Source organism: Tiliqua scincoides, chromosome 1, assembly GCF_035046505.1.
Source record: "Tiliqua scincoides isolate rTilSci1 chromosome 1, rTilSci1.hap2, whole genome shotgun sequence".
Lineage (NCBI taxonomy): Eukaryota > Metazoa > Chordata > Lepidosauria > Squamata > Scincidae > Tiliqua > Tiliqua scincoides.
In genome coordinates this window covers 31,471,163-31,529,907 of record NC_089821.1, presented here as the reverse complement: position 1 = coordinate 31,529,907, position 58,745 = coordinate 31,471,163, and the positions used below count along the sequence as shown (strand labels likewise).

Below are 58,745 nucleotides of genomic sequence, written 5' to 3'. Positions count from 1 at the left end.
TCTGTGAAATTTTATAACCCTAAGTGGACTTCAGTAGAACAAACTCCCTCTGTGTTTATACCTCTCGCACCTGGGATTGATGAAAGTAAGAATGCTTCTCAATCGCCTAGAGGGGTGTCACCTAGACAACAGGTACAACAGAGTAGGAGAGAAGAGGGACTACGTGAACCCAAAATTGAAAGTAGGCAGGAAACTGAAATAACTACACAGAATCCTGTTTCACCTGTCTTACGCAGAACCACACGAGTGACAAAAACCCCTGAGCGGTATGTGCCCGAGTCAATTTCAATGTGTCAGACTGTAGGGCCGGAGCCCCGGGATTACTCCCAAGTTCAGAAGCTCCCTAAAGCTGAGAGGATACGCTGAGAGGAGGCCATGAAGGCTGAAATTGTACATAAAAGATCATGGAGAAAACCAGATACTTGTGACTGTGTTTGTGGATGATCTTATTGTTATGGCTAAGACTCAGCAGAAAATTGAGGAGGTATTAATAGAGTTAAGGAAACACCTCACTCTAAGAACCCTTGGTCCCATTAGTAAATATCTCGGAGTGAATGTAATACCCACTCCTGGAGGGTACAAATTACACCAGGCACAGAAAATAGTAGAGTTACTAGAGAGGTACAATATGAATGAGTGCAAAGGTTGCAAAACACCTAATTTCATGCAAACTGCAAGTGCAGAAAGTCCACCTTGTGATCGAGAAATGTATCAATCAGTAGTGGGCAGCGTGCAGTATCTTTCTCAGTGGACTAGACCTGATGTTGCTTGTGCCATTAATATACTGAGCAGGTTTGTATCCGCTCCTACACAGCAACATTTCCAAGCACTAAAAAGACTGCTAAGATATCTGAAGGGTACTCTACATCATGGGCTAGTTCTTCATCCACAAGGTCCAGAAGAACTACTCATATATGCTGATGCAGACTGGGGCAATTGTCCAGACACAAGAAAGTCTATTTCTGGACTAGCTATATTGTTTGCAGGTGCTCTGATCGGCTGGCGTTGCGTAAAGCAGACCTACGTTGCGCTATCCTCATCAGAAGCAGAATATGGTAGTCTATCCTTGGCCTGTACCGAGGTAATATGGTACAAACAGTTGTTGATAGATCTAGGGCTTAACATGAGTGTACCAATCCAAATTCTGGAAGACAACGAAACTTGTATTGCCATGGCTAACTCTGATAGAATTAAAAACAGAACGAAACATATAGAGTTGAGACATGCTAATGTAAGGGAGGCAATACGAAACTGTTTAATTGTATTAAACTATTGCCCTACAGAGGCACAGCTGGCAGATGTATTGACAAAACCATTGTCTGTAACAAAACATGAAAAAAACTCTGTTATCAGTTAAATGTAAAAGATTGTGCACTGGGACAGGACCAGAATGATTTGGAGGGGTGTTGAGGTCTGAACCCAGGAAATCACTCAGGTCCTGTGCACAGGAGGGAATGCAACAAACGCTGTGGTGAACAGTCAGTTTGTAACAAGTAACAGGGAGCAGCTGTTCCTGATTGCTGACTCTGTGCAGCTGATTGTGGGTGTGCCTTGTGCATATAACAAGGTCACAGACAATCACTCCTCGGTGAGTGAGGGGGTGAGTGAGGGTGAGCGTGTAGGGTGGTGAGTGTTAAGGAATAGGAATCAGGATGCCGTAATGTGTGTTGCTGTATGATTGACCAGTGTTGCTGTAAATATCCTTGTATATAATATATCTTGGTGATGGAACCTGACTCTCGTGTCAAGTGCCTCTTTGCCTTCTGAGAGTTTGCCTTGGACATCAGCCTCGAGTTTCTGTTGTGCTGCCGTTTGATTTTGCTCTGCTGGAGACTCCTACACTCCACCCCCAAACCTCCCGCAACAAACACGTTCTGGCAACTCCTGCGACGCCGCTGGAACCAACCGTATTGGCCTCTGCCTTTCCATTGGACCATTTCAGCGATGTGGAGAGGGGGGATTTGCTGCATGGGTAACAGCCTATCCTCCATACCTACTTTACCCAGGCTTCGCGCACTGGAGAGGACACTCTGTTCCAGAACCACCATTCAGAGCGTGACACCATAGTCTTCTGAGACTGAAGGATGCCAACATGTCTATTTTTAGCATTTATTTGTCAATACTATATCCACTCACATATACTCCAAGGGCAGGAGGTGCATCATATAAATGTGACTTTCTAAAGGCCAAGCACATGTGTTTTTCAACGTGAGAAATTTGCTTCTAGAATAACAAATCAACCAATATGGCACCAGTCTGATGGAACACGCAAATGTGGTCTGCATGTCTGCCTAGGCAACAGTTCCTTGCCCAGCTCCCATACTATGGTTCCCAGGTGGCAGTATGAGAATGCACTTCAGCAAGAAAAGGATCTTTTCTTGAGCACTCGTGAGCATTCAGATTAACTTGGTGATTGGTGAATTATATTATAATTTTCAATATATACATTATAATTTGAGCCAAGTTGGTTTCAACTATCAGTAATTGGCTGCAAAGGTCAACTCACTGCAAGTGATGACTTGCATATTCAAATGAGGCGTCACAAGTCTCTAACAGTATAGCACTTGTATGACTGTCCTTCACTTTCTCCTCCAATAAAGTGGTTTTTAGGAGAGTACTGTATGTTCATGCAGTCAGTTGAAGGTCATCAAATTAGAGAAATCACTAATTACTGCCCATGCATATGTGAGTTCTCCCTAGGGCCTTAGAGACCAGATGTTGAACCTGCATTCTGAAGAAATGGTAACCAAATTAAGGATGAAATTTATCATATCTTGGGCTGTAATCCTATACACACTTATCTAGGAGTAAGTCTTGCTAAATTCAGGAAAACTTATTTCTGGGAAGACATGCCTAGAATTGTGCTTTAGTTTTAGGTTGGTCCCAGAATCATGGTGTCTTTCATTCCACAATGTAGGGTGTATTGGGATGGAGGGAGCAGACAAGAATATCCATAATAAGTTTTAAAAAATTACTTTATGATGACTTTTTCTACACTAGAAATGAACTTGAGCATGCATTCGGTGTAACGGCAAGAGCAACATGCAAAAAGATTGTTGTCTGTCTTTTTCTGCATGCTGGGAAGGTACAACGCCAGGCAAAGTTTCTTAAATATTTGTTGAATGGATGTGAATAAATGAGGGGAAAATAGCAGCCCGAGTATATTTGGATGTATTGTATGAAAATGAGTTCAGGAATGCTCTTTGATGGATGATGGGGTGGGGGAAGAGTTAAAAGAATCATCTCTGCCTCCTCCACATTAATAGTGTATCAAAAGCAAGATGAGTAAAAGTGGGGGAAGAAAGTGGTTTGAAATTATTTTCGGATCACTTTTTTTCTTCCTTTGAAAATTCAGGTGAAGTTAATTAAATGGAATAGTAGCAGCTTCTGATCTGCAGAAATGCCTCTTTCATCTTACCTCTCCATTAAAAATGCATGCATTCTCATTTCTGGTATGGAGAAACGGAGATGGGGAGGGAGAACAAGGGGCAATGTGTGCACCGGAGTCCTGCAGCCCCCAGTTTAAATATGCATTCTTGTGAAATCTTAGGGCCCTTGCTATTGTAAGTGGCAAATGAAGGAGAGCTTAGGAGGTAATGTCCCATGATGAAGATGACCAGGAGAAGGAGAGTGCACCGTCTCCGAGAAAATGTAAAATGTTAACGAGCTCAATTATCTGATTAGCATCCCAAATATGTTCTGCTTAAAATGCTGAGACCAACAAGGATGTGGAGATATGATGGGTGTTTCCCTTAATCCTGCCTGACAATCTCACTCAGTTAAGGGCCCTATAGTTTATTAATCACATTTAAGGCTCAATCATTCATCATTATTAAAAGCAGCTTGCCACTATCTTCACGGACATTAAAATATTAATAAAATACAGAAGAGTTTCATTTCTGCAAGGGGAAAATGTTTTAGATGGAAGGCTACTTTCTAGATGGCAGTAGGATGCTTCCAGGTTGACTTTGTGGTTTGCAGGCATCAATTGGCTTCCTAACTGTGTGCTTGTAGCAGTCTGCAAAATTCTGCTTTAGTTTTCCATATCTGATTATTGTTTTTCATAATCCCACTCCCAAATAATTTGATTTAGAATCTCTCACCACACCTGCCATCCACTGACCCCTGATCTCTGCAGGCAAGTACTCAAAAGTTCTCTCTTCTTTGGGGGCATTTGGTGGGGCCGCTGTGAGATACAGGAAGCTGGACTAGAGGGGCCTATGGCCTGATCCAGTGGGGCTGTTCTTATGTTCTTCCTCCCTCTTTTACTGTCCCTGTGTGAATTGAGATCCTTTTGCTGAAGGAGGCAAAGCTGGATGGGAGGCTCTTTCTAGTGGAGGAAAAGAGCCCGATGACTCTTTGAGCTCTCCTTAGATCTCTGATGTGCTGTCATGTACCATGGATATCTGGCATTCCATGGCAAAGGCATGAAAAATCTCTTCCTTCCACCTTCCTGCTCAGCAGTGGCTCTGTGGGTGAAAAATGTGCACTTTTCATGCCTGCTTGCCCGCTGCCTTTGTGCATTCTCAAGATAAGCTGCATCTGCCAGGGGCTGCTCATTAATCACAGATACAGCTCACCTGCGGACGATAGGCCTCTAACATTTAGTTTCTCAGCATCTGGGCTCCACTAAGGGGTTCGGGGGAGTGTGAGGCTGGCTGAGTGGCAGCAAGGAGAGGAAGAAGGTTGGCTAATTTTTATACCCTGGAAGCCCATTTCAGCTGCAGCTTTTCAAGCAGAGAATACAGATAAATAAACCCACCAAGGGCTGACAACAGCTCTTTGAAATGCATGAAGTGTTTTAGCGGCTTTTTGGTGGGGGGGACGACTACAATCAAACCAGTGTTTTCCAATTAAAGCAGGAGGCAAGGGGAGGAGATTGGGAGACTCATGTGAGGGCTTTGAGGCACATCTTGCCTAACAACAGACAAATTATGGTGCCTTTCTTCATGATCTTATTATTGGATATATTATTTCCAAAGTGTTTCTTGGTGTTGTGAATGTTCTTTTGAACACAGAATCAGTCAGACTGTAGTTAAATATGGGAGGGGGGGCGGATGAGGGCAAGGCAGGTGAATTGGAACGAAAGGAAATAACATTAGCAGTCCTGTCAATTATGGGGCCCGGCATTTTAAAATGCAGAATTGATTTCCAGAATGGAGGGTTTGCTCATGGCACAACATTTGCCTCTCAGAAGTGATCGAAGAGGAGCACAGGGTCTGTGGCTGTTTAGTATGTATGTCAGTGTGGAACGGCTTTGTCTCTTGCTTAAGAAACGCGAGAGTAAGAAGTGTGTGTGTGTGTGTGTGTGTGTGTGTGTGTGTGTGTGTGTGTGTGTGTGTGTGTGTCCCCGTCCCCTCCTTTCTTTGAAATCAATTTCTGCCAAGCTTGTAGGACAGCGCTTTGCTCTGGCGCTCTGGAGGAATTCAAAGTGTTATGCAAACATTTTAGGATAGAATTAAGACTCTAAATCCCTGTGAAATGGAGATGGTTGACTTTGCCACTTTAGATAAAACACTGTGTTTGCACAGCCATACTGGCTGCTGGAGAGAGGGGATATTTTGTCCCAGGCGGTGATGGTTTTGTTCTTGCGATAACCAAGTACTACACAGCAAGGTCAGGTAGTGATGGTGGGGAAAGGAGAGATGTGCCCACAGAGGTGGGAGCCGCATGAGTCCCACGTGCAGGAGAAAGTGGTATAGATTTGCAGTAGTGGCAGCAAAGTTACCGCTTTCAATTCCCAAATGATCACAATCTAAAAATGGTGTCAGTAGTAGTTGGCAACCTTCAGTCTTGAAAGACTATGGTATCGCGCTCTGAATGGTGGTTCTGGAACAGCGTCTAGTGTGGCTGAAAAGGCTGATTCGGGAGTGACAATCCCTTCCACACAGGGAAAAAGTGCAGTCTGTCCCTGGTCTGTCTCCCTGGCTATGGGCCTTCCTTCTTTGCCTCTTTGCCTCAGTCTGTTGGCCAAGTATCTCTTCAAACTGGGAAAGGCCATGCTGCACAGCCTGCCTCCAAGCGGGCCGCTCAGAGGCCAGGGTTTCCCACTTGTTGAGGTCCACTCCTAAGGCCTTCAGATCCCTCTTGCAGATGTCCTTGTATCACAGCTGTGGTCTACCTGTAGGGCGCTTTCCTTGCACGAGTTCTCCATAGAGGAGATCCTTTGGGATCCAGCCATCATCCATTCTCACGACATGACCAAGCCAATGCAGGCGTCTCTCTTTCAGCAGTGCATACATGCTAGGGATTCCAGCTCGTTCCAGGACTGTGTTGTTTGGAACTTTGTCCTGCCAGGTGATGCCGAGGATGCGTCGGAGGCAACGCATGTGGAAAGCGTTCAATGGTGTCAGGACTTATCTGTATCCAGGCCTTGTCCAAGGAGAAGGAATGAGTTCCAACTGTGGATCTCAGCTAAGAGAGCAACAGTCCTTTTAAGACTACTAGAAGCCGTCTTCTCAGACACACCCAAGAAGGCTGCAGTATTCAAGAACCAGTGTGTCGTCGTCCCCAATTAGACCACACACTGCGACCTCTCTAATGACCCCAAGACCTGTGCAGAACTCTAGAACTGGCAAGACAATACGCATGTGCATTAATGAGATTTCCCATCCATCAGCTACACTAGGAAAAAGTCAGGAAGTACAGGCACATGCATTGAATTATGGCCTGACCAAGGTCCATGAAAGAGCAGCCAAGCAGCCAGCTGCACTATGCAATCCCACCCATCCGTTCCTTCCTGTTAGCAGCTGGTGCAAGAGCTCCATGGGGACAGCTTCCTCGTTGAGCCTGGCCAGTGTGCTCCTGTTGGATAGCTCCTGACACCAGCCTTCTCTCAGTGACAGCTCCTCTTACTCTGATCCTGCTGGACAGCTCCCTGTTGGAGCCATCCTTCTGTGCTCAGTTACCTGTTCCCACTTCTTGTCCTTCCTCTGCACTGAGGTTGCAGAAGCAGGGTTGGCAGAAACATACTCAGGGCTGGTAGAAACATGCAGTAGTCCTAAGGCGTTGAAGGCAAGCTGGGCTGGGTTGGAGATGGCTGAATAGGGACAAGAAGAAAAACAAAATAACATGAATAACCCCGTTCCCCCAAAAAACAAAGACCTCCCAGATCTTCTTCTTCAGGATCTTCTTAAGGGACTATCGCATTTTTGTCCTCCCCAATCAAGCACTGGCTTGCTAACTTCTTAGTCTATTTTTTAATCATCCTTCCTATGATCTGTCTAGTCACTTGTTCCTCAGTAAGTTATTGTTCTCATTCCTCACAATGTAGATCCCCCTGTAACCTGAGGGTCTGTGTAAAGAATGACAAGGCAAAGCCATAATAAATCATCCCCATTCACATCCTAGGTGGCCCTGAAAGAGTCACATACAGAACAGATGGGAACAATTAGTCTGTGCTGATGAGTAGGCACGCTGGCCACAGGGGATGCAGATGACCTTCCTACCATTGCCATATTCATCAGTTATAGGAAAAAATGGAAAATGATGGTTGCACAGCCTGATCCCACTGCTTGACGGCACTAATGCTTTCATTATCAAAGGTTCAGTGATACTCCACATCACCGCTCTGATAGTGTCTGTGATATCACTGCCAACATCACTAGTGGTCTGTACAACATTACTGTGTAGTCTAGCAAGACAGGGCCAAGATTGCCTTGTCTCCTGCTGGTCAGAATGAGAGAGGAAGCCAGTGATCCACCAGGCTGCCTGTGGAGATCTGTAGGACATGGGCTTTCCCTAGTCACCCCAATGGAAGAAGGGAGAGACTGGAACCTATCAGCCTAATCCTGCCTCTTACTTATACATAATGCTTCAATGAAGGACTGTGGAACTGGACTGTGAATGGACGTACCTTCTCCTCTTCCCAGCCCCATGTCCTGTCATCCAAGCTTCAGTGGGAGGGCAAAGGCCAGACCTATGGAGCCTGCATCCAGTCCTGCTCCTATTCTAAAATGGCAAGTGAGCAGGGAGAAACTGCTAGACCCAGACTGCTTGATTCTCTTAGGGAGCAATCCTAACCCCTTATGTCAGTGTTTTCCAGCACTGGCATAGTGATACCAATGGGACATGTGCTGCATCCTGCAGTTGGGGGACAGTCACGGAGGCCTCCTCAAAATAAGGGAATGTTTGTTCCCTTACCTCGGAGCTGCATTGCCCTTATGCCAGTGCTGGAAAGTGCTTCAGTGCTGGAAAGCACTGACATAAGGGATTAGGATTGCTCCCTTATAAGGAAAGGGCAGAGAGAGAGAGAGAAAGAGAGAGAGAGAGAGAGAGAGCACCAATGTGGGAGGGGAGGCTAAATTATACCATCCCATGCACCATCCCTGTTCAAAGTTGACAGGATATTCAGTCTGTTCTACTCAGGAGCAGTTAATTAGCTATGTGCTGCTTCTTAATGAAAACCCAGCCTTCAGAGTTCTCTCCTCTCTCTTCCCTTAATCTAGGAGAAACGCTGCTGTAGAGCTGTGTGCAGAGCCTGCCAGGGTGCAGTATATAACCTTGTAAATAAATCAGTTGAATTGCCAACACTGGTACTGAGCCTAAATTCAATAGTCAAGACTCCACAGACAACACAGACTGCTTCAGTTCAGGATACCCATATTAGTTAATAAAATAAAACAAACATCCAGGAATGCCAGCCAGCAACAGCTACTGAAAGCTACTAGCCTTTTGAAAGCATTGCATGACAAAGGGGGAGAGGGAGCCAAACCAGGGCACTTGCATTAGAAGGAATCAGAAAATCTGTACTGGCCGTGTACCATGGAGGATATTTGGATTTACAAAGGAAATATTTGAAATTACAGATAGACCTGGTCAAAGAGCCACATCTCAAAAAAGACAGTGGAAATGGAAAAGGTGCAAAAGAGAACGACTAAGATGATTGCTGAGCTGGGGCACTTTCCTTATGAGAAAAGGCTACGGCGTTTGGGCCTCTTCAGCCTAGAAAACAGACGCCTGAGGGGGGACATGATTGAGACATACAAAATTATGAAGGGGATGGACAGAGTGGATAGGGAGATGCTCTTTAGTATTGGCAACCTTCAGTCTCGAAAGACTATGGTATCGCACTCTGAAAGGTGGTTCTGGCACAGCGTCTAGTGTGGCTGAAAAGGCCAATCCGGGAGTGACAATCCCTTCCACACCGGGAGCAAGTGCAGTCTGTCCCTGGCCTGTCTCCCTGGCTATGGGCCTTCCTTCTTTGCCTCTTAGCCTCAGACTGTTGGCAAAGTGTCTCTTCAAACTGGGAAAGGCCACGCTGCACAGCCTGCCTCCAAGCGGGCCGCTCAGAGGCCAGGGTTTCCCACTTGTTGAGGTCCATCCCTAAGGCCTTCAGATCCCTCTTGCAGATGTCCTTGTATCGCAGCTGTGGTCTACCTGTAGGGCGCTTTCCTTGCATGAGTTCTCCATAGAGGAGATCCTTTGGGATCCGGCCATCATCCATTCTCACGACATGACCAAGCCAACGCAGGCGTCTCTGTTTCAGCAGTGAATACATGCTAGGGATTCCAGCACGTTCCAGGACTGTGTTGTTTGGAACTTTGTCCTGCCAGGTGATGCCGAGGATGCGTCGGAGGCAGCGCATGTGGAATGCGTTCAGTTTCCTCTCCTGTTGTGAGCGAAGAGTCCATGACTCACTGCAGTACAGAAGTGTACTCAGGACGCAAGCTCTGTAGACCTGGATCTTGGTATGTTCCGTCAGCTTCTTGTTGGACCAGACTCTCTTTGTGAGTCTGGAAAACGTGGTAGCTGCTTTACCGATGCGCTTGTTTAGCTCGGTATCGAGAGAATGAGTGTCGGAGATCGTTGAGCCAAGGTACACAAAGTCATGGACAACCTCCAGTTCATGCTCAGAGATTGTAATGCAGGGAGGTGAGTCCACATCCTGAACCATGACCTGTGTTTTCTTCAGGCTGATTGTCAGTCCAAAATCTTGGCAGGCCTTGCTAAAACGATCCATGAGCTGCTGGAGATCTTTGGCAGAGTGGGTAGTGACAGCTGCATCGTCGGCAAAGAGGAAGTCACGCAGACATTTCAGCTGGACTTTGGATTTTGCTCTCAGTCTGGAGAGGTTGAAGAGCTTTCTGTCTGATCTGGTCCGGAGATAGATGCCTTCTGTTGCAGTTCCAAAGGCCTGCTTCAGCAGGACAGCGAAGAAAATCCCAAACAAGGTTGGTGCAAGAACACAGCCCTGCTTCACTCCGCTTCGGATGTCAAAAGGGTCTGATGTGGAGCCATCGAAGACAACAGTGCCCTTCATGTCCTTGTGGAAAGATCTGATGATGCTGAGGAGCCTGGGTGGACATCCAATCTTGGGGAGAATCTTGAAGAGGCCGTCTCTGCTGACCAGGTCGAAAGCCTTTGTGAGATCTATGAAGGCTATAAAGAGTGGCTGTCGTTGTTCCCTGCATTTCTCCTGCAGTTGTCTAAGGGAGAATACCATATCAGTGGTGGACCTGTTGGCTCGGAATCCACACTGCGATTCTGGATAGACGCTCTCTGCAAGTACCTGGAGCCTCTTTAGTACAACTCGGGCAAACAGCTTTCCTACAACGCTAAGGAGAGAGATGCCGCGGTAGTTGTTGCAGTCACCCCTGTCACCTTTGTTCTTGTACAGCGTGATGATGTTTGCATCCCTCATGTCTTGAGGTACTCCACCTTCTCTCCAGCAGAGACAGAGGATTTCATGCAGCTCAGTGACGATGATCTCTTTGCAGCATTTTAGGACTTCAGCAGGGATGCTGTCTTTTCCAGGTGCCTTGCCAAAGGCAAGGGAGTCCAGGGCCACGTGAAGTTCTTCTAGGGTTGGTTCACTGTCAAGCTCTTCCAGCACAGGCAGGCACTCAATGTTGTTCAGTGCTTCTTCAGTGACTACATTTTCTCTGGAATATAGCTCAGAGTAGTGCTGCACCCAGCGTTCCATCTGCTGCGCCCGATCCTGGATGACCTCGCCTGTGGCAGACTTCAGAGGGGCAATTTTCTTCTGTGTTGGACCTAGGGCCTGCTTGATACCATCATACATCCCCTTGATGTTGCCCGTGTCAGCTGCTATCTGTATCTCGGAACAGAGCTGGAGCCAGTAGTCGTTAGCACATCTCCTGGCAGTCTGTTGGACTTTGCTGCGAGCAGTTCGGAGGACCTGCAGGTTGCGCTCACTGGGACAGGCCTTGTATGCTGCTTGAGCTCTCCTCTTTTCCTCAATGACTGGTGTCAACTCCTCAGAGTGGGCTTCAAACCAGTCTGCCGCCTTGTTGGTCTTCTTGCCGAATATGGACAAGGCGGTGTTGTAAACGGTATTCTTGAAATGTTCCCATCTGTTGGATGCGTTTGCGTCGGCCGGGCCTGGAAGAGATTCCTCAAGCGCTTGTGCAAATTCCTCCACTTTTCTCTGATCCCGGGTCTTGCTGGTATCAATGCGAGGTCTTCCTTCCTTTTTCGTGTGATACAGTCGCTTTGTTTGCAGTTTCACTCTGCTGCACACCAGGGAGTGGTCAGTGTCGCAGGCAGCACCATGATAACTGCGTGTGATCTTGATGCTGGGAAGGCTGGAGCGTCTGGTGAGGATCAGGTCGAGCTGGTGCCAGTGCTTTGATCTTGGATGTCTCCAAGTGACTCTATGTTGGGGCTTTGTGTTGAAGAACGTGTTGCTGACACAGAGACCGTGATGACAGCAAAACTCTAGCAGGCGTTGGCCATTTTCGTTCATCCTCCCAGTGCCAAACTGACCTAAGCAAGTGGGCCATGAACTGTTATCAGCACCAACTCTAGCATTGAAATCGCCGAGGATGAACAATGGCTCTTTTACAGGGATTTTCTTGACAGTGGTGGCCAGGTCATCATAGAATTTGTCTTTGGCTTCTGCTGGAGACGACAGAGTCGGTGCATAAGCACTGATGAGAGTGACAGGTCCTGCTGATGACTGGAGCTGCAGGGACAAAATTCTTTCACTTCCCACAGTAGGTGGGATGATGGATTTCAGCAGGGTATTTCTGACCGCAAAGCCAACGCCATGTTCCCTGGTTTCGTTTGGTGGTTTTCCCTGCCAGAAAAATGAGAAATTTCTCTCCTTGACAGATCCGGAATCTGGCAGCCTAGTCTCTTGAAGGGCGACGATGTCCATCTGCAGTCTGCTCAGCTCCATGTCGATGACAGTTGTTTTGCGTGCGTCGTCTATTTCTTGCAGGTCATCAGAGAAGCCAGGTGTCATCGTCCTAACGTTCCAGGTGCCCAGCTTTAGGGCAGTAGTTTTCTGTTTTCTGTTGCATGGTGCAGAGTTGTCGATCCGCTTGTCAGTTTTCACCCTAAACCTCACGCACCCCATGAGGTTAACGGACCGTGGCGAGGCAACACCTTACTGGCTGGGGACTGCCCAGCTTAAGGCGGGCGGTAGCTGCCCAATGAGATGCAATGATCTCTCCCACCGTCGGAAGCAGCCCCTGGCGTCATGCTCTACGCCAATCGAGCAAAGACTTATAACCGGTAAACTGCTGCTTCCCGTGTTGTGCCGACGCCGTATGGCGAAGTTGGAGTGTCCTCTCCAGTGCGCGAAGCCTGGGTAAAGAAGGTATGGAGGATAGGCTGTTACCCATGCAGCAAATCCCCCCTCTCCACGTCGCTGGAATGGTCCAATGGAAAGGCAGAAGCCAATACGGTTGGTTCCAGCGGCGTCGCAGGAGTTGCCAGAACGTGACTGTGTTCAGCCATGAACTGCCTAAGGGACTCCGGCTCCTGATTTTGCCTCGAGGTTGACTCCTGAAGCCTTTTCCAGAACTGGATGTAGCCACAAGGCAGTGGAGGTTTGAGGTCAGAGTTTCCTTCTCTTAGATGAGCTGCCTTCCTAGGCTGACGAGTCCCATCTACCTGGTGGCTGTTTAGTCGCCTCTTACGACAAGTACAGCCAAACTGAGGGCCTATTCTTAGCCCCAGCCCCCAGGGAGATGCTCTTTACACTCTCACATAACACCAGAACCAGGGGACATCCACTAAAATTGAGTGTTGGGAGAGTTAGGACAGACAAAAGAAAATATTTCTTTACTCAGCGTGTGGTTGGTCTGTGGAACTCTTTGCCACAGGATATGGTGATGGCGACTGGCCTGGACGCCTTTAAAAGGGGATTGGACAAGTTTCTGGAGGAAAAATCCATTACAAGCCATGATGTGTATGTGCATCCTCCTGATTTTAGAAATGGGCTATGTCAGAATGCCAGATGCAAGGGAGGGCACCAGGATGCAGGTCTCTTGTTATCTGGTGTGCTCCTCGGGGCATTTGGTGGGCCGCGGTGAGATACAGGAAGCTGGACTAGATGGACCTATGGCCTGATCCAGTGGGGCTGTTCTTATGGTGTCCCCTTGCCCTGATTCCTATTAAACTTTCTGAATGGGCAAGAAAAGCTGAAGAGCTGTTCATCATTGAGTCTGAAAACTGGAGGATTCAGTAATATTTCCCAATCAGCTTTGTCTAGAAAATAAATCCTTGCATTGAATACATGTGTCTGATTCCTCATTTTCATCACTTTCAGATGATGGCATTTTGAATCCATTTTTACTTATCTCCCCTTTAATGCAACTCCCTTTAATTCCTCATGAGGAAGCCGCTTGAACCATTCACTAATGAGGCTATGCTATATCTCCAAAACTAGATATGATAGGGCAAAATGGATGCCATTTTTGGAATTGGCACCCCCAAATTCATGTCAAACCACCATAAAGTTTGGGGAAAAACTTTTCTGACCCTCAATTTTGTAGGCCTGTGTTATTTGGGATGAGGCCTCCCTCCTTCCCTGCTTTTGTGTAAAGCTGGCTCGCACAGAACTAGGATGGTGTAGTGGTTCAGGAGTTGGGCTTAGGCCTGGAAGTTCCAGGATCAAATTGCCACTCAGCCATGAGGCTTCCTGAATGACCTTGGGCCAGTCACTGTCTCTCTCAGTCTAAACTACCTCCCAAGGTTGTTGAGAGGATAAAAGGAGGGGAGGAACTATGTATACCACCCTGAGCTCCTTGGAGGATTGGCGGTAGTATGTGATAGATGGTTGGCTATGGGGAGCCCCGTATCCAAGATTTCACTTAATCGCAGATCAGATCCGTGGGATCCCCTGTGTGCAGCCCCTATGGAGGCAAAGGGAGCTGTGCTCTCCTCACTTCCAGGGGATGTTCTGAGCCCCTCAGAGAAAGGAACATGCATTCCTACAAACATGGTTTGATGATAAGATGGCTGCCTTCTCATTGTACCAAAGTACCTGAACTTTGTGCCCCTGAAGGCTATCAGGACTGATTACCAGTGTCAATAAGGGGAAGGAGTGACCAACTTCTGGTGGCAAGAGGTGAAGAGACTTGCCCCATCCTTGTGTTTCAGGCTACATGAGGCAACTATTTCTTGGGAGCAGAACCAATATTTCTGGCCAACTCACTAGATCTGTGTGGGCATTTGTTCTAAATTATGAAATGGGTGTACATTAGACATGAAGAAGACACAAATCCCTTCACACTGAAAAAGAAGTGAAGGAGGTAGCTGTCATGTGGCAATAATGTTGATATAATTGCTTTTTGCCATTTGTCTTTCTTTTTTTCTTTCACAAAGCAGCAAATTTGCTTGAAATGGGCGATGTATAGAGGACTAGCTCTGTGCAGGTGCGTATTGTAGTTGTGTATATGTATATGTATATATATATTCTCTGGGGCTGAAGGGCACTGTGACAGAGAAAAACTAGCTGTCTGACCCCATGCAATAATAGAAAAGCTGGATATCATCCTATTGCAATATTAGATCTTTGCCCCCAATTCCCTTCAGGTTTGAGGCTGTCACTGTCAGCAGAAGTTATATGAAATGTTATTGCTTTTTCCCCTCCACTGAATAGATCCCCCCCCACACACACACACATCTTCCCCACTATGTTTCCTAAGCAACTGAAAACAGCCCAAATTCAGGCTGAGAAATGGTCAACTCAATGAGGCTTATGCTGTTGTCAGACTGCATTTTAAGCCACTAAGCAGATAAAGAAAAGAGAGTTCAGTGCTGAAAGCAGCCCCTCATTGTTAAGAACACATGGCGCACCTAAAGCCATTGCACAAGTTGTACTAAGTAGCGATGATGTCCCAGGCTCTCAGGGGATGCTTGTGTTGCAGTGGCAGGCTCCACCCCAGCTATGTGCATTCAGGGGCATGTCTGCAATATCCCTATACTTGCATGCACACGGGTTACCTCTATCTCCTTCCACTGTATGTGCATTCTAGAACCTCTGTACAAGCCACAGTCCGCTGTTTGGCAGAGTGCTTCAGGTGAAAAACTGCAGGCTGGGAAGGGCTCCAGGTGCTATTTCAAACGGCAAGTTGGAATTCTCCCTACATGCTAGTAGTGTCATGAACAGCTCCAGGTGCCACAGCCTAGGGTGGGTGATGGAGTGACAGGTGCGCCTCCAGAGTCCCTGGTGTCACATTTGGTGGTGGATGTTCCCTCCCACCTGCACACAGCTCCAAACAGCTGCAAAGGGTGACCCCTGGAAGCAATTTGGTGGTGCATGTAACACACAATGATGTAAGAGTGTCACCACCTAACTACTTTTGTGCCTGCATGCCATGTGCTGGCAGGCTCAGGCTCACCACTACATTGCAATGCTTGGTCCACTGGGGGGGGTGGTGGTTGTCATGTAGTAGGGAGTGCCACTGCCCCAAGGTGGGACACTCCAGCAGTGCCACTACTACCTGCATTTCTATCCATGAGTGAGCACTCTGGGGTTGTAGATCCAGTGGTAGAGATCCTTCCCAGCCAGCATATCTAATGTCTGTTCAGACACTGGGTTGTATCTAACCCTGCTTCCACTCATACTATCTATGACTTGTGCGAGAGGGTGGATAGTGCCATTTTCATTCAGTCCTCCTTCAGCCCTCCACATGAACATAATGCTTTCCCCTCTGCTTGCCCCAACTCTAGATAGTGCAAAAAAAGAAAGAAAAAGAGATTTGGATTCAACAAATTTGATGGAACATCACAGTAAAATAAACTTCAAGACTGGAAGTTGAGTTGCAACCAATGACTTAACCAAGAATTTGGTGTGAACTGTACTGGTTCTTTTCTGAGACGTATCTTTTCTGAGACGCAAATGCCTGAAGGTCAAATTCAGCATTTTATTCCATAAAAAAAAAAAAAAATATATATATATATATATATCCATCTGATTCAGCATTTTATTCCATTAATATATATATATATATATATATATATATATATATATATATATATATATATATATATATATATATATATTGTAGGGAACATAAATAGGGAACATTTGTAGGGAACATAAATGCTTCCATGTGGCGTTTCCTCCTGACTCAGGTTTCCATCAGATCAGCAGTGATGACCATCGAAATGATGTGCTCTGGAGGGCTCTATATGAGAGCCAGGCTCCTCTTAGTGCATCAACATCAGGTTCAATTGCAGCTTTTGTAGGTGTGAAAGCTTAAATTATCCTCCTGAGCCAACAGCCAAGATCCCTGGGGCAAACAGAGATGCTTTGGAGATGGGCTTCTTAACTGTCATGAATAAAGGCTTTTCGCTTATGCAAGCCACCCTGGTGGAAGATGGAATGCGTGATGTTTTGTCAAACACAAAAAGCCTCCTCTGAGAGATTAAAGAAAGACAAATAGATTTGCTGATACCCATTATAGAAACAACTGCTGTAGGTGAAAATATGTAAGCTCTCGATCTTCTTTCTACTACTCATTTTGCTTAAACAGGAGCTCTTCTGAATTTGATTGAAGGCTTCTATGCTTTCAGCAACTGATCTAGTGGTGTGCTTTTCACCTGCTCTGCTCTTGGAGCCTGATCCAGTCTCCCAACTAATCACTCTCTGGTCTAAACCATGTCAGGCAATATAATCCACTGCTGATCCTCGGAGCTTAGTGGCAATTAAATGAGAGTGCAAAAGAGGGCCCAAAAAATACTGTACATACATAAGTAAAAATGTCTGCCCAGAATATAGTAAATGGCTCCGTTTTAGCTCAAGAGCTGAATTCTTACACATGGGAGAAAAAAATCTCATCAATTTGCAACAATCACAACGGTAGTTTTCATCAAGAGCAATGGCCTGCTACTGGAGTACATGTGGGGCATGCATCTTTAACTAGGCACAGGCAAACAGCCACATATTGTGGTCCATCAGTTGTTTGACAACATTGTCTCCACAAGCAAACAGCAAAACGATGAAATGTATTGGACCCCTGGTTGGTCAATTTACAAGGCTGGCAGGCTCGATTCAGTTTGGTAGAGCACAAGTTGTGAACCCCTGCACTAAGCAGAGCTCCCTTTACCAGGTACTTGCCTGATGATAGTCTCTGTGGCTAAGGAGAACCACGCTAGAAAGAAACTCGGAAGGCTGAATATCTCCCACAATCTTTCAGGCGTGCAGTGATTCTGCTTTCCCTCCATACTTCACTTAAATTGTATGTCATGGAAGAGGAATGGATGGTAAGCTCTAAAGTCTGTTAGCAACTCTACTGAGCTTCTCAGCACAAAGCAATTTAAGGATCTGTGGCCATATCTGAAAAGGGACAGGAATGGGATTGGACTTGGGCTGCAGGACTAATGAAAATGCAACAGCTATACAACAGGCAGAAGTTCAACAGGAGCAACTCTCCCTTTTATGGAGCTGCAGAGTTAGAGGAAAGATTAACTTGTTGAATTTCTGCCTGTCCAACAGCAGAATTCCTGTCCAAAAACACTATGGGGGGGGGGAGAATGTGACTACCCATTAGCTGGAAGTTGAGGTGCTAGGAGAAATGAGAAGACTGAGCAGGAAAATGAGCTGGACATAATGTAACTGAAACTCCTTACTCTGTCCTGAACTGAAAGTACAGAGAAAGCGATAATCATCATTGTATTAAAAAAAATGTTCTGGTCCAGTTCCCCAATCTTGCCTGGGAGGCATGTCAGATGCATTGGGGCACATGAAAAGAATAGGTCTAAGCAATAAGGCTCTGCTTGATTGTGTTCTGCTAAGCCTGGAAAACTCTGCAGAGAGGCAAGCCATTTTTTTGGCACAGAGTCTTGTTAAAGAGCCTAATGACTTAGCTTTAATGCCTCTGAGCTCTCAGGATAGATCTTTAGTGGATTATGTTGCCTGGCATCCTTTAGAGTGGAGTGAGGCTGGAGCAGTGAATTGGAGGTTGGGACTGGCTCCAAGAACTAACAGGGCCTAAACAGTGAAAAACACATTACTTGACCAGCTCCTGGTGGAGAGAGCCCTTCCTCTTCCCATATAGACTATTCCAGGGTGCCCAGCTGTAAGAAAGAAAGAGTTTTGATTTTTTTTTTTAAAGACATAAAATAAGTATATTTTCATACCTATATTTATGTTGTATAAACTATTTCGAGAAAATTAGTGTTTCAAGAAAAATGTGCAATGGTGGAAGTGCTATTATCGTAGACGGTTACAAGGGATTAAGCATTTTTCCCTTAGGTTAATTTTCTGTCCCAGAGTTTATTTTTCCTGTGTATGTTTCCTGTGTATGTTTCATGTGTATTTATTTTTCATGTGTATGTTTTTGCATGACTGTCACAGGTGCCAATCGGCTTGAGCTCACAACTCCCCTGGCATTCAAGGCCCAGAGTCCTTTTGGAACTGTTTCGTAAAGTCTTAATATTTTTTGTTTTATTCTGTAAAAAGATAATTGCGTGTTCAACACAGGCCCAAATCCTAACCAACTTTCCAGCACTGGTATAGCTGTGCTAATGGGACGTGTGCTGCATCTTGCAGTTGGGTGGCACTCATGGAGGCCTCCTCGAAGTAAGGGAATGTTTGTTCCCTTGCCTCACAGCTGCATTGCCCTTATGTCGGTACTGGAAAGTAGGTTATGATTGAGCCCACAGTCAGTTGCCCAGTCAATCGTGGGCTTTCCATTCTACCTGGACTGCTGCAGTGCCAAAACAGATGCCATGGCATCCTGTGCTCAACAGGGCAGCTGCCGCCAGCTCCTCGGGGTAAGGGTAGTAGCCCCGCAATAGGGCTACTTGATTCTGCGACAGCCCTAGGGCTGCTGTAGAATCAAGAGTCTCCATGTCAGGCCGTGCAGCCCGACACAGAGCTCAGGATCTGGTGGAGCTGAGCTACACCAGTCTCGCCTCCCTCTGGTCCTGCTCCCTCCCCAGCTTACTTCCTCCCTGCCCTCCCCCCCTGCCTCCCTCCGCCCCGGATTGCTTAAACTTAGCATTAGAGATATGTGTCGTGGTCCAGCTAGATGTGCAAAGAAACATGTGCCCAGTCTCTCTCACAAAACAGCTGATCAGCATGATTGTTGGCAACCTTCAGTCTCGAGAGACTATGGTATCGCACTCTGAAAGGTGGTTTTGGAACATCGTCTATTGTGGCTGAAAAGGCCAATTCGGGAGTGACGATCCCTTCCACAACGGGAGCAAGTGCAGTCTGTCCCTGGTCTGTCTCCCTGGCTATGGGCCTTCCTTCTTTGCCTCTTTGCCTCAGACTGTTGGCCAAGTGTCTCTTCAAACTGGGAAAGGCCATGCTGCACAGCCTGCCTCCAAGCGGACCACTCAGAGGCCAGGGTTTCCCACTTGTTGAGGTCCACTCCTAAGGCCTTCAGATCCCTCTTGCAGATGTCCTTGTATCACAGCTGTGGTCTACCTGTAGGGCGCTTTCCTTGCATGAGTTCTCCATAGAGGAGATCCTTTGGGATCCGGCCATCATCCATTCTCACGACATGACCGAGCCAACGCATGCGTCTCTGTTTCAGCAGTGAATACATGCTAGGGATTCCAGCACGTTCCAGGATTGTGTTGTTAGGAACTTTGTCCTGCCAAGTGATGCCGAGAATGCGTCGGAGGCAGCTTGTGGAAAGCGTTCAGTTTCCTCTCCTGTTGTGAGCGAAGAGTCCATGAATCGCTGCAGTACAGAAGTGTACTCAGGACGCAAGCTCTGTAGACCTGGATCTTGGTATGTTCCGTCAGCTTCTTGTTGGACCAGACTCTCTTTGTGAGTCTGGAAAACGTGGTAGCTGCTTTACCGATGCGTTTGTTTAGTTCAGTATTGAGAGAAAGAGTGTCAGAGATCGTTGAGCCAAGGTACACAAAGTCATGGACAACCTCCAGTTCATGCGCAGAGATTGTAATGCAGGGAGGTGAGTCCACATCCTGAACCATGATCAGCATAACTGTCACATTTCTAACAGGTGAACCCGGTTGGAGGCATGAAACAGAACTGGACAATGGAATGATTCCCATCAGGTGCTTCTATGATCCAACTGGCCAAGCATCATGAAGCTTCTTATCAATTTATTCTGTCTTACCTCTGGGGGCTTTTCTTCCATTTGCCTTGTCAATGTCTTGCCATGCTTTGCCATAAGTAAAAGGATGTGGAAGGGCATCTCCTGGTTATTAGGTAATAAGCTAGCCACGATGGTGTAGTGTGGTTAGACTGTCACATGTGAAAAGAGGAGACCCAGCCATCTAGCATGCGAGATGACCTTGGACTAGTCACTATCACTTAGCCTAACCTATGTCACAGGTTTGTGTTGGATTGGAGAAGGAAATGGAGATGCAACTGTGGGGATTCTGATGGTGGAGAGGCCTTGTGATCATACCGCACCTTCTGCTGCATTGGTGGCCAGTTTGTTTCCAGGCCCAATTCAAAGTGATGGTTATTGCCTTTAAAGATCTAAGTGGTCTGGGGCAGGGAATCTAAAGGACCACCTACAAAATGTGGATCTGCCCAACCTTTAAGATCTTGTCTTATGGGTTCCATTATCATTGGAAACCCATTGTGTGTCAACTTACAACAGGGCCTTTGTAGTGGTGATCCTTGCTCTGTGGAACTCCCTTCCTCTGGAAATGCAGCTGACATCCTTCTTTGGGCAGGAGGTCTAGAGGTCCGGTCTAGAGTCTGGTCTAGAGGGTAGAGCCTCCGTTAGCCCAAAGATGACATCAGAAAGTCGCCAGTTCGAAGACACCGGCAGCTCCCTGAACAGCTGAGAATGGCGAAGCAGCTGACAAGCCCAGCTGAGTGATTCCACCTGCTCTTGGTGTGAGCAAGAAGCATCTTGGCTGCCCTCCATGTGAGAGATGGAGCTGCTCATCAGCCTATGTGGGAGAACTGGAGGCCAGAAGTGAGACCAAACCAAGAAGATAATAATAATAATAATAATATACAGTATTTATATACCGCCTTTCTTGGTCTTTATTCAAGACTTTATTCAAGGCGGTTTACACAGGCAGGCTTATTAAATCCACGCAGGGATTTTTACAAATTGAAAGAAGGTTCTCTCTTTCAAGAACCACCACGTTCAAGATGTTACACTCCGATCTGGTTTAACATTCTGGCCTCTAGGGATTTAGAAACCTACCTATGTAAACTGCCTTGAATAAAGTCAGAGGAGTAATCCAATGACCAGATTATTATTATTATTATTATTATTATTATTATTATTATTATTATTATTATTATTATTATATAATATAATAATATAATAATTTATTATAATAATATAATAATATATATTTATAATATATATATAGTATATATATAAATATATATATATATACTATATATAAATATATATATATAATACATATAAATATATAATTATATATTTATAATATATAATAATATATTATAATAATAATAATAATATAATAATAATAATAATAATATTGTTGTTATTGTTGTTATTGTTGTTGTTATTGTTATTGTTAGGGCAGGAGGTCTGGTCTAGAGGGTAGAGCCTCCGTTTGCCTGAAGATAATATCCAAAGGTCGCCAGTTCGAGGCCACCGGCACCGTAAACCTTGAAGCAGCTGACAAGCCGAGCCAAGTTATTCCACCTGCTCTTTGGCCGCTGTCAGCCTGTGTGGGAGGAAAATGGAGGCCAGAATGTGATACCAGATCATAAAAGATCCATCTGAAATGTTGTGGTTCTTGAAAGACAGAACCTTCTTCAATTGTAAAAATTACTATAGGGATTTAGTATAGCCTGCCTATGTAAACCACCTTGAATTAAAGTCTGAGGAGAAATCTGATGACCAAGAAAGGCGGTATATAAATACCTGTATTATTATTATTATTATTATTAGATTTGGCACCACCAGTTGAAAGCCTGGCTTGTTCATCAGAACTTCAGAGATTTTATTTTTTTTAATAATCTGGTTTTTTAATAAATTGGCAACTCTGGCTTTATTGTGTTCTTTTTATTGTACTTGCTGTTCTTTTTGTTTATGCTGGTTTTAAGGGAGTGTGTTTTTACTTAAATTTTGTTGTCAGTTGAGTCCTTATGTGATATAATTGTTTTAAATAAATAGAATAAAAATAAAACTACATTTCTCTGTTCCTTTGGAAAGCGCATTAACCAGCATGGAAGTCATATTCCCCTGTATTGATTTAAGAATGTATGTTATATTAATAAATTGTGTGTAAGAAAGAAAAGCATTGGGAATGAGAGCTTAAAATCTAAGGCAGTGTTTCTCAAACTGTGGGTCGGGACCCACTAGGTGGGTTGCAAGCCAATTTCTGGTGGGTCCTCATTCATTTCAATATTTTATTTTTCATATATTAGACTTGATGTTACCTTGGTACATAACCGCATTGGGGAAATGTCACAGTTCTGTACTTTTAACAGTCTACTATGAAGATGCTTTTAACAATGATAGTAAATGGGACGTACTTCTGGGTAAGTGTGGGTAGGATTGCAGCCTAGGATTGTTAAAAAATTTTCCTGATTGATGATGTTACTTCTGGTCATGACATCAGTTCTGGTGGGTCCTGACAGATTCTCTTTCTAAAAAGTGGGTCCCAGTGCTATAGTGAGAACCACTGATCTAAGGTACTCTGAATTTAGCAAAGGTTTTAATTAATAGTGCTATACTTCGTTGCTTAGCTTAAGTGCTAGGAGTTGTAAGAAAAACAATCTGTCTCTCGGACTGGGGCAGCCATGGAGAGTGTTGGCATGTGCACCATCTCAGGCCCGCTCTATTGGAAACACTTGGGCTCACTACCCGGCCTTGCCAAGCCGATTGTTTAACAAAATGTATCAGCTGAACCGCTTGGGATGCTATAATTTTGTGGGCGGGTAGACTGAGAAGTTGGCACATGTAATGGGATCCTCTAATCATTGCTGCAGGACTTTTTTTTTTTACATCTGACACCACTGCCTTTTCTCAGTGACGGGCAAATAATTTGTCAAGGCTCTGGGCTGCTCCAGAAAAGACGCTTATACCAATACAAAGAATAACTTGTTATCATTCCCTTGTGGGGTATGTACAGCTTAATATCACATTCATTAGGCAAAGTGGAAAATGGAGGACTGACTGCCTCTGCTGATCGCATACCAGGGAGAGATGTTGGACAAGCCAGTTCAGGTTGCATTTCAATGGGAGTTCACAGAGTGGCAGTGTCTTGTGATCGCTGAGCCCTTCTTTCCCGCGCTGCTAATCACAGTGTGAAGGTTTTTCTTTCTTTTTCTTTTCTTTTTCTGCATGCTCAGTTGTTTTCCACAGATATGGCTTGCAGCTTAGATTTCTCCCTCCAAGTTGCCTTGCCTTGCCCTGCCCAAGAACTGTGACTGATCAGCTTTCTTCACAAAGTCACATTGTCTTTCAGGCAAGGGTAAACTTTGTGGCTCCTTAGATGATTTCAGCAGAGTGAGGCGTAATGAGCTTATAAAATTGTTTCCTCCATTTGCCATTCAGATGCGGCCAAGTTCTTTGTCTCCCTAGTAAAATCTATTTAACGTGTCCTTTGGATACTGCTGAAATAATAAAGCAGCAACTCATTACAAGCTAAGGGCAGCCAGCCTTGTAGGCAAGCATGAGAGCTAAGCACACCATCAGGTGACTTTATTTGGCTTCCATCTCCAAATGATTTGGGGGGGGAGCAGAACCATTGCTTTGGATGGAATTTCCCACCTCTTTTTCCATAAGAGAGAGAGAGAGAGAGAGAGAGAGAGAGAGAGAGAGAGAGAGAGAGAGAGAGAGAGTCCCACTGGTGGCTGCAGGGGAAGAGGTATATCTATAGACAAACAATGGCAGTAGCTCAATAGTTGCCTCCCTGGTGCACTATACAGCAGCAGGCTAGCCTGCACAGGCTCCCTGTTGCTTTCCTTTCTATGTTTATGGAGCAATCTGAGGCAGCCCTGCCTGCTGCCTCTCCAGCGATTATTGATGCTGGAGCCCTGCCTGTTTATCATAGGAAGCAGCCATAATTGCAGTGAATCGGCTGCTAGCTGCCTCCTTGTGTTATCGTAGGGTGTGTATGTGTGTGCTACTTAACTCACTGATTTTGCTTGTGGGTCTTTAGGGTTTTTGTTTAATTATTGGGTCTGGTGAAGCTTTCTCTCCCCTGCCTCCCCTGACTGCACGCCCCTGTTCACTACATGTTGTTCCATCTAATATTGGAGACTCATGGACAAGAAGAGGTATGAAACATTAGGTATAAAAAGTAAGAGCTGCCCAGTATTCCTGAGAAGCCAAGAGGGTAACTCACAGTGATTCTTAATCACTTTGCTGCTGCTTTGTGAATTGTTCTTTAAGGGATACAGTCATTCTGAGGCAACTCTTATTTTCCCTTGAGGGCCAAACTACACATTACATTAAATGTGTCACTAATAAGTGTGCTTACTTTTGCTTATGAAATTGCCGTTCTTGGGAGAGGGAGGAAAAATTTAATCCTTTAACCCCTGAATGATCCCACTCTGATAAACCTCCTTTTGTTGCTGATCTTTGTACAGAGAAGGCAGGATTCATTGGGGAGGGGGATTCATAGTGATTGGGACAAAGATATAAAGTCTCTCTCTCTCTCTCTCTCTCTCTCTCACACACACACACACACACACACACACACACACACACACACACACACACACACACACACAGAGAGAGCAATTTAGTAAACAAAAGCAAAGCTAATCAAAGCTAATGACACATTTAACACAATGTGTAATTTGGGCTTCACTTTCTACATGGTAAACTTGACTTCTTTTACTGTAGAGCTCGTTATTCTTTCCACTGCTTCTTTGGTAATCAAACACAGAAAGGTCAAATATGGAATCTCTCCAACCAGCAAGTTGACTTCAATGTCCCTATTCCTTACTATTACTCTGGCTTCTCGAACAAAGCAAACAATCTGTATGGAGGTACACAGTTAGAAATAATCCCTCAGTGCCACCCACAAATACATAGAAGCTTGGGCTTAAAAAAATCAAAAGCAAAACAACCTTAATTCATTAATTTCAGCCCAAACTCACCAATCTAGCATCCTGACCTCTTGTGAAAAAACAAGGGCATGGGAACCCCATGTTGGAAACCTGCATCGAAAAAATGCTCACACTGCTCTACATGGGGGCACTATCAGTGTTTGATGCTTGCCATCTGTGCCCAGGAAAAAAAAAAAGATCCTAAGAAACAGATGACTGTGTGCACCCCTCCCACCAAACGCTACAAATGAAGAGATAGGCGTTGATTTAAAATGCATTCGTCAACGTTTAACAACCTTATCTTTTTGGATTCCAGTGTGAGCCCCTTGGTGATGGATCAATTACCACATTGCTGTTTGAATGAAAGCCTGCTTTTTCTTCCTCATGACAGCCAAACGACACTTTCTTCCTTTCCAGTACAAACCTGCATTAAGGGAACATAGTAGAATCTTTCTGTTTTATCCACAAGGAAGGATTAGTCTTTACATATCAACTGAAAAGATATAGTATAACATCAAGAATGAAAATGAGAAACTTCTTGGAGACGGTGCAAAGAGATCAAGAGGAACAAGAACTACCAAAAGATGCAAGAAAGGATAACTATGATCGAGGAAAAATTAAAGCGTCTCTAGAGGATACAACATCCTTAGAGAAAGAATCAGAAGTAGGATTGGACCACAGCATAGAAGATGAAGAAGCAGAAGGGGAAGAAGAAGATGAAGAGGAAGAGGAGCAGGATGATGAATCTGAAAAGAAAGAAACCATTAAAATTAAACAACAAAGATGTCAACCAAGAAGAGAAGTGAAAATAAAAAGGAAAAATATAGAATGATAGCTGCAGATACCCAACTTGAGATTTTATCCATAAATATTAATGGATTAAACGCACCACGAAAGAGAAAAAGGATTTTTCATCAGTTAGAAAAAGAGCATAAAGATCTAATAGCAATTCAAGAAACACATATATTGAAAAAAGATTGGAAATTTTTACAAAATAAGAAGTTAGGTGAACTATTTTATACAGCAGAAACAAAAAGGAAGAAAAAAGGCTTAGCCTTATATGTTAAACCTTGGTTGAGTCCAAAATTGATTTATGCAGATGAAGATGCCAGAATATTGATAGTAGAAATCACATATGCTGAAAGGAAATTATTGGTGGTAAATATATATGCTCCTAATGACTCTCGTGAAAAATTTTTTGAAAAATTACATAGAAAATTGGCTACTCTAAATGAATTTGACTTGATCTTGTTAGGTGATTTTAACTCAACGTTTGACATAAACCTAGACAGATCAGTTAAAAGGAAAAAAAAAGGAGGTAATCTACCCAAATCTTTCTTACAAATGGCAGAAGAATTTAATTTGATTGATGCATGGAGAGTCCAAAATCCAGAGAAAAGGCAATATACTTATTTTTCGACACGACATAAAGTATGGTCAAGAATAGATATGTGTTGGATTACAGCAACAACAGAAGCATTTGAAGCAGAAATATTACCAAATACCTTCGCGGATCATAATCCAATTAGTTTAAAATTTAATAGATCTCGGAGGAAAGGGCTCTGGAGATTGAATGTTATTGATATGAAAGATAAAGATTTTGTGAACTTAGCTAAAGAAGAAATGAGCTGGTTCTTTAAAATAAATAATCATCCAGAAATGAAACCACAAATTATTTGGGATACAAGTAAAGCGTACTTTAGAGGAATTATGATGAAATTTTCAGTAAGGAAAAAAAGGAAGGAAATCCAACTTATCAAAGAACTAACCTTAAAATTAAAGAAGAAAGAGCGGGAGTTCCAAGAAAATCCATCTAGAGAGGAATTAGTTGCGAATATACAGAAACTTCAACATGAGATCAGAATCATACAAACGGAAGAAATGGAGAGAAAATTAAGATTAATTAAACAGAATTATTTTGAAAACGCTAATAAACCTGGAAGATGGCTGGCACACAGACTGAAAAAAGAACGACAGAGGAACTTTATAAATAGTTTGATAGATGAAAATGGAATTGAGAAATACAAATCCTCAGAAGTTAAACTTATTATTGAAAATTTTTTTCAACAATTATACAAGAAATATAATGTAGATCCGGACCTGCAAATGGATTATTTATTAAAAAACAATATGCTAAAATTGACATCAGAACAGAAACTAATTTTAGATCAAAAAATTTCCATGCAAGAACTATCAGAAGCAATCAAAAGACAGAAAAATCAGAAATCTCCTGGACCAGATGCCATTCCAGCAGAATATTATAAATTATTTGAAGAGACGATACAATTACCATTTAAGAATCTGGTTAATGATATATGGGAAACAGGAAATATTCCAGATTCATGGACAGAAGCTTTAATTACGTTAATACATAAACAAGGAACAGAAAAGAAAGAAATTAGAAATTATAGGCTAATTTCTCTTTTGAATACAGACTACAAGGTTTTTGCATCAATATTGGCTGGAAGATTAAAGAGAGTTCTGCTGCAAATAATACACCAAGATCAAACGGGCTTCTTGCCAAAACGACACTTAAAAGATAATGTGAGAGTTATTATTAATATAATAGAATATTTTGAGGCACACTCAGAGAAAAAATTAGGATTAATTTTCGTAGATGCGCATAAAGCATTTGATAGAGTAAATTGGAACTTTATGATTCAACAAATGTACCAGATGAACTTTGGGCCAAAGTTTATAAGGGTTATAGAGAAGATATATACCAAACAAACGGCAAGAATAAAGATAAATGGTGACATAACAAGAATGATAGAAATCCAGCAGGGAACAAGACAAGGATGCCCTCTATCTCCATTACTGTTTATCATAACTCTGGAAATATTAAACAATATAGTAAGAAGAGATGAAAGAATTGTGGGAGTGAAGGTCCAAAATGAAGAATTTAAAATTCAAGCTTATGCAGACGATCTCACTTTTATCTTGGAGAATCCAACCCAGTCTTTAAAATATTTGATAGAGAATCTGACAGAATACGGTAAAATGGCAGGATTGAGGATAAATTATGATAAAACGAAAATATTAGTGAAAAATATGAGAAAACAAGAGAAACAGCAACTACAGGAATTTGGTATTAATATCACAAAGAAAGTTAAATATTTGGGAATTACTGTATCAGATAAATGTAGTGAGTTGATGGAAAATAATTATCTAAAGTTAATGATGGAGATTAAGAAAGACATAAAAAGATGGAATGGATTAAATTTATCATTGTTGGGTAGAATAGCAACAGTTAAGTCAAATGTGCTGCCAAGAATATTATTCTTATTTCAGACAATCCCAATTTTATTAAAAAAGGTGTTCTTTCAAGATTTGAATAAAATGATGGCTAATTTCATTTGGCAAGGGAAAAAAGCTAGAATAAAGATGAAATTATTACAAGATGTGAAAGAACGAGCTGGTTTCGGAATGCCAAATTGGGAAATTTATTACTATGCAGCGGCATTAAATTGGATAAAGGATTGGGCAGAAGCCGAAAAATCTAGAGAGTTAAAATTAGAACTACACGATTTGCAGGTTGGTCCACATGCCTTTTTGATTTATGATAAAGTCAAATATCATAGTTACTTTAAACAACATCTGATAAGAAGAGCATTGTTGTTTGTCTGGGAACAAATCAGATATAAAGTTTACGAGAAGATTCCAAGATGGGTGAAACCGTTAGAAATTGATACTAGGCCAATGTGGTTGCGAGGTTCACAGAATAGGAGATATGATGAATTATTAGATGAGAAAGCAGTTATGTACTCAAAAGAGGTATTGTGGGAGAAAGGGATTGAACTGGATTGGTTGACGGAGTTACAGATTAAAACAAGATGGTTGAAAGATAAAAAAGAAGGAATCTACCCAGAGGAGACGGAATTTGATAAAATATTTTTATCAAATGAGCAAAATTATATCAGAAGGATGTATCAATATTTGTTGAGTATGGAAATGGTAGACGAATCGGTAAAAGAGGTAATGATTATATGGGCAAAAAATATTGGACATAATATAACAATGAATAATTGGGACCAGCTTTGGAAGAGAAATATGAAGATAATTAAGGCAGTAACAATGAAAGAAAACATATACAAAATGTTTTATAGATGGTACCTGTCTCCAGATAGATTAGCAAAAATGTATCCCGGCACATGCGATAAGTGTTGGAAATGCAAAGAGGTGAAAGGTTTTTTTTATCATATGTGGTGGCTTTGCCCTAAGGCCAAAAATTTTTGGCAAAAAATATATAGAACTATTCAAATTATTTTTAATTGTGAAATACATTTCCAACCAGAACTGTTTCTCTTGAGTATTTTTCCTGAAAGTTATAACAATGATCTTAAACATATTTTGTTGTATGCAATTACTGCAGCGAGATTGGTGTATGCTAGATTGTGGAAGAACCCTGATACTCCCACTGTAGAGATGTGGATTGAGAAATTATATGAGATGGTTGAAATAGATGTATTGACGGAAAGATTGGGAGATGGCGAAATAGAGAGAATACAGAAATTGTGGAAACCATTGTATGAGTGGTTAGATAAACAATAAGTTATTCAAGGATGATAGGTAGGGAAACATAAGAGTATCGGCTACAGTTCTGCGATTTCCTGGTGTTTTTTCCCTTGTGTATTACCCTGTACATATATGTTTGTGATTTTTCCTGTACCCATGTCTTAAAGTAAGTAATTAAAAAAAAAAAAAAAAAAAAGAAACAGATGACTGTGTGCACCCCTCCCACCAAACGCTACAAATGAAGAGATAGGCGTTGATTTAAAATGCATTCGTCAACGTTTAACAACCTTATCTTTTTGGATTCCAGTGTGAGCCCCTTGGTGATGGATCAATTACCACATTGCTGTTTGAATGAAAGCCTGCTTTTTCTTCCTCATGACAGCCAAACGACACTTTCTTCCTTTCCAGTACAAACCTGCATTAAGGGAACATAGTAGAATCTTTCTGTTTTATCCACTGTTGTTCATGTCACTGAATCCAAGTCATTTTTTTCCTGCTAAAATGAAGGGAACCTATAGGTACATGGTTCAAACGTGTTTTTCAGGATAACTGACACTCAGATGCTGTTATACTAATGAGTTGATCCTGCAATTATTGATTATTCCCTATTTATTAAAATGTTTAGCCCATCCTATACCAAGCATTGGGGCTTGGTGATGGGCAGCCCAATTCAGTGCGCGGGGCTGTAGTGGCTCTGAAAATGCTGCATCCTGAGCACTACCTGGGCAGCACCGGTGGCTCCTGAGAAGGGGACTTTTGTCCCCTTCCCCCAGGTAAGGCAAGTAGCCCCACAATGGGGTTACTTGATTCTACGGCGACCCAAGGGTCAGTGTAGAATCAAGAGCCTCTGTGTCTGGCTGCTGGCATCAGGATCCAGTGGAGCGTAACTCCACTGGTCCCACCTCCCTCCTGCCCCAGTCCCTTGCATGCCTCCTCCCCATCCTGGAACACCTCCTCCCCACCTCCCCCATGCCCCCACCGACCTCTGTGCCACCCAGTGGTTTGGGCAACTGTGGAGTGGCAGAGCAGCAGTGATCCACCAGTGCTAGCCCAGTGCCGGCCAGTACTGAGGTAGCACCAGCACTGGATCAACATCTTAAGGCATGTTTGCGACAGTGCATGCTGGTGGTAAGCTGGCATGCACTGTTTAGGATTGGCCCTGAACTGTCTACCTAAATATCAACAAAAAGATTTAATTAAAACTAGACAAGAGTGGCAATCCCTTTGTGCCCTTACTTTGGAGTAAGTCCCATTGGATGCACCAGAACTTACTTTTGAGGCAACATGCATTGGATTAGGTTGGGGCAGGGGTGCACCAACCACGGCCCGGGGGCCACTGGTGGCCCTCAGAGGATCCCAATCAGGCCCTCAGGGAGCCCCCAGTCTCCAATGAGCCTCTGGCCCTCCAGAGATTTGTTGGAGCCTGTGCTGGCCCAACGCAACTGCTCCCAGCAAGAGGACGACTGTTTGACCTCTCACCTGAGCTGTGGGATGAGGGCTCCCTCCACTACTTGCTGTTTCACATCTGTGATGCAGCAGTGGCAGCGAAGGAAAGGCTGGCCTTGCTTTGCGCAAGGCTTTTTATAGGCCTTGAGCTACTGCAAGACTATCATTCATTCATATATGTTCCATCTCTAATATATTCATTTATGTAAATTTATTCAAATTTCAAATGGTAAATTAATTCTTTTTTTCTGGCCCCCGATACAGTGTCAGAGAGATGATGTGGCCCTCCTGCCAAAATGTTTGGACACCCCTGGGCTGGGGAAAAGAAAAAAACCTGTTTTGAATGCCTTACTGCCCTTGCTAATGCCTTAAGCAGAATGTTCAAGGCAATGGTCCTTAAAAAGTACATTGTTGTTGCAGTTAATGAACAAATTATGTTTAAACCTTTTCCACCATTTATCTGTTGGCACCCATCTGCTATTGGAATCCAGAGAGAGATGACTGATTTCATATTGACTCCAGTTTAAAATGTAAAAATAGATATTATTGGTATTTCATCCCCAAAACTTGATTTAACACAAAAACTATTGGGTACCATGGACTCCAGAAAGCTAAATAAATTTTTTAACCAAAATGCTCTTGGGGATCATTCAACCCCATAAGAACAGCCCCACTGGATCAGGCCATAGGCCCATCTAGTCCAGCTTCCTGTATCTCACAGTGGCCCCACCAAATGCCCCAGGGAGCACACCAGATAACAAGAGACCTGCATCCTGGTGCCCTCCCTTGCATCTGACATAGCCCATTTCTAAAATCAGGAGGTTGCACATACGCATCATGGCACATACGCATCATACCTGTAATGGATTTTTCCTCCAGAAACTTGTCCAATCCCCTTTTAAAGGCATCCAGGCCAGATGCCGTCACCACATCCTGCTGCAAGGAGTTCCACAGACTGACCACACGATGTGTAAAGAAATATTTTCTTTTGTCTGTCCTAACTCTCCCAATTTTAGTGGATGTCCCCTGGTTATGTGAGAGTGTAAAGAGCATCTCTCTATCCACTTTATCCTTCCCATGCATAATTTTGTATGTCTCAATCATGTCCCCCCTCAGGTGTCTCTTTTCTAGGCTGAACAGGCCCAAACGCCGTAGCCTTTGTTCAACCATGGGCTTACCCAGTGGACAGAGGAGAGTACCCAGGTGACAGCAGTAGCAGGAACACAAGAGGACCTGGCTGCCTCAAAGACAGGCCAAGCAAGGACCTGCCTATGCTCACCTTGGTCAACAGAGATGTGATGTTGTCTCCAGTGTTGGTGCAGGTACTCACAGTGGATGACTTCCAGATGCTATGGACCAGTGGTTCTCACACATTTAGCACCGGGACCCACTTTTGAGAATGAGAATCTGTCAAGAGCCACTGGAAGTGATGTCATAACCAGGAGTGACATAATCAATCAGGAAAATTTTTAACAATCCTAGGCTGCAATCCTACGCACACTTACTAAGAAGTAAGTCCCATTGACTATCATTGTTAAAAGAATATACATTAGTTAGTTAGTTGGCAACCTTCAGTCTCGAAAGACTATGGTATCGCGCTCTGAAAGGTGGTTCTGGAACAGCGTCTAGTGTGGCTGAAAAGGCCAATCCGGGAGTGACAATCCCTTCCACACTGGGAGCAAGTGCAGTCTGTCCCTGGTCTGTCTCCCTGGCTGTGGGCCTTCCTTCTTTGCCTCTTTGCCTCAGTCTGTTGGCCAAGTGTCTCTTCAAACTGGGAAAGGCCATGCTGCACAGCCTGCCTCCAAGCGGGCCACTCAGAGGCCAGGGTTTCCACCTGTTGAGGTCCACTCCTAAGGCCGTCTCTGTTTCAGCAGTGCATACATGCTAGGGATTCCAGCTCGTTCCAGGACTGTGTTGTTTGGAACTTTGTCCTGCCAGTAGTAGCTTGTTAAAAGTACAGGTCTGTCACATTTCCCCAAATGCAGTCACATACCATGGTAACATCAAGTCTAATAATAAAATATTGAAATTAATGAGGACCCATCTGAAATTGGCTCGCGACTCACAATTTGGGAAACGCTGCTATAGACAAACTTGCACAGAGTGATCTTCTGGAAGATTCTGGTCTTACTCTGGAGGGAGGGGGAGGAAATTAGCACTGGGGAGAGCTCAAAACTAACAAGGGAGGGGGAGAAATAACTGTGAGAATGGGGTGGGGCCAGAAAGTGGTGGAGGGAGGCCCTTCAAGGAAGGAAGCTACAAAAGAGCCAGCATGCCTCTGATGAGGGTACTTAGGGGAAGAGCTGAGAGAGGCAGGTAAGACCTTGTCACAGGACTTGACACCACCGTTCCTAGGGATACAGCTTGACTCCCCTGTAGTGGAGAAGGAGCTGAGTACAACATACCTCTTCTCACTGCTTATCCTGAGGCTGCACTAAAGGCATTGGGCCGCACGTGGCTTGCTTATGCTCCCTTGCCTACTTTACCCAGGCACCCTGCACTGATTTTCATGGGCCTCTCACTGTGACACCGTCGGCCTCATCAACACACCCCACATGAGGGTTTGCACTAAAGCAGAGCAGAAACCAAAAAATGCTTAGAGGGTCACACAAAGTAATGGGAATCCCAAGTACCTAATAACCTAATAGGTAATTTTTTTTTCTCCCAAAGAAACACTAACCTGCAAACAAGAAATCAGTGTTGCAAGTTAGAGCTACAACAGTATTAACCTTTGGGAATATAAAGTGAACTTGGAGCAGAATTAAACCTCGAAGGTATAATTTAGTCTTGGGGTTCAATGGAACCTTGAAGTGCTTTGTAATGACTTTGTGTGTAAAAAAACATTCTTTAAACCTGATAAAAAAATCATCTATAGTGTTCTCAAATTGATACAACTACCCCCCCTCCCAAAAAAGTGGGATTCATGTAACTGCTAAAATGCTAACCTATTTTCCTTACCATCTTGAGAATAGCTTAGGGGTGCATTAGTTGAGCTTTCCCATTCATTTCATTAGAGGTTAATCAGGTTAATAGCCCTATCATGAGAAATGCAGGGCTGCCAGTGCATTTGCCACAAGATCCTGAGCACCACCTGGGGATGAGGCCAGCTGGGAAAGGAAAGAAGGGGCCAAACTTACCTTTGTGTTGACTCCTCCAATCTATGTCAGCTGTTTTGCTGGTGTAGCTCCGAGGAGTCTGCTGGAGGCATGTCTGGGCTGAGCCAGGGGTTCTGGATGTGGCAGGTGCTGCCACTGCTATCGGCCCCTGATCCCTGCCCCTCTACTGGCAGGATCCCGCCAGAAGCCAATCTGTGCTCTGCTGCTGATGGTGTGCAGCTTTTTGACTGCAGCACCTGTGGCAGCTCTGTGGCAGAGAGGCTGCCGTGTCAACGGGACCCTCATTGCGCTGGTACACCAGTGCAACAAGCCCATAGGACTGGGCTGTAAATGTAAGTCCTGTTGAACTCAATGGAACTTTCTTCTGAGTAGACATGTATAGGACGGTGCTGCAATACTTGTATGATTAAACTTGCAATAAATTGATTAATTCGTTGATATGCATGAATTTGCATGTGAGTAAAGGAGGGAAAATTCATGTGCCCAGTAATGGAGGAGATGCTTTGTATGCCCCAGGTCCCAGGTTCAGTTCCTGGAATTTTCAGGTAGGTCTGACTTCTTTCTGAAACCCTAGAAAGCTGCTGCCAGTCAATGTATAATGAGTCTTCTGCATCTGCCAGGGTTTGGTTCTGGAACCCCCTGTGGATGCCAAAATCCACAGATGCTCAAGTCCCCTTTATAACATAGCATTTCCTACTTGTGGGTTATGAGCGCCGCAATCTGCACCATCTGCAGTGCCGCAGGGCAGTATCAGGCACTTTCAGAAGCTGCTTCTGGGTTACGCCAAGGCCCACAACCTGCTCTGTTGGCCCTAGCATGCACCCAAATGCAGAAGTATTTTGCGCAGTTTGGGAAATGCTTCTGCAATGCATTTGGGTGCATGCTGTGGCAACAGAGCAGGTTGTAGGCCTTGCCATGACCCCAAACCAGCTTCTGGGAACACCTTGTACTGCCCTGTGGTGCTGCAGCCAACCTCTGGTTATGCAAATCCACAGTTGCTAATGAGGAAGGTCCACTGTACAATACTGAGCTAAACAAATCATTGGCTTGATTCAGTCTAGGGGACTGGCCTGTCCACAAGGTCAACTGAGGCCAGATGACAGACTGCCAGGAGCACCTTCCTCCATTTGCTGGCCTGTCTCCTCTGCTCCTTGTCCTCCCGCTCTCTGACTATGAGGCAGAACAGACCAGGAAATATGGAAGAGGGGAGAGTCAGACTCTGTAGCCTGCCTCCCCTTTGCTCCGCACTTCCTCTTTCGCTCTGTTCTCCTCTTTCGCTCTGTTCTCCTCTTTGTCTCCAGACCCAGGGAGCAGGAGGAGAAGCAGCAGGGATGGAGGTGACGGCTATCATGCATGCATTTGGCACCCAGCCTCAGGTCCTGGGAGTCTTGTGCCACCCTTATCCATTTAAACCAGCTTTCTGAAGGAAAAACCTTTTTCTCCCTTTTTTTCTTAGACAACAACAACAAAAAAAGACAATTTACATGCTTCACAGCAGGCACCGTCTCAAAAGAGGCAATTCTCTCTGGCGCAATTTAATTGCCTTAAAAATAATTAACATTTTTTTTTTCTTTTTACAAAATGTGTTCCTTGGTTAATCAGGGTCACCTTTTCAATTGACAAAAATGTGTTTTAACTCTTTTGTTCAGCCGATTAATTGACTAAGCAGTGCAGCCCGAGTCTTTCGGCTTGGTTTCAATTGGGGATGATGAATTAGGGAATTATTGGCCACAAGGAGGCCCTTCCCTACCCTCAGGAGCTCTGCTGACAGCGTGACCCTCACGTTTCTGCAAATGGAATGAGCAACGTTCTTCCATATCACCCGTGTGTTTCCATGGGGTTTTGTGTAGGATAAATTTCTAGGTAGCTGGTGCTTTTGGTATCGATCTCATTGAAAAAAAAAAAAAATGAAGGCCCTTTTAAAAAAAAAAAAAAAGTAGCTTGCTTCCTGAATCTTATTTGCATAGCTGAGTTACCACACTTAAATTGCAAACAGAACCAATAGCAGATTCTACTTAACTGCCCTAATGGATGCTATTAGGATTCTGTGGCTGGTAGTTAACATGGAACCTCTACTGTCACATCATCATAAAGGGACACTGTCAACCTGCAAAACAAATTGCATCGCAAACAGAACTTGCCACTGGTGTCATTTACAACCTTTCCCAGAGAGAGATTTGGAAAGGAGGAGAAAAGAGCTTTCTCATTCCCAGGAACTGTCAGGGAGGCAGAAAACACAAACTGGAAAAAGTCCTGCAGGCAGGCAAATAATGTACGAAAGGGAGGAATAGACTGAGAGGTGACTGCTTGCTGTGCAGAAACAAAACGATGGCTAATAACATGACTTGGATGAATCACTTTGTGAATGATTGAGCTCACAGATAGCCAAGAGGATGGCCAGGGCCCAGGGCCAACCTACAATTGTAACTGGGCCCTGGAACACCTATCAAATTTGAATTGACAGGCAGCCAGTTACATGAGAGAAATATACCTCTATACAATCTTAGGGGATCATATAGATTGATCCCTTCAATCCCCTGTGCAGATGTCATTATAGGACTGTAGCTATGATAGGGTTGGATTGCATGGCAAAAAAATTAAAGCCTCCCAGACCATTGCATCAGGTTCAACACAGTGAATGCAGCCCACAGCCACATAATCTTGCATGCCCCACACACGTGCTTTTAGGCAGGCAACAAACCTAGGATGCATTTTTGCTCATCTAGAAGTCTGTCTTACATCACTAGAGGGCTGTTTTCAACGTTGCAGGTCAAAAATGGTGCAATTTTGGTGCAATGGTGCAATATCTAGAAGATATTGCATTTAGTGGCATCACTAGGGTTTCTGCCACCCGATGCAGGAGGCCAGTGTGTCACCCCTATGATGGACCTCCTCCCATGCAGTGGATAGGGCAATGTCCCAGGTGGTTGGTGTGGTGATACATCAAAACCCTGCTGGTCTTTTTGGCTATAACTTTTGATAGACTAGATATATTTAATCTCAGTTTGTCTCATTGCATTCTGCATGAAATTACGCATCTGTTGATGTATAACATGATGGTATTATTCGAAAATGCCAAGATTTAAAAAATTTTGGCCAATAGTTGTGTCACACACACACACACACACACACACACACATGCATGTCACTCTTTGTGGCCCACACCTCCCTAGCAACACCAATGATTTCACTCCCCCTTCCATGGGAAGTCTGCAGCAACAGGGTCTCCCTGATTCATTCTTAACAGGCTCTCCGAAGTTGCTATTCTTTTAGATCCGAACCTAACAACATGAGAAGATGGTCTTGTTAAATTGCTGTATACTGCCTGGTTAAGATGCAAATGCTGAAGGTCTCAAGGTGAGAAGGCCATGTGAGTGAACTTGGGGATGCTTTGGTTTTGCAGAAGCCTGTGTGAATAGTTGGATATGATGGATTTCCACAGGGCCTGAACCATCCTGGGTCCAGCTGAACTAGAAACTTGAGAGAGTATACACCTAAGTTCTGCTTGTTCTCATCTTCTTCTTCTCACCCTCTGCTTAAGATTTTAGGAATTGGCTTGTGGTAGCAATAAACAGTTGTGTTATAAGAAGAGGCCATCTGCATGCAGCTATTTTCACGTATTTATTAGCAGGTGTTACCTGCATTGGGATGGGGACATAGACAAGGCTTTGCATCGGGCCTGCCTCCTTCCTTTTCAAAAGCGTAATAAATAATCAAAGTGCCCTTTTGAAAGCCATGTGCTCCTCGTAGCTTCAGCAAACGCCATGCTTATCTCTGTCCACAGCAGACAAGTAGATGACAAGCCTTTTCTCAAGCAGTGAATGTGGGTTGCTTTGTTCCTCATTTCACCATTTGTGAGTGATTACGAATGAACTGGAGACAAGGCCATGCCTGATGAAGCCTCAACTTTACCCACCTATATACACACCCCAGCCTCAACTCTGCCTAGCTTCAGCAGGAGTATGCAGTCAAATAAGGAGTTGGAGGGTGCCATCTTCTGGGGAAGGCCTGCATTGCATGAAGGAACTTTGCAAAACTGCTTTTGTCTCTCTTATTCCCATCCAGCCCCCTCCCCCCCCCGGCTGTGCCATCTGGTTCATCCATTCTCTCTTGGAATGTTTATGAGTGAGATGTAATGGAAGCTCAAGCCTGAACTAGGAGCTAAGATCTGCCAAATCTGGAGGTCTGCTCTGACACTGATCCATAAACCTTGTTTTAATAATTGCTGTTTGCTCGTATACAAGTGGAAACTGTGGACAGATTCACTCAAGTCCACACATCCTTCAATGACTTGCCAGAAGAATATAAGAAATGACCCCCACCTTCCAAAGGAGGGGTGGGCATGATCAGATGCCGTGAACATTTCTGTCTGCAGTTAGTGACCTATAGGGGCCATTGTATATGTGCTAATTTTTGCTCGATTATGCAGTCATCAAGTGATAAAAATGCAGATGTATGCTCATTCTGACTTTGGGCCAAACGAGACATAATGCAGGAAATCCACAATAAGCACATAAGAAAAGCTCTACAGGATCAGGCTGGGGGGGGCGGGGCATCTAAGCTACTATACAGGTGCTTGCAGGAAACCCGCATATAAGCCATGAAATAGCCCTCCCATGTTTTTGTCCCCCAACAACTGGTAATACTTTTCCCCCTTATGAGGCAAATACCCAGGAGGGAGGCATTTTAACTGGAAAAATTGCATAAGGAAAAAATCTACCCCATTTCCTTAGTCCTAATCCCGATTTTGGGGGGGGGGCAAATCTACTGTTGACTCCCCTACCCCAGGACCTCCCATATCACAGGTTTCACATATCATATTTAGGGCCCAGTCCTACCCAAAAGCCGCACTGCTGTAGTTGTGTCATTGTGGAAAGTGCTGCATCCTGCAACGGGAGGGCAATCATAAAGGCCTCCTCAAAGTCATGGAACATTTGTTCCCTGAACTTAGGGCTGCATTGGGGCTGCATCAGTGCTGGAAAGTTGGATAAGATTTGGCACTAAGTTGTGCTTTTAGCACTGCTTCCTACTTTTGGAAGTTCCTCCCCTGGAGACTCGATGCAATCCAAGCCTGAACACTTTCAAAAGTCAGTGGAAGACCTTTTCACTTCATGGCAGACTAGCATGTTTTAGTCCTATTGCTTAAATCAAGAGTCTAATTCTCTCACGTTGAAATAAAAGAGATACACATTGTACTTCCCCTCGCGCACGCTTTTTTCTTCTAACCTTGAAGGACCAGGAACTCTTAATACTATACAAAGAAGTGTGGAATTGTCTTACAGCGGAGGAAGGTGAGGGCCAGGCAAGGAGCTAGTAGTCCACCTTGTGGGACCACGACAGCACCACTGTACTGTAAATGTTTGCAAGTCTAACCTTATGACTGCCTGTGAGATGTGGCACAGCCATGGGCGCAGTCATAAGGTTAGACTTCTGGTTAAATTTAGATCATCTGCAGAGGATATGAACATTACTAAGCAGTGGAGTCAGGGAACAGAAGGCAGGAGATCAAGACAGGACAGAGACTTCCCACCCTCCCACTGAACTCCCTCTTAACATTCTCTTCTATATAAGCTCCCTTCTCATTAGATACTGAAGTGCATAACAGTAGGACTTTGCTTGGAAATTAAAAGGTGAAGTAAAAACATGAACTGCACTGAGGCCAATCCTGCCTTCCTTGGGGGACAGAATTTTGGTCAGGCTGAAGCTGGTGCAAGCTTGAAGCTGTAGTTCACCCTCTTTTGAACCACAGATGTGCTTTTCACTGCCTTCCCATTCCACAGTTGAGTCTTTGGAACAGGGTGCCTGAAAAATTGCATCATTGCTCCTGTAGTTCAGCTTCCCCATTTGTAGAGCTGGCTTAATAGCCTTGGAATATAAGCACAGCGTTATTGGCACGATTAACCACCTCCCAAATTGCCTTCGGATACAGACAGTCTGAAAAGTGGAGTGTTGCTTGAGTAGGAGTCGAGCTCTCCAGCTTGGCAGTTGGTACCTGCAATGTGGTTGCTGGAAGGCAGCAAGCCTAGCGGCAGTTAAATTATGAAACCTTAATCAAGTTACATCTAGCGGTTGACAGTTATTCAATAAAGCCATACAGGGCTTTACTGAAAAGAAATCAGCCAGTCCTTTCATGCACAGAGAAGGAAGAATGCAGGAAAATGAGTGTAATTAATAGCATAGCATTGGGAACCAGTGAAATGGGAGGAACAGAGGAGTTGAGTCACTCCAGTTTTGACAATCAGAGGGGAATTGGCCCCCTTCTGTTAAGAAAAGGTCATCAGTTGAATTAACTGACCAAACAGTACAAAATCTTGAGCAAGCTTTTGAGTCCTCCAGAATTCATCATCAGATGGATGATAGAGTAAAAAAAGTGAGGATACAGGGATCAGCTGGGTGTGGTGACAAAAGTCCCAAAGTCTGCAGTTTCTAAAAATCTTTCTTCATATGAGGGAGTAGGATGAATCAGTCATTTTCAACCTTTTTCATCTCGTGCCACACTGACAAGGTACTAAAATTGTCAAGGCACACCATCAGTCTTTTGACAATTGACAAGGCACACCATGCTGTTGGTGGGAGCTCATATCCCCTAATGGCCCGACTAATAAATGACCCTGCCCCACACTCCTGTGGCACACCTGCAGACCATTCGCAGCATACCAGTGTGCCACAGCACAGTGGTTGAAAATGGCTGAATTATGGCATTGTAGGTAACTGTGTTAGTTCATTAGAAAAAAATTCAGCCTTTGGATTTGGACCAACACAGGGCTGAATCCTAGCCAACTTTCCAGCACTGGTGTAGCCATGCCAATGGGGTTTGCGCTCCATCCTGTGGTGGGAGAGTAGTTATGGAGACCTCCACAAGGTAAGGAAACATTTGTTCCTTTGCCTAGGGGCTCCATTACAGCTGCACCGGGTCTAGAAAGTTGGATAGGATTGGGCCCACAGCTACCTACAGCTTTTTGTGTCCAATGGAATGAGGGAATATGATGGACAGGGCTCAGGCTGCTGAGCTGGAAAAGAGACACAATGTAAGATGAGGCTTTTCAACTGATCACAAAACAGATCCCCCACAAGCCTGTGACTAAAGGCTAATGGGACACAGTGGCTAAGTAACTGAGCAGTGAACCAGAAAGTTTGGGGTTCAAGTCTCACTTCCACCAGGAATTCAGGCAGGTCACTTTCTCTCAGCCTTATCCTTCCAGCAACAAAAGCCCAATACTAATATTAAAAAGGCCTGTTGTAAGGATTACAGAGGTAATGAATGCGAACAAATGTGTGCAATTGCTCACCAATAACTTGTAGAATTGTGCTATACAATACTATTATAGCAATACAGCAGTCTTGGGTTAGGTCAGCTAAACATAGCATTTAGCAGCAATCGTTACCCTGCAGATGCCTGATCTTGTCTGATCTTGGAAGCTAAGCAGGGTCAGGCCTGGTTAGTACTTGGATGGGAGACCACCTGGGAATACCGGGTGCTGTAGGCTTATACTATAGTCTTTCGAGACTGAAGGTTGCCAACCAGTCCAGAAAAATTTAAAATTTTGAAGGAATGTTTAAGCCATTTCTGCCCAACATTGCATATAAGCAATGGGGATCATCTGTGGGCTGGGCAGAAATGGATTAAAAGGGATGGAAAGAGAAGCAATTATGTTAGGAAGCATACCCCAGCGCAAAACAATGCTAACACTTAAACTTAGTCACTGTCAAAATCAAATAATGCAGAACAACCCTATTGCAGTGGCTCCTTAGAGGGGGGGAAAAGAATTTATTTGGAACAAGTACAGGTTTTTTTTTAAATTAAATGCTTAATATTTCATAAGCACGTACAACAGTGACTTACTACAAGCACCAGTTCCCGTTTGTGATTACCGTTTGTGAAGTCTCTTGCAGAGTTTCCCCGTCTTCTGCAAAGCCCCATACAACATGAGCAAACCTCCACCTTCCCCTCTCACACAGTGAGAGCTACTTGCCGCTAAGTTCCTTCCAACCCTGTTTATGGAGACTGTGGAAATTCTCAGCAAGTCCTGATGGAACACACACAGGGCCGCAGAGCTGTCCCTATTTCAAAAGCTGTGCCTCGGTGAAGACGAAATGAGTCTTGGAAACTGCACTCCTCAGCACACACCTTTCAAAGTCCATTGAGGTTGGAAAGCACCCTATTAGCTGCATTCATGCTTCCAGTTCCTCATTTCGGAGCAGGGAGATAGAATCTGCTCCATGGCTGCTCTTCTTTTGCATTAACAAGCTTTATGCGCAAGCCACATTCCAAGCCTCTTTACGAATATAGAACAGGTGGGACTCTGACTAACATTAGACCATCACTTCAGGAACCAGAACAGAAAAATGTTGAAGTTTTTGCTTCTGGCAGGAAAAAAACAAAACAAAGGTGCAGCCACCACACAAACAAAATGTGGACATGAGGGCAAACACATGGGTTGTCTGGAGAATCTCACAGCCATGTTGGCAAGTTTTGTTCCGTATATGAATGGCAGCTGGAATTCTCCAAGAGGGTTTTATTTATTTGCAACAGCAGAGAGCTGGTCCCGAATCCTTCCCAGGCCGTCTAGCATCGTGTCCAGGGTTTGTTTATTCAGCTCTACTGTCAAGGCAGAGGTTGCAACATCATTCCCACACAAGGAAGGGTCTTCTTGGATCTGAAAGGAACACACAGTGCAATCCACATCAGAATATGTGAGAATATTATTCTCACATAATACCAGAACCAGTGGACATCCACTAAAATTGAGTGTTGGGCGGGTTAGGACAGACAAAAGAAAATATTTCTTTACTCAGCGTGTGGTCAGTCTGTGGAACTCCTTGCCACAGGATGTGGTGCTGGCGTCTAGCCTAGACACCTTTAAAAGGGGATTGGACAAGTTTCTGGAGGAAAAATCCATTATGGGGTACAAGCCATGATGTGTATGCGCAACCTCCTGATTTTAGAAATGGGTTAAGTCAGAATGCCAGATGTAGGGGAGGGCACCAGGATGAGGTCTCTTGTTATCTGGTGTGCTCCCTGGAGCATTTGGTGGGCCGCTGTGAGATACAGGAAGCTGGACTAGATGGGCCTATGGCCTGATCTAGTGGGGCTGTTCTTATGTTCTTATGTTAATAATTGTAATGCTAGTGTAATCTGCCTTCCTGCCCTCCCCCAAATTCTCATATTTCTCCATCCTGAAGCAGCATAAAGCAGTGGTTTTCAAACTGGTGGATCGTGACCCACCAGCTCGTGTAAGGCTACCCTGGTCCCTTTAAGGAGCAGGGAAAGGGGCAAGGATGGCGACACGATGCCCAGGATCACAAATTCCCTAGCTGCATTCGCAAACAGGAAGTGCTTTGCAAACTCTTCAACATTCCAAGCCTTGGGGAGCCCTACGGAGGTCTGGACGGGGCTCCCTGCAACTCCTGCAGCCTGTAGTAAGTAAAAGCACCTCTCTTTCACCTCCTTTAGCGACACGTTCCTGAGGATCGTGTCACTGCCCTTGCCCCCACAAAGACTTATCTTGGGAGTAAAACTCCCAAAATGTTTGAGAACCACTGGCATAAAGCATTATCACCTCTGTAGTGCGTTGCTTTCTCCAGACAGAGACAGGGAGGATCTGTTTGCGGAAAAGGTCCACAATTTCAAAGATTGCGATTTCTGGCTACTTCTCAACATCCATGAATTTCAGTTTTAATACAGCTGGGTCTTAAAAAGAATCACAAAAATCAACCTGCTCACTGACTTATTAGGTCTTCATTTTAGGCTATATAAGGCTTAGGAACAACAATGTGGCTGTAACTGCACAACAAAATACTAGGTTCTGCTTTGCGGTAGCTCTAATCTTCCTGTCATTGAACAACAGTCGCATCCAACACCTCTCAGCAGGGGCTAATGAGATAAGGCTGTGTACAAACAATATTTTTTCCCCAGAGATTCAAAGGGAATCCGACACAGCCATTGTACTTCATTTTTTCATCCTGTCGTAGTGCCTGGTCCAACAAGTTTTGCAGCCGGCATAGCGCTTCAGAAGCCTGCAAAGAAAGTTTTACTAGAGGCCAGAGAAAATTAGCCCATGCAATAATGGCCCCAACACGGACCAACTTGTGACTCTCCCATCTGCAAGCCTCCTAACTCCTGGCTTCCTGGGGGCTTTACATCCCCTATTTCTTGCAATCCTAGGCAGACCAAGACATTTATCAGGTTCCTGGTTAACTGCCATGCGTGACTGATGCGTGCAACTCTTTGAAGCCCCCTGAAAAGCTGTTATCTATAGCCAGCCTTTGTCTGTAAAAAAACCAACTGCCTATTTCTTTCTAAAGCAGAGAAGTAGTAAAACAGCCCTACACAACCAACAGTTGATACCTTTAGCTGCAGCAAGCAGGTGGGGACAGCCATTCTGCTGATAGTATCTGAAGAAGTCTTGATATCCACTCTCCAATCCATATCCACCAGGCGGGGCAGGGAAACTGTGGAATTCAATGACACGATGGTGGAATTAACGAGAAACTCTAACCTTTGAATTGTATGTCTCTGCATACCACTCCTGGATCCCACTGGTGAGTCCAGGGCTCTTTATTTAAGACTTTGGGACCAATCCTATCCAACTTTCCAGTACCATGGCAGCCACAATGCAGCCCCAAGGTTAAGGAACAAACATTCTCTTATGTTGAAAAGGCTGTGACTATCCCCCCCCCCCTCGCATTGCAGGATATAGCACTTGCCCCATTGCCATGGCTTCATCAGCACTGGAAAGCTGGGTAGAATTGGACCCCAAATTGCATAAGGATTTAATCAGCAAGACAATGCCCAGTTTACAATGAATAAGACTGAAACAAATGTCTGCCCAGACAAGAACATAAAGAGCTCACACGCCAGTTATGGAACTGTAGCCTTTACACAAACTCAGGCAGTCTTGGGAAAAGGTGCTCGCTCAATAGTAGAGCTTGCACTATGAATGTACCATTTTCTATCTCCAGTTAAGCAGTTGGAAAAAGCCTTTGCCCGAGACTCTAGACAGCTGTTACCAGTCAGAATGACAATACTGCAAGATGAACTGAATGGTTTGACTCAGATCCTCAAAAAATAAACAGAGATTAATTCTAAGAAGCCCCTCAAGTCATTAAATACCCTGTGTAATGTTAGGAGATACATACTGTACATCTCTACTTATTGGACAGCTGGGCCCCTGTAACCACAGAGGTTCCATTCCGCCCCCTCCCAAATAAGGAAACCTCCGATACGGGAACGTTTTATAAATAGTGTGCTTCCATGCACCCATTACAAGTACTTTTGTTTACCATAGGAGTGCTTGCAGCACGGGTGTTTACTACTTAACATTCGTCCTTAACTGAAGAACTGAATGTGCAGGCAATCAGCCTGCATGCTACAGAGAGACTAACAGGAACCAGGAACTGGCTTGCTTCTTGTTTGTTGCCCTCTAGCCTGCAGGCTGGTTGCCTGAACGTGTGGTTCTTCAATTAAGGAAGAATGTTAAGCAAGAAGCACCCATGCTGCAAGCACTACTACAGTAAACAAAGGTATTTGTAATGGGCACTTGGGAGGGTCCCCATGTATTCTCATGATAACTGAAACCGTGGATACTGGATCCACAGATATGGGGGCCTGTCTGTATTCAGTAAGCAACCAGAACGTGTCCAGCTCTAAAGGCTATAGAAAATTGGAAAGAAAAACCCAAGTGGATTCAATGAATCTCCACATCAGAAACAATCTCTGTGTCCTTTCCCGTTTCCAAAGCCCTTTGCCAATTTCAACCCTTGCCAAGAAGTTTTCTGAACACACAGAAACAGAAGAAGTTTCACTAAGGACAAAAATGCATATATGCTGAATTTGCATGATGCGTTCATCCCAAATGCACAATTTGGCTTCGTTGGTGCAGAAAAAAACTGCAGAGACCTAATCAGACCCAAACAGTGCTAACAGATTTGTTCATATCTTTCGCATTATGGCACAGCATCTGAAACATTTGTGTAGAGCTGGCTTCTAAGCATTTGATGCTGGCAGCTAAGAAATTGCAATATTCGTAAAGCCCTTGATCACTGTTTGTGAACTTGACTGTCTCAGATACAGGCTCTTAATTCTGCCCATGTGGAAGAGTTACTACTTGCAACCAAGTTCAGGCCAGATAGTCCTATCTGACATGAGAGAACCAACGTTCAGGCCCAGCTTTACTTTTAATTTGGTCTGTTGCAATGCCAACAACAGTAAGTGAACCTTCCATGTCTTGTCCCTGAAGAGTGTGAACAAGCAAGGAAAAGAGAGCAAAGAATGAGGACAAGAAACAGGCTTCAGAAGGGTGTGTGAAACATGGGATTGATTGAAGGAAGTCACGTGGGCAATGCATTTTGGCAATATGTCTTCTTCAGGCGTATTCCATTCTTTGCCCTCCTGAACTTTCCCAGCATTGAGAAGTTTTTCTCTTCCTCAAGAGGGCATATTACCCCAACATGTTGGCTACAGGATTTCCTGCAACAGATCCCGCCCTTCACACACCCTTTCAAAGGTTTGTCTCCCTTGTTTCTCAGCCCCAACAAGCAAGGGCATCCCTGGCATATTCTCCAGATCACTGCACAATATGCTTATAGCTTTAAAAAAAAAGGGGGGGGAAGAGGGCTTCCAGAGCACCAGAAGCATGAACAATCCCCAATAAAGAGCAATAAGGACTAGATTATGGGAAACACCATCACAGGTTTAAGTCATTACTCGATAGCCACATGTTCATTTCTCATTCACTACTGACTTTTTCAGGCTGGTTTACTGATTTCTCACCGAATAAAATTTGTTTGGATGTGAAATGCTGGGATGACTAAAGACCACACAGAATTTATAAGAGCTTCAGTTCAAGACCTAAGGAGACCTCAAAAAAATTCCACCACAAGACTGTAAGATGCCCTTACAGTCAACACTCTCAAACTTTTCCTTTTAAATCCACAAGGGCTACAAACTCACCTTGCCAGGCTTTTTGAAAGATGCTATCATCAAGACGCTAAATTCCACATTCAGTGCCAGTTTGGACTGAACAGAGTCAAAGAACTCAGCCCTGATGAAACTGGTTCCATGAGAACCTACAAAAACTGGACTGAAACCTATTCAATCATCCTCATGCACACACCCACCACTTCTTGGCATTTCCTCCTCTCCACATAGTTTCCAATTTGAGAATGGCTCTGGGCATGCCCCACTTGCCAGCCAAAATAAATCAGGTTCTGAAAGCCAACCAATGGAAAGAAAATGACTGTGTTTCCTGTGCCTGCTAATAAAGGGATGCTGAAGTAGTACACGTGCAAAGGATATCAACCTCTGGGTGCCTTGTCCATTTCTTGGAGCCCCAGGGATGCTTCCACATGATGGATGACTTCTGAAAATCAGCCCAAGCTTATTTCTAGCTAACCAGAGCCAATGCAGTCAAGTGGCAAGAAGCGTCGATTGTTCAAAGATGTAGGAAGCCAGAAATCCCATATATTAGGCTCTAATTCTCAACCTACTTACTAGGGAGTAAATGCCATTGAGCTCAACTGACTTGTTCCTCAGTAAGCATGCTAAGAATTGCCTTGTCAAAGAGCAGGACTTTGTGAACTTATCTGTCAAGTCATTTGCAAACGTTCTTGACCCAAGTCTCAAAACCATGGATGAACAAAAACACACTTTCAACATCCCTTATTCTAAAACAAAACTTTCTAATAATACTGCATGATTTGAACTTTACTCCGAAATGGAAAAAATTCCTATTTTTCCTGCTATCTGCAAAAATCAATTCCAGGGAACATCAACAGAACTCTAAAGGGGAAAACAACTCAAAGTTTCTATTCCAGATTTGGAATTCTCCAATTTTTTGTCTGAAAAACAGATGACATATCTATCTAAAGTGAATACAGGTGGAGCCTATTTATGCGCATGAGTTCTATTCCATGACCCTCCTCGATTAAAAACGTGTTGTGCTAAATTGTGTGTGTGTGAGTGAGAGAGAGTGCTCCTCCTTGCTGCAAGTGTTCTGGCTACAGAGGTTTTCGCCCCCCTTCCCCTCTTCAGCCTCTTTGCTGGCTCAGGGGCTCCAGAAGTGTTACTGTTCCTTTGCAAGGGGAACCTCTTCCAGGTCTCCAGGGCTATTTCCCTGCGCGGGTGAGGCAGAGCCTTTTTGCAGTGTTTTGGGCTGCCTTGAAATGGAGGGAGATGCCAGCACAGGGCAAAGGAGACAAAAGTGTATGTGACTTTCAGTTTCCCCCACCCCATTCTCCTTGAGACAAATCAGATAAAAAATCCGTGGACAAATAGGTTGCACCTATAGTAGAAAACCACAGTTGTATCCCATAGACCACCTGGAAGTGTATGATAAGTTAGATTTCAGATGGATTCACAATTATGTTGTTGCTGATTTTTTTATTATTATTATTAACCAATAAAGGTATATATTAGTGAACAACATGATACAATGGTGAAATCTTAAAGACAAATATTATATATACAATATAACAGTAAAGGAGAGGAAATGGGATCTGGCGGCAGCAGGCTGGCGCACATCCTTGTGCCAGCATGACCTGCTCCTGAGTAGGCACAAACATGCTTTACGGCACATTTGTGTCATTCGGGAGCTGACACAGGCACCAGCACAAGTCAAGATTGGATGGGACTGCCCCAGTGATTTGTTTTTCCTCATCTCCCATTCTCAGCAGTTCATCAACAGTTGATGCTAGCTTGAGGGTGGACGGGAGAGAGGAGTTCATCCAATGTGGTGTTTGAGCAGAAGTCAATCATAAAGGGCAGCTTCTGCCAGTGTATTTTTCCCTTCCAAAATAAGATACCAGAAATCCCATCCAATATATCACAGACACCATATGTGCACACTGAAAGAGCCAAAAGCAACATAGGGAAGCTGCTGAGAAAATTAATACATTCCACAACCACTGTGGATAATGAGAGTTTGTACTGAATAATCTCCAGTAGAACTGCTACAATGGCCAGTGAATCAAGTGCAGGCTTGTTTAGGAGCTTCCTTGCATTCCCATGGCATGCATTCCACATCTTTTTAGATGGTGAGCCCTTTGGGAACAGGGAACCATTTGATTCATTTTACTGCATAAACCGCTTTGTGAACTACCCTTGTTGAAAAGCAGTATATAAATATTCTTAATAATAATAATCTTTTACTAATGAATGGCTTAGTGGGCTTGACTAACGATTTAATTTCTGCTTCAAACACAACTCACCAACCTACTTTCTAGCTCTGTTCTTTTAACAGCATCTCCCAAGATGTCCCTCACAGATGTGCCACACTTCCTCTAGAGCCCAGAAATTCATTTCAGGGTTTCAGGTATGTGTTTGGCACCTCAACTACTTTAGTTGCCATGATGGGGAAAATAAATCAACCTTGCTAATTTTTCTGGTTCTCTCAGCAAGCTTTGATACCATCAACCATGCATTTAAGAAGTGCATACACCCCTTTTTCTATAACAGTAATAGCCTTTACACAGCACTTCAGTGCTTAAAGCCCTTCAAATACCCTGTAAGGTAGGCAAATTCTATCATGTCCATTTTATAGCACAAATAATTGTCTGAGGAAACCTAGGGAGGTCATGGTGGTAACAGTATTTGAACTGAATGCCTCCTGGTTCGCAATTCATTCTCTTAAGTCACAATACTACACCAGCTCTTCACAAATTACAAAATCCACACAACTGATCATGAAACAACTATGGCAAAACACATTTTCCCTTGCTCAGAGGCAGGAAAAGAAACACACTCACTTTCCTATAACCCAGGGGTGCCCAAACCCTGGCCCTGGGGCCACTTGCGGCCCTCAAGGACTCCCAATGCGGCCCTCAGGGACACCCCAGTCCCCAATGAGCCTCTGGCCCTCCAGAAATTTGCTGGAGCCCGCACTGGCCCAATGCAACTGCTCTCAGAGTGAGGGCGACTGTTTGACCTCTTGTGTTAGCTGTGGGATGAGGGCTCCCTCCACTGCTTGCTGTTTCACATCTGTGATGCAGTAGCGGCAGCAAAGAAAAGGCCAGCCTTGCTTTTATAGGCCTTGAGCTATTGCAAGACCTTCATTCATCTGTGTAAGTTCCACCTCTAGTATATTAATTTATGTAAACTTATGTAAATTTATTCAAATTTTAAATGTAAATTAATTCTTTTGTTCTCCGGCCCCCGACACAGTGTCAGAGAAATGATGTGGCCCTCCTGCTGAAAACTTTGGACACCCCTGCTATAACCTATTATTATTATTATTATTATTATTAACAGTATTTATATACCAGTATATATATATATATATATATATATATATATATATATATATATATATATATATATATATATATATATATATATATATATATATACTGGTATATAAATATTTATATACCAGTATTTATATATAACAGTATTTATAAACAGTATTTATATACACTGGGAGGATGAACGAAAATGGCCAACGCCTGCTAGAGTTTTGCTGTCATCACGGTCTCTGTGTCAGCAACACATTCTTCAACACAAAGCCCCAACATAGAGTCTCTTGGAGACATCCAAGATCAAAGCACTGGCACCAGCTCGACCTGATCCTCACCAGATGCTCCAGCCTTCCCAGCATCAAGATCACACGCAGTTATCATGGTGCTGCCTGCGACACTGACCACTCCCTGGTGTGCAGCAGAGTGAAACTGCAAACAAAGCGACTGTATCACACGAAAAAGGAAGGAAGACCTCGCATTGATACCAGCAAGACCCGGGATCAGAGAAAAGTGGAGGAATTTGCACAAGCGCTTGAGGAATCTCTTCCAGGCCCGGCCGACGCAAACGCATCCAACAGATGGGAACATTTCAAGAATACCGTTTACAACACCGCCTTGTCCATATTCGGCAAGAAGACCAACAAGGCGGCAGACTGGTTTGAAGCCCACTCTGAGGAGTTGACACCAGTCATTGAGGAAAAGAGGAGAGCTCAAGCAGCATACAAGGCCTGTCCCAGTGAGCGCAACCTGCAGGTCCTCCGAACTGCCCGCAGCAAAGTCCAACAGACTGCCAGGAGATGTGCTAACGACTACTGGCTCCAGCTCTGTTCCGAGATACAGATAGCAGCTGACACGGGCAACATCAAGGGGATGTATGATGGTATCAAGCAGGCCCTAGGTCCAACACAGAAGAAAATTGCCCCTCTGAAGTCTGCCACAGGCGAGGTCATCCAGGATCGGGCGCAGCAGATGGAACGCTGGGTGCAGCACTACTCTGAGCTATATTCCAGAGAAAATGTAGTCACCGAAGAAGCACTGAACAACATTGAGTGCCTGCCTGTGCTGGAAGAGCTTGACAGTGAACCAACCCTAGAAGAACTTCACGTGGCCCTGGACTCCCTTGCCTTTGGCAAGGCACCTGGAAAAGACAGCATCCCTGCTGAAGTCCTAAAATGCTGCAAAGAGATCATCGTCACTGAGCTGCATGAAATCCTCTGTCTCTGCTGGAGAGAAGGTGGAGTACCTCAAGACATGAGGGATGCAAACATCATCACGCTGTACAAGAACAAAGGTGACAGGGGTGACTGCAACAACTACCGCGGCATCTCTCTCCTTAGCGTTGTAGGAAAGCTGTTTGCCCGAGTTGTACTAAAGAGGCTCCAGGTACTTGCAGAGAGCGTCTATCCAGAATCGCAGTGTGGATTCCGAGCCAACAGGTCCACCACTGATATGGTATTCTCCCTTAGACAACTGCAGGAGAAATGCAGGGAACAACGACAGCCACTCTTTATAGCCTTCATAGATCTCACAAAGGCTTTCGACCTGGTCAGCAGAGACGGCCTCTTCAAGATTCTCCCCAAGATTGGATGTCCACCCAGGCTCCTCAGCATCATCAGATCTTTCCACAAGGACATGAAGGGCACTGTTGTCTTCGATGGCTCCACATCAGACCCTTTTGACATCCGAAGCGGAGTGAAGCAGGGCTGTGTTCTTGCACCAACCTTGTTTGGGATTTTCTTCGCTGTCCTGCTGAAGCAGGCCTTTGGAACTGCAACAGAAGGCATCTATCTCCGGACCAGATCAGACGGAAAGCTCTTCAACCTCTCCAGACTGAGAGCAAAATCCAAAGTCCAGCTGAAATGTCTGCGTGACTTCCTCTTTGCCGACGATGCAGCTGTCACTACCCACTCTGCCAAAGATCTCCAGCAGCTCATGGATCGTTTTAGCAAGGCCTGCCAAGATTTTGGACTGACAATCAGCCTGAAGAAAACACAGGTCATGGTTCAGGATGTGGACTCACCTCCCTGCATTACAATCTCTGAGCATGAACTGGAAGTTGTCCATGACTTTGTGTACCTTGGCTCAACGATCTCCGACACTCATTCTCTCGATATCGAGCTAAACAAGCGTATCGGTAAAGCAGCTACCACGTTTTCCAGACTCACAAAGAGAGTCTGGTCCAACAAGAAGCTGACGGAACATACCAAGATCCAGGTCTACAGAGCTTGCGTCCTGAGTACACTTCTGTACTGCAGCGAGTCATGGACTCTTCGCTCACAACAGGAGAGGAAACTGAGCGCTTTCCACATGCGCTGCCTCTGACGCATCCTCGGCATCACCTGGCAGGACAAAGTTCCAAACAACACAGTCCTGGAACGTGCTGGAATCCCTAGCATGTATTCACTGCTGAAACAGAGACGCCTGCGTTGGCTTGGTCATGTCGTGAGAATGGATGCTGGCCGGATCCCAAAGGATCTCCTCTATGGAGAACTCGTGCAAGGAAAGCGCCCTACAGGTAGACCACAGCTGCGATACAAGGACATCTGCAAGAGGGATCTGAAGGCCTTAGGGATGGACCTCAACAAGTGGGAAACCCTGGCCTCTGAGCGGCCCGCTTGGAGGCAGGCTGTGCAGCATGGCCTTTCCCAGTTTGAAGAGACACTTTGCCAACAGTCTGAGGCTAAGAGGCAAAGAAGGAAGGCCCATAGCCAGGGAGACAGACCAGGGACAGACTGCACTTGCTCCCGGTGTGGAAGGGATTGTCACTCCCGGATTGGCCTTTTCAGCCACACTAGACGCTGTGCCAGAACCACCTTTCAGAGTGCGATACCATAGTCTTTCGAGACTGAAGGTTGCCAATACAAATTTATATACCGCTTTTCAACTATCCTATCAATCTTTTGACAACCTATCAATCTTTTGACATCTATGCTAGAACTTTTTGGCCTCCTAGTTTGATGCTTTATTGCCAAATAAAAAATTGGGACAGCACACTCACAAAACCCTGTACCAACACTGCACACATCACTCTTACCCTGTGGAATCAGGAACAAACACATCCATGCTATGATGATTTTACTTTGGTCAGTCATAAAAGACAGGTGATTCCCACCAGCAGCCCAGCTCTTACCTAGGCCAGCTTTCCAGGAGACAAGTTTCTTGCACATGAATATTGCTTCCCACATAGAAAGTTGCACACGCAGGTATTTATTTTAAAGCATGTTCATGTGGCAAGAATCCACTGCAGATCCCAATAATTAAATTGATGCATATGTATACATCACATTTAACAGAACATAAGTAACTGTATCAGTGGAGCAGATTCAGTCTGTGTGAAGCAGCCCATGGTAGGAACCATGTCACTGTTCATGAAACTTGTGAACAGGTAATACTGAACACATGTAATAATAATAAATATATGCAGCGGCAACAGTTCTAGAAATTTGAGTCCCTCCAAACTATCTGCCTCTAGCCAATGATATACACAAAACCACAAAATTACTTACTCTGACGGGCCTGTGCTTCATTTCTCCAGGCAGAGCTGAGAAGAAAAAATGCAGAATATTATCATTTGTCTTTAGAACACAAAGTAGCAGCAGCAGACTTGGGCAAGTGAGTTTTACACCACAAACTATTTTGTCTATACCGCATCTGGATGAGTCCAGTACCCAAGAGATCCATGCCACTTTAGTTTCAACAAAGTGTATTTTTAAGGTTTGTCATGAAACCCATTACATACTGAAACTAACTTACGGCACAATCTATTGTGCCACACTTGACTTCTGATGGGTGAACTTCCCTCAAATGAGGAGGCTGGTTAGAAGGAGGTTGAAAGGGAAGGTAAAACTTCCAATCTCTCCAGAGTGCATAGAGGCTGCTTAAAACAACAGTAATAGAGGCCCAGCGGAAGTGTATACCGCAAAGGAAGAAGGGCTCGACCAAGTCCAGGAGAGTGCCCGCATGGCTAACCAGCCAAGTTAGAGAGGCTGTAAAGGGCAAGGAAGCTTCCTTCCGTAAATGGAAGTCTTGCCCTAATGAGGAGAATAAAAAGGAACATAAACTGTGGCAAAAGAAATGTAAGAAGGTGATATGTGAGGCCAAGCGAGACTACACAGGAACACATGGCCAGCAACATTAAGGGGAATAATAAAAGCTTCTTCAATATGTTAGAAGCAGGAAACCCGCCAGCGAAGCAGTTGGCCCACTTGATGGTGAAGGAGGGAAAGGGGAGATAAAAGGAGACTTAGAGATGGCAGAGAAATTGAATGAGTTCTTTGCATCTGTCTTCAAGGCAGAAGACCTTGGGCAGATACCACTGCCCAAACGGCCCCTCCTGATCAAGGGATGAATGCAGATAGGGGTTAAAAGAGAAGATGTCCCCTCCTAGATTGAGACCTGGTTGAAGACCAGGAAACAGTGGGTGTCAATGGGCAATTTTCACAATGGAGAGAGGTGAAAAGCGGTGTGCCCAAAGGATCTGTCCTGGGACCGGTGCTTTTCAACCTCTTCATAAATGACCTGGAGACAGGGGTGAACAGTGAGGTGGCTAAGTTTGCAGATGACACCAAACTTTTCCAAGTGGTGAAGACGAGAAGTGATTGTAAGGAGCTCCAGAAGGATCTCTCCAGAATGGGCAGCAAAATGGCAGATGTGTTTCAATGTAAGCAAGTGTAAAGTCATGCACATTGGGGCAAAAAATCAAAACTTTAGATATAGGCTAATGGGTTCTGAGCTGTCTGTGACAGATCAGGAGAGAGATCTTGGGGTGGTGGTGCACAGCTCGATGAAAATGTCGACCCAATGTGCGGCAGCAGTGAAGAAGGTCAATTCTATGCTTGGGATCATTAGAAAAGGTATTGAGAGCAAAACAGCTAATATTATAATGCTGTTGTACAAATCAATGGTAAGGCCACACCTGGAGTATTGCGTCCAGTTCTGGTCACCACATCTCAAAAAGGACATAGTGGAAATGGAAAAGGTGCAAAAGAGAGTGACTAAAATGATTACTGGGCTGGGGCACCTTCCTTATGAGGAAAGGCTATGGCGTTTGGGTCTCTTCAGCCTAGAAAAGAGATGCCTGAGGGAGGACATGATTGAGACATACAAAATTATGCATGGGAAGGGTAAAGTGGATAGAGAGATGCTCTTTACACTCTCACATAACATCAGAACCAGAGGGACATCCACTAAAATTAAGTGTTGGGAGAGTTAGGACAGACAAAAGAAAATATTTCTTTACTCAGCGTATGGTTGGTCTGTGGAACTCCTTGCTGCAGGATGTGGTGACAGCATCTGGCCTGGGTGCCTTTAAAAGGGGATTGGACAAGTTTCTGCAGGAAAAATCCATTATGGGTTACAAGCCATGATGTGTATGTGCAACATTAAAAAGGCCAAGAACTCAGAAGGTTTGTCTGAATTAAAAAAAGTTTTCAAGCCTTGCCAGAAAGTCTCCAAGGAAGAAGCAGTTCTTAAATCAAAAGGGAGTTCCATAAAATTGGTGCCACTATTGAGAATGCCCCTTTTTGCCACTGCCCCTTGCACTTCCCTAGGTAATGGCACATTTTACAAAAGGGCCTTCCCTAGGGTAAACTTCCCTAGGTTTTACATTTTACAAAAGGGCACATTTTACAAAAGGGCCTTCTCTGATGACTCGAGAAGATGAGCCAAGTTGTATGGAAGCAGATAGTTCCTCAGATACCCTGGCCCCAAATTGTGTAGGGCTTTAAACGTAAAAACTAGCACCTTGAATCAGGCGCAGAAGCAAACTGGCAGCCAGTGTAGTCATCAGACAAGCAGCCCAACAGACTTATTCTTCAAGCTAGCCCGTACAACTGGGTCAGAGAACCAATATATACCAAAGAAAGAAGACCTTCTTCAGTATATATAGGTTTTCTGACTCCAGGGACTTCCAGTTGTACTGGATAGCTTGAGGAGTAACTTGTATTTTATCCTTTGAAAATGCCTACCACAGTTGTAGGTGAAACATTAGGAAACAAACTGTTAGACCACAGCCCATCAGCTTGAATAAAATTAATTTTAGTGCTATGAATGTCAGCTGTGAAAGCTTCAGTATTTACAATGGCTAAAGTATTTAATGGCTACTAGTGAACCAGCATGGCTTGGAATACCAGTTGCAGGGGGGTAATGACAGTGGATGGATATCGTATTTTATTTTGTGCTTGGATCTCCAGGTTGGCCACTGTGGGATGCTATACTAGATGGGCATTGATCAGACCAATCAGGACCCTTATTGCTGCTGCTACAAGACATCAATAAAATGCACTGTTCTTTGTTCAACACCACAAACATGACACTTACATGTTTTCCAAGATTATCTTGGTCAGGAGATTTTTAAGGTTCTGGTGGAATCCTTCTGGAAATAGGGGAAGAATTTCTTCTGGAGATGTTAAGCCCTGATACACTATGTACCTTGTAAGATTTCCTAAAGAACAGATCAGCTGTAATGCAAGCCAGAGACAGAGAGAGATCAAGACCTTTCAGGCATAAGTTTAAACCGCTCCACTCTCTCCCAGTCCCCACCTTTTATGACATCCTCTTTTATCTCTTGCCTAACACCACTGGCAATATAATCTATGTAACTTATCCTTGCTTGCCAAGCTCCTCATTTGGTTCCCATCCTCCAATCTTGTTATCTGCCCATATCAACTGGATGCTCTTGTCTTACTTCTTGCTGGCTGTTCTCTACTCCTGATACCAACCCTCTCTATCCAGGATCTGTCAATAAGCCACCTTGAAGAAATCTGACATGCTTCCAAATTGTTACCTGGTTTGCTTCATTTGGTGCCACTGAGAGACTGGAACAGGTGGTCTCAATCAATTTGTCTGAGCCACTTAGGGAACTAGAAAAGCAATCCTGGCACAACTGTCGGACAACATCCTTTGATGAGGCCTGGAAAAGAAAAAACACAAAGCTGCCTTTTGAAAAAACATGTTAAGATGATGGCCATTAGTTTAAATGAACTTTCAAAAGGATTAGACCAGCATTTCTCAACATTTGTCCTCTGTGGTACAACTTCACATGATTCACCTATTAGAAGTACCACAGAAAGTAGTTGGCGATTGCCTTCTGGATTGGAAGGCCAGATGCAATGCAACAAATGCCTGTATGAGGTTCAGTGCAGACGGGAGGGCTTTCTCAAGAGTATAAGGCATATGCTGAAGCTCTACCCACCAAGCCAAGCCTTGTTGTGTTGCACTGCTAGTGTTGCTGCCAGGCGGTGGGGGTTTGGGGGTCCTGTGCATACCACCAGTCACCATCCCAAGTACTACCGGTGGCACCACTGGTTGAGAAACTCTGGATTAGACTAATTCATGAAAGTTAGCTATTATGGACCATGGCAACTGAAATCTAAATAGAACTTCCAGATGAAGGTTGAAAACCTTTGACTTCTAGATACTGGATACAAACAAAGGGAAGTCCATCAGATACTTTGTTAAATGATTTAAAAGATCATAAACATAATACCAGTTGGAGGAATTTAACTTTATTTAAAAGTTAAAGTGAAATGATTCAACATCATTTCAAGATTCTTTCTATATAGTGGCAACAGCTGAGCCTGGCACTTCCCCAAAATGCAGCATAGCTGTCCTAGAGCTTAAAAAAAAGAAACATAATTAAGAACAGCATATAAAAGCACAGGACCTTAATACTCTTGTCCCATGGTTAATCAGACTGATCTGAAAGTATACCTCAATTCACTCATTGCTGAGGCTTGGAGAAGTCACTGCTTCTTTCAGCTCTGGCTTCCTGCATCTTAATCATAAGACAGCAGTTAAGGAGAGCATACAGTGTATTCAAAACTGTGCAACATTTTGCAACATAAAAGTGTGTTCTATATAATCCAAAACCCTGAGATGTAGTTCCCTGCATCTCCTTTCATTCCTAGGCACAAACCAGGATAGCTGAGAAATCTGACAACAAAAGCAATGTGATCCCAGTATTGAAACATACTCACTTTCAGTAAGATCTGGAGAGCTGCAAACTCTTCCTCACTCATAGTTGCCATCTTCTGCCTGTCATATGACCATATGCAAGAATTCAGTCACATGGGTGACCAGGCTGCTTTGAATCATGGGAGATGTAGTTTTATGGAAGAAGCGTGGGTTTGCTGTAAGAGAGCCCCTGCAGAAAAAAAGACTGTTCTCTGTTGCATGGTTGGTTGGTTTGCTTGAAGTCCCGCATAAGCTGCTGTGGTCTTTTCAGCGGGATTTCTTCTCGTAAATCTCTC

General features: G+C 44.2%; 1 protein-coding gene and 1 pseudogene across 1 annotated transcript; one reads left to right on the top strand and one right to left on the bottom strand.

Annotated features, from left to right (window-relative positions):
• The first annotated feature begins 41,630 nt into the window (after nt 1–41,630).
• On the top strand, nt 41,631–41,750 carry LOC136637704 (5S ribosomal RNA; annotated as a pseudogene).
• A 261-nt stretch (nt 41,751–42,011) lies between these two features.
• On the bottom strand, nt 42,012–58,535 carry COMMD9 (COMM domain containing 9). Its single transcript, XM_066635283.1, has 6 exons — nt 58,473–58,535; nt 57,281–57,406; nt 56,815–56,954; nt 54,003–54,037; nt 44,612–44,715; nt 42,012–42,920 (listed from the first exon to the last, which is right to left on the bottom strand). The coding sequence occupies exons 1-6, from the start codon at nt 58,521–58,523 to the stop codon at nt 42,780–42,782; spliced, it is 597 nt and encodes a 198-aa protein (XP_066491380.1). The 5' UTR covers nt 58,524–58,535; the 3' UTR covers nt 42,012–42,779.
• Nucleotides 58,536–58,745: the final 210 nt, after the last annotated feature.

Coding starts and splice junctions, on each gene's coding strand:
- COMMD9 (XM_066635283.1), bottom strand. CDS start 58,523: ATGGCAACTATGAGTGAGGAAGAGTTTGCAGCTCTCCAGATCTTACTG. Junction 56,955..57,280: donor CACCAAATGAAGCAAACCAG/GTAACAATTTGG, acceptor CTTGCATTACAG/CTGATCTGTTCTTTAGGAAA. Junction 54,038..56,814: donor AAGATAATCTTGGAAAACAT/GTAAGTGTCATG, acceptor TTTTCTTCTCAG/CTCTGCCTGGAGAAATGAAG.